The sequence below is a fragment of the Oncorhynchus mykiss genome, chromosome 4, assembly GCF_013265735.2.
Source record: "Oncorhynchus mykiss isolate Arlee chromosome 4, USDA_OmykA_1.1, whole genome shotgun sequence".
NCBI classification, from domain to species: domain Eukaryota; kingdom Metazoa; phylum Chordata; class Actinopteri; order Salmoniformes; family Salmonidae; genus Oncorhynchus; species Oncorhynchus mykiss.
In genome coordinates, this window is record NC_048568.1 from 19,866,321 (window position 1) to 19,927,268 (window position 60,948).

Sequence of the window (60,948 nt, forward strand, 5' to 3'; positions counted from 1 at the left end):
GACCACTTAGTCATCATGCCGTTCAGGAAGGAGATGCGTTCTGTCTCCTAGAGATGAATGCACTTTGGTGCAAAAAGTGCAAATCAATCACAGAACAGCAGCAAAGGACCTTGTGAAGATGCTGGAGGAAACAGGTACAAAAGTATCTATATCCACAGTAAAACGAGTCATATATCGACATAACCTGAAAGGCCACTCAGCAAGGAAGAAGCCACTGCTACAAAACCGCCAAAAAAAGCCAGACTACGGTTTGCAACTGCACATAGGGACAAAGATCGTACTTTTTGGAGAAATGTTCTCTGGTCTGATGAAACAAAAATAGAACCGTTTGGCCATAATGACCATCGTTATGTTTGGAGGAAAAGGGGGAAGCTTGCAAGCCGAAGAACACCATCCCAACCGTGAAGAACGGGGGTGACAGCATCATGTTTTGGGGGTGCTTTGCTGCAGGAGGGACTGGTGCACTTCACAAAATAGAAGGCATCATGAGGGTGGAAAATGATCTGGATATATTCAAGCAACATCTCAAGACATCAGTCAGGAAGTTAAAGTTGGTCGCAAATGGGTCTTTCAAATGGACAATGACCCCAAGCATACTTCCAAAGTTGTGGCAAAATGGCTTCAGGACAACAAAGTCAAGGTATTGGAGTGGCCATCACAAAGCCCTGACCTCAATCCTATATAAAATGTATGGGCAGAACTGAAAAAGCGTGTGCGAGCAAGGAGGCCTACAAACCTGACTTGGTTACACCAGCTCTGTCAGGAAGAATGGGCCAAAATTCACCCAACTTATTGTGGGAAGCTTGTGGAAGGCTACCCAAAACGTTTGACCCAAGTTACACTCAATTAATATTTGGTAGAATTGTTTATGTAAACTTCTGACCCACTGGGAATGTGATGAAATAAATAAAAGCTGAAATAAATAATTCTCTCTACTATTATTCTGACATTTCACATTCTTAAAAAAAAGTGGTGATCCTAACTGACCTAAGTAAGACAGGGAGCTTTTACTAGGATTATGTCAGGAATTGTGGAATTGAAATGTATTTGGCTAAGGTGTATGTAAACTTCTGACTTCAACTGTATTTTTTTGTTTGTCACTTATTAAGCTGCCTAAGTATTTCATTTGTTTGTGGTCCACTTAAAGAATTGCTGTAGATCATGAGTTATTCTTTTACCTATTGCCATTATTTCAATTTTTTCCTCGTTAATTTTAGCTGATCTTCTTTCTAGTGATAAAGTTGTAACCAAACTGAACCAGTGAAACATTTTGAGAAACGTTTAACTCATGCTGCAATTCAAATAGTGATCATATATGGTGATAAACTGTAAATTGATCATTTGCTCGTTTGTGCTAGGCTAACTTTACCTTGTCCAGTCTTCATTCAATTTCGGGAACTCCTCTGTAAAATCTGAGTTTGGGCATCGACGTCACCAATTCAGTTTAGACAGGCTTTTCCTATCCTGTTGTAGTGGATGGGGAGTACTTTGGGCACGTGAAAGGTGATTTTGGCGTGTGTATTCCATTATGTTTGAAAAGTATTTCTGCACTGTATACACGCAATTTGAGCGACAGGTTTGCAACAACCAACAGGAATATTAAACTAGCCAAGACCAACAACACAAACAGACGACAGAGCCCCACAGTGTAGGTGTCATAATACCCATAAAACCTAGCAGTCAAACAGGGAAACGGTCCCAATAGTTTTTTCCAAAAGGTATTTTAGAAAAACTTAAAATAAGGGATGTGTTTCGTGTAGGCTTGCCACGATGTGACGTTTTGATAACCATGTAAATCTCTCTCGGACAAGGTGTCTTGGCTCTATTTACTCTCATATTCGAAAATGCTATTATCGTCAAAGTAGACATGCACAACTACAAATCAAGTGGTTTGAAAGCTATTGAGGTTTGAATGCGCGAATATCTAACTGGAAGCTGGTTTTACCACAGTGAAGTGAGGATGGAGCGCACTCCACGCACGCACGTGTACACAAAAGGTGACGTCAGGACGCTTCATCCGGTGTTTGTTTACGCGCGGTCTCCGGTGTGTACGAGATGGAAACATGGCAATGAAAATGAACCAAAACGATGTCCAGATGCCACAAAAAGAAGAGGGGGAGAAAGAAGAAGACCGGTCGATGTCTAGATCTGACAGGTATGTATAAATAATTTATATGTTTCAGGCTAACAAACATAGCAATACAGAGTGTGCCGTGTGGGTTGGCATGCTAACCAGTCAGCTATCATTAGCCAGGCAAAGCTAATATTTATTTGAAATAAATTATTTCTGGTAGCTTATACTCAATATCTCAGCTACAACGATGGAAGCAAGCTAAGTATGTTGCTTAGTTATGGTGTATGTACTCAATGAATTAGCTAGCCAGCCGGGTAGAATAACGCTTCATTAATGCTACATTAGCAAACGTTAGCTAATGCACAGTCACATAGACGTGGCAGTGAATGTGGGTGCAATGATTCAGATCTCAGATGCCGAGTTGGCATTATAACAGAGTAGCAACAGTGAAAATGAACATCCAGGTGTTCATTTCAATAGTCTAAAGTGTGTTTCTCTCCTTCGCCTATTTGAATTACCAACATTTTTTCACTTGTCCTGTGTTTTCAGATCAGTGCAGGTGAAGAGGAAAAGTAGGTAAGGAAATCAGTTTTAGACATACAGTCCAGCTGTTGTCACACATTTCGATTTTCTACTCTCTTTGTCCAAATGATGACAGCCTTACTCATGCGAGTGCCTGCCCCATGCCCCCCAGCAACTGTGTGATTTCCTGGAGAGGGTGGTCAAGTTTTCCCCCATTCTCCCTCACCTACACAGACAGTACAGAACTGCGGAGCGCTACTGATGAGGGTTCCTCGAGTGTATGGACCCCCTCTCTTTTCTCTCCACAGGACAGACACATTGTAATCAAATTGCCCAGATCATTGTCCTGATCATAATCATGGGGCAGCTATGAGCTTAAACGGCATCTCTGATGGTATATATGGATATGATGGCTTTTGTGAGTGGATGTTTGAAGTGATTCATGTCACAGATTAATCAAAGTTAATAGCTATAATACAATCCTCTTCAATGGAAAATCTGGGTTATGGGTTATCCAGTGAAGAGCGCTAAATAATGACTAGGCAGAATTTGAGCGGAACTAACCTTTTTGTCCCTTGTGTTATTGTTGTTCACCAGTGGCAGTGGAGATGATTCTCTGGGCAGTCTTCCGAAACACCCCCGCTGCCCTCTGACCCCCTCACTGTCTCCACGGAAACGGACCACCAGCCAGAGCAAGACTGAGCCTCCTCTTTTGAGGACCAACAAGAGGACAATCTACACTGCAGGAAGGCCCCCCTGGTACAATGTCACTGGGACCACCTTCAAAGAGGCTTTCGTTATTGGTAAGAGAGCTATCATTTCACATTGTTGTTAGTGCTCGGCTACCCGAGCCCGGAAGGCCCCAACATTATACTTTGACTTAGGGCCGGGTAGGGCCTGTTTTTTGTTCAACAATCACTAGGGTACGTACGGGTAGGGCTCGGGTATCACTAAATTGATCACTAACATTTTGAAGCTGAGCCATTTGAGCATTACAGTCCTATATGACTAAGATCATAACATGGTGTCTGAAGTGCTTCAATCTCGTCAAAGATAAGACAGGATAAATTATTTTTTTCAAATTATAATGTTCCTTGAGTTTTGTCGGAGTTTAGAGTGACCAAAAGAAGCTAACAGCTAAATGCTCTTCTCTCTTCGATTGTTGAGCAGAGCCAGAGATACTTAAAAAAAAAATATATATATATATATATATATATATGTATGTATGTATATATATATATATATATATTTTCTTTATTTTTTACCCAATTTCATGGTATCCAATTGGTAGTTACGGTCTTGTCTCATCGCTGCAACTCCCATACGGGCTCGGGAGAGGTGAAGGCCGAGAGCCGTGTGTCCTCCAAAACACAACCCAACCAAGCCGCACTGCTTCTTGACACAATGCCCACTTAACCCGGAAGCCAGCCGCACCGACGTGTCAGAGGAAACATCGACCGTGCATGCATTGCGCCCGGCCCACCACAGAAGTCGCTAATGCGCGATGGGTCAAGGACATTCCTGCCGGCCAAACCCTCCCCTAACCCGGACGACGCTGGGCCAATTGTGCGGCCGGCTGCGGCAGAGCCTGGACTTGAACCAGGATCTCTAGTGGCACAGATAGCAGTGCCTTAGACCACTGCGCCATGAGCCAGAGATACTTTTGAGGAGATGGGGAAACTCCATTGAAATCGTATCAACTCCCATTGTGTACATTGCCCATGGTACGGCAATGGGCTGCACGATGCCTTCTAGGCGACTCTGGGACAAGGAGAGCTCTCAAGGAGAACCCAACATTAGCATGAATTTTGTCAACAGTAAGTACAACATTTCAAATCTTTTCCGAAGTGTGAGAAGTAACTTATCTGTGAGCTTTCGAATCGTGACATTACATACTTTTGAGGAAAGTAGGCAGGTTTCTTGACTCATACCCTAACTTTGTGAGGGTTTTGCGTGACGATTAGCTTAGCAACCACATGGCGCAGCATGACACCGTGAACACGATTGGTTGACAGTCTGCTGGGTGTGGTGTTATACGTTTCTCCATACATTGCCCAATGGGATTCATATCTCCTTTCTCTAAATCTCTGGCAGAGCAGCCCAAGCGAGCCATTGCTATGGTTACTCAGACTCAGTGCCTCCATTAGCAATGCGCATGAAGAGCGAGCTGCCTGCACATGGAGCAAGTGACAGACAGAGAGGAGCAGTTCATGGTTTTACTAATAGAGAAAGTTGTTTCGGCTAGGGCCTAAAATTTAACAGAAGAAATCAGGATTGGGTAGGGTAGGGCCTGAAAGTGGTAGGCATGGGTTGTACTGTAGTTGTTGAAAATTCATGTCCGTGCAGGGCTCTAATTGTCATGACTCATTACCTGCAACCTCAAACTCAACTTAATGAACAGAAATGACATGCACGGCAATGGTCAGTCACCAGACATTGTCCTGGAGTGTTGATAGGCAGTGTGGAAATTGAAGAGACATTTTGAAAAAGTTTTTCAGAAATCCTAAAATAATAGGATCTCATCAGTGCTCAGGGCAACCTCCATGCTAGCTTAGGTTGTAGCTTACAGTGCCTTGCGAAAGTATTCGGCCCCCTTGAACTTTGCGACCTTTTGCCACATTTCAGGCTTCAAACATAAAGATATAAAACTGTATTTTTTTGTGAAGAATCAACAACAAGTGGGACACAATCATGAAGTGGAACGACATTTATTGGATATTTCAAACTTTTTTAACAAATCAAAAACTGAAAAATTGGGCGTGCAAAATTATTCAGCCCCTTTACTTTCAGTGCAGCAAACTCTCTCCAGAAGTTCAGTGAGGATCTCTGAATGATCCAATGTTGACCTAAATGACTAATGATGATAAATACAATCCACCTGTGTGTAATCAAGTCTCCGTATAAATGCACCTGCACTGTGATAGTCTCAGAGGTCCGTTAAAAGCGCAGAGAGCATCATGAAGAACAAGGAACACACCAGGCAGGTCCGAGATACTGTTGTGAAGAAGTTTAAAGCCGGATTTGGATACAAAAAGATTTCCCAAGCTTTAAACATCCCAATGAGCACTGTGCAAGCGAATATATTGAAATGGAAGGAGTATCAGACCACTGCAAATCTACCAAGACCTGGCCGTCCCTCTAAACTTTCAGCTCATACAAGGAGAAGACTGATCAGAGATGCAGCCAAGAGGCCCATGATCACTCTGGATGAACTGCAGAGATCTACAGCTGAGGTGGGAGACTCTGTCCATAGGACAACAATCAGTCGTATATTGCACAAATCTGGCCTTTATGGAAGAGTGGTAAGAAAGCCATTTCTTAAAGATATCCATAAAAAGTGTCGTTTAAAGTTTGCCACAAGCCACCTGGGAGACACACCAAACATGTGGAAGAAGGTGCTCTGGTCAGATGAAACCAAAATTGAACTTTTTGGCAACAATGCAAAACGTTATGTTTGGTGTAAAAGCAACACAGCTGAACACACCATCCCCACTGTCAAACATGGTGGTGGCAGCATCATGGTTTGGGCCTGCTTTTCTTCAGCAGGGACAGGGAAGATGGTTAAAATTGATGGGAAGATGGATGGAGCCAAATACAGGACCATTCTGGAAGAAAACCTGATGGAGTCTGCAAAAGACCTGAGACTGGGACGGAGATTTGTCTTCCAACAAGACAATGATCCAAAACATAAAGCAAAATCTACAATGGAATGGTTCAAAAATAAACATATCCAGGTGTTAGAATGGCCAAGTCAAAGTCCAGACCTGAATCCAATCGAGAATCTTTGGAAAGAACTGAAAACTGCTGTTCACAAATGCTCTCCATCCAACCTCACTGAGCTCGAGCTGTTTTGCAAGGAGGAATGGGAAAAAATTTCAGTCTCTCTATGTGCAAAACTGATAGAGACATACCCCAAGCGACTTACAGCTGTAATCGCAGCAAAAGGTGGCACTACAAAGTATTAACTTAAGGGGGCTGAATAATTTTGCACGCCCAATTTTTCAGTTTTTGATTTGTTAAAAAAGTTTGAAATATCCAATAAATGTCGTTCCACTTCATGATTGTGTCCCACTTGTTGTTGATTCTTCACAACAAAAATACAGTTTTATATCTTTATGTTTGAAGCCTGAAATGTGGCAAAAGGTCGCAAAGTTCAAGGGGGCCGAATACTTTCGCAAGGCACTGTATATTCTACATTTGGCCGGGGTCCTTCTGGTCATCCCAGTAAGGCACCCCTGTACGCTTTACACACCATAATGAAATGAACCATGTGTATGAATTACCCAGCCGGACCATACTTTGTTTAAACACATCTGATTGGCTTGAGTGCTGCTGACTGAGACAAAGGCTATCTTTAATACGCAATCTGTTACTTTCAATGAGCCGGACTTGACTGGTTACATTTCACACTTGGATGTGCTTTGGTTGATGATTCCTGTAAAAAGGCCATCCTGCTGTTCTGCTCTGGCCAGCACTCTGCTTCTGTTGATTGAAGGTTAGAAAGTCTGCTCATGTAGAATAACCAACCTGCCTCAGAGGTCTGAGGGAGAGGAGAGATGGTAAGCACATAAAAGGAGCCCTGAATCATCAGAGCCAGAGCTGTTTGTTATTGTCTCTAGGCAACAATTCCAGACGGATTTAATTTAATTTGCTGGATGGGTTGCTTCATGTTCTGTGTCAGTTAGTCTGATGGCCGAGTTTCATTTGTTGTGTCAACATAGCTCAATTCAAAGTAAAATATTTTGAAAAACAGCTTATCCAGACAGTTTTCAGTTCCATTTTGTTATCTTGAATATTTTGTCTGTGCAAGTTTATAGCCTAACTCCGCAGTTTTGAACTGCACCCTGTGTTATGTGCACCTCTCTGGTTTATGTATTCAGTACATTATGATAGGGGTTCCAGGAGCAGACACGACAAGCACTGCATCCAGATTTTCACAACCACAGCAGGTATTGTTGGATTTATTCCCAGGGTTGTTGTTCTGGGTTCCTAGTGTACGTTTGTCAGGAGCCCTGTCTTACCCCCTCATGTTTCTTCCTGGAGGCCTCTGTGGAGGAAGTGCTTCTGGAAAAACCACGGTGGCCAATAAGATCATCGAGGCTCTAGATGTTCCCTGGGTGGTCCTCCTCTCCATGGACTCTTTCTATAAGGTAAACTATAGGGCTCGTTCTATAAGGTAAACTTGCATAATAAGCTATGTTTATAAGTATGGCCTGGAGTTTATCATTGGTGAGGTCACAGGTTCAGGAATAACTCCTGGGTATACTTATAGGACATTCTGTTGAAGGTAAACTAGCCAATGAATGTAATTTCATGACCCGCTTCATGCTGAATGCTTTATTGGCTCCCCCTCTGATTTAGTATAGAGGCAGCAACACCTAGGGAGCACAGAACTATCAGTACCCTCTAGAGGCATCCTCAGTCTACCCAGACAGAACCACTCAACTCAATCGCATTCGGAGACCACTGCAGCTGCTCCAATAGGCTGATTGAATTGGTTCCCTGTTGTTAAAGAAAGTTGCCTCTGCTTAACTTGATCAGTGAAGCAGAACAACAACCTGGTGGTTGTGTGTACCCTGCTCTGTCCTCAATCCTCCAAACGGTCAGTAATTAACCCTGATTTGAGCTTTTATTTAGCTTTAAACCCCTAACCAATAAGGGAACGAATGGAATCATTCATGTCAATTATGTCCCTAGCTGTGATGGAAACAAAAGTCGATGGCTTTTAAGTATGTTTTACTGTAGCGGCCATGTTTTTTTTTTTTTTTATGTGACAAGGGAATGGCTCTAACAACTCATGCTTTGTTGCACAAATAGGCCCCCACACCTAGGTACCTGTGCACATCGCAAAGGCATGGACAGTAGGAGTATTTAAATAGCTCCATCTTGCCCTTTGATAGGCTAGGTGGAATGTTTGCCATATTGCTTCAACCAATCCAATCCTCTCAGATCTACACAAATGCAGGTCAGGCAAGAGTGTAATTGAATTCCTGAATTGTGACCTTGTCCCCCCCCCCAGGTTTTGACCAAAGATGAGCAGGAGCTGGCAGCTAAGAATGAGTATAACTTTGATCACCCAGAGGCCTTTGACTTTGAGTTGCTGGTGACTGTTCTGAGGAAGCTGAAGAAGGGCAAGAGCATTAAAGTACCCGTCTACGACTTCACTTCTCACTGCCGCCGCAAGGAGTGGGTAAGGCAGACTCAGTAAATTGTCTTAAAGCAATAATCCACCCAAAACCACGTATTCAAATCAAATGTTATTTGTCACATGCGCCGAATACAACCTTGCCGTGAAATGCTTGCTTACAAGCCCTTAACCAACAATGCAGTTTTAAGAGAGAAAGTAAATAAAATGACAAATTAATTAAGGAGCAACAAAAAAATAACAGTAGTGATGCTATATACAGGGGGTACCGGTACAGAGTCGATGTGTAGGGGCACCGGTTAGTCGAGTTAACATGTAGGTAGAGGTAAAGTGACTATGCATGGTTAATAAACAGAGAGTAGCAGCAGTATAGTCTGGATAGCCATTTGATTAGCTTTTCACGCATCTTATGGCTTGGGGGGTAGAAGTTGTTAAGAAGCCTTTTAGACCTACACTTGGCGCTCCGGTAACTTGCCATGCGGTAGCAGGTAGAACGGTCTATGACTTTTTTATATAACTGTAATATGTGAGAACTATTTTTTTTGGGAACAAATATTTCATTTTGTTGTTATAACAACCTTGCTAGCAACGTGAAAATTTTTGTGGAAGTCTACATTGGTGGAAAAAGTAGTCAATTGTCATACTTGAGTAAAAGTAAAGATACCTAAATAGAAAATGACTCAAGTAAAAGTGAGTCACCCAATAATGTACTACTTGAGTAAAAGTCAAAGTGTTTGGTTTTAAATATACTTAAGTATCAAAAGTAAATGGAATGGATAAAATGTACTTAAGTATCGAAAGTAAAAGTATACATCAGTTCAATTTCCTTATATTAAGCAAACCAGGTGGCACAATTTTTAAAAATAAATGTTATTGACGGATTGCCAGCGGCACACTCCAACACTCAGACATAATTTACAAATTAAGCGTTTGTGTTTAATAAGTCCATCGGATCAGAAGCAGTAGGGATGACCAGGGATGTTATTTTGATAAGTGTGTGAATTTGACCATTTTCCTGTCAAAACGTGTAACAAGTGCTTTTTGTCGGGGGGGGAATGTGGAGTGAAAAGTACATTATTTTCTTTAGGAATGTAGTAAAGTACAGATACCCCCAAAAACTACTTAAGTAGTACTTTAAAGTATTTTTACTTAAGTACTTTATGCCACTGGGAATCTATTGATACTCAAGTTGACTACAAAACCCACAATGCAATGCTCTCTCTCTGGGCCGGCTAGGTAGCTAGCAAAAGTAGCTACACACAATAAAGCCAAAGTCAATATCAGCATATTAAGTAGCTGGCTAGCTGTAAAATCGCCTAAACAAACTGGACTATCAATGTAAGAGTCTACAATCTCACCAAGTTGATCCTGCTATTTGTCTGTGTACCTTCAGACATTGCTATGGCAATACAGTGCCTTCGGAAAGTATTCAGACCCCTTGACTTTTCCCACATTTCGTTACGTTACAGCGTTATTATAACATTGATTAAATTGTTTTTTCCCTCATCAATCTAAACACAATACCCCATAATGACAAAGCAAAAACAGGTTTTTATACATTTTTGCAAATGAATTACTAATAATTTTTAAAAAAATGAAATCGCATTTACTTAAGTTTTCAGACCCAGTACTTTGTTGAAGCACCTTTGGCAGCGATTACTAAATTGAGTCTTGGGTTTGGCACACCCGTATTTGGGGAGATTCTCCCATTCTTCTCTGCAGATTCTCCAACTCTCAGGTTGGATGGGAAGCATTGCTGCTCAGCTTTTTTCAGGACTCTCCAGAGATGTTCGATCAGGTTCAAGTCTGTGCTCTTGCTGGAGTAAAATAAAAAGTGTTTATCAAATCAAAATATATTTTTGGTTCTTCAAAGTAGCCACCCTTTGCCTTGATGACAGCTTTGCACACTCTTGGCATTCTCTCAACCAGCTTCATGAGGAATGCTTTTCCAACAGTCTTGAAGGAGTCCCCGCATATGCTGAGCACTTGTTGGCTGCTTTTCCCACACTCTGCGGTCCAGCTCATCTCAAACCATCTCAATTGGGTTGAGGTCGGGATATTGTGGAGGCCAGGTTATCTGATGCAGCATTCCATCACTCTCCTTGATAAAATAGCCCTTACACAGCCTGGAGGTGAATTGCTACAGAATAAATCACTGACAGTGTCACCAGCAAAGCACCATCACACCTCCTCCTCTGTGCTTCATGGTGGAACCACACATGCAAAGATCATCTGTTCACCTACTCTGCGTCTCACAAAGACACAGTGGTTGAAACCAGAAATCTTACATTTGGACTCAAAAGACAGATTTCCACCGGTCTAATGTCCATTGCTCGTGGTTCTTGGCCCACGCAAGTCTCTTATTGCTGTCCTTTATTAGTGGTTTCTTTGCAGCAATTCAACCATGAAGGCCTGATTCACGCAGTCTCCTCTGAACAGTTGACGTGTCTGTTACTTCAACTCTGAAGCATTTATTTGGGCTGCAATTTCTGAGGCTGGTTACTCCAATTAACTTATCCTCTGCAGCAGAAGTAACTCTGGGTCTTCCTTTCCTGTGGCGGTCCTCATGAGAGCCAGTTTCATCATAGCGCTTGATGGTTTTTACGACTGCACTTGAAGAAAATTTCAACGTTTTTGAAATGTTCCGCATTGACTGACCTTCATTTCGTAAAGTAATGCTGGACTGTAATTTCTCTTTGCTTATTTGAGCTGTTCTTGCCATAATATGCACTTTGTCTTTTACCACATAGGGCTATCTTCTGTATACCACCCCTACCTTGTCACAATACAACTGATTGGCTCAATGGCATTACGAAGGAAAGCCATTCCAGAAATGAACTTTTAAGAAGGCACACCTGTTCATTAAAATGCATTTCCAGTTGACTACCTCATGAAGCTGGTTGTGAGAATGCCAATAGTGCAAAGCTATCATCAAGGCAAAGGGTGGCTACTTTGAAGAATCTCAAATATAAAACATATTTAGATTTGTTTAACACTCCTTTTTTTTGGTTACTACATGATTCCATATGTGTTATTTCATAGTTTTGATGTCTTCACTATTCATCAACAATGTAGAAAATAGTAAAACAAATAAAGAGAAATGCTGGAATGAGTAGGTGTGTCAAGACACTTTCAATGATTGTCTTTTGTGTCTCGGCAGTAATCTCAAAGAAAATGCTTGTATGAATTTTAAACCACTGCATGTATTGACTATCAACAATGAGTATGTTGTTATGAGAATTGCATTTTGCGTTTTAATGTTTACTTTCAAGACTCAATGTAATTTCATGGCTGAAAGAAGTACATCTATCCAGGAAAACAATAACATTACTTGTAACAAAAAAAACAGTTTTCTATCACCAGGGGGTAATAATGTGATAAATGAATGAAACATGAACACTAAACCTCTCTCTCTGTACGAGATCCTCTTTCTCTGATCAATACAGACGTAGCCTGGTCATTCACTGCAGCTCCGAGCTTGTCAGACTCCTGGAATGGGATCGTGACAGTCTGTAGCTCCCTGACTAGGCAGTACTACCTGAGTGATCTGACACACACACACACACACGGTTAAATCTGGGCCTTTTGAGTCACTGACAGTCCATCTCTTGTTTTGGACATCTTGATTTTTAATTCTGATAACATCAGATCTTGACGAGTCAGTTGGACCTGCTCTGCTCTGCCACCTCAGGGACTACTTTCTGTGGTGCAAAAAACAAAATCACATCAGATAGCTGCAGTGGTAATTACAGCACACAAAGGGCTGTTAATCAGAGGGGGATAGGGCGGAGGAATGGGAGGAGGGATTTGGAGCGGCGCACAAACATTTTAGTTTAGCTGTGAATGTGGTGCTGACAGGACAGCAGACGGGTGCTGCCAAGGCGCTGTGCCCCTCACACCTCGTCAACCCACCGGTCTCCCTCTGCCAGACATTTGCCCACGCATTTACCTGGCACACCTGGTGGGTACATCTATCATAAGGCCCAGTCCCCGTTCTGCCATATGCTGTCTGTCTGTCTAATTATGTACACTGTACATAATAATCTGCTTTGTGTGGTGAGAAACTCTTTTTTTTATGGTGTTTTTTTTCCTTCTTCAGAAAACTGTCTACGGTGCCAATGTTGTCATATTTGAGGGGATTCTGGCATTTGCCAACAAGGAGCTTTTGAAGGTGAGGCTGTGTTATTTTAACCTGCTTTTAAGGTGAGTGTAAGAAGATGAAATGCTCACTTTTCCTTTCTACAGTACTTGGTCTTCTCTCTGGTCTCCAGTCATCCCCCGCTCCCTGCTCTCTTTTTCCTGCTCCTCTCTTCTCCCTCCCTCTTACCCCACCAGCCTAGCAGACCTGATTAATTACTCTGCCATGCTGCAGAGATGCCAGCCAGGCTGATTAATGGAGTGCCGCTGCCATCCTGAAGCAGATTCAGGGAAATTAGATGGATTCTCTCTGCTGGATGGCTCTGTATTCACTGTTCTACGTTCCCCTGCTCACAGCTATCTGCTATGATTAGGTTTCAGGCAGGGGCTGGCTATGGGTGACTGGGCTGGAGAATGACTGATAGAAATGGAGGGTCTGGGGGGTGGGGTGTTGTTGGGAACCCAGTGCTGCAGCAGTCTTGGCTAGAGTAAAACATAACTAAAGAAGCCCAGCTCTCTTCAGAGAAGAATGCATGAATCATTTCCCTTTAGAACAAAGCAACAATACTACTAGTACTGTTGTAGTAGAATTGATGGCAGTTCTTCAGGCAGCCCTTGTCAGCTTTGATTATCTTGGTCCTCTTTATTACAACGTAGGTAAACAACTTTTCACAAAGACCATGTTGGCTCATCTAAATCCATGAACTATCTAGACAAGTATGATCCCATGAGGTGACCAGATAGACCCAATCACATTTGTCCTGGACTTGTGGCATGCCTTGGACTCTCCTTGCCTCTTCATTATAACTAGAGCAGGGGGTTTCCAACCTTCTCTAGCATGAGCAGGACTTTGCTTCTTTTTTTTTTTAAGTAGCCAAGTACAATTATAAAAAATATATATATTCTAGCTTTCAAATAGGCACATTCTTCTCTTCCCTGCAACTCTTCCCCAGGTCCATTGTGCACTACTTTATCTATACTATGTTTTGTGTCAATATACCTGGTAAAATAATGGTTAATAAAGGGGGGGGTATATATTGTATATTTTCCAAAATTATATTTTCTCATTTTTATTTTTCATTATTTAATTTATTTTTAGTTTTTCACTATCAAAATTACAATTGTTCATAAAGAAACAACCACATTAGATGTTTTGGGTCCATGTCAATGGTTAAATCCCATCAGAAGACAATTTGGAAAATGGAAAACAAATTGATTTGAGTGTAATTCCCTATTTTAATTGGTCAAACGTTTTCTGTAAGTCTTCACAAGGTTTTCACACACTGTTGCTGGTATTTTGGCTCATTCCTCCATGCAGATCTCCTCTAGAGCAGTGATGTTTTGGGGCTGTTGCTGGGCAACACGGACTTTCAACTCCCTCCAAAGATTTTCCATGGGGTTGAGATCTGGAGACTGGCTAGGCCACTCCAGGACCTTGAAATGCTTCTTACGAAGCCACTCCTTCGTTGCCCAGGCGGTGTGTTTGGGATCATTGTCATGCTGAAAGACCCAGCCACGTTTCATCTTCAATGCTCTTGCTGATGGAAGGAGGTTTTCACTCAAAATCTCACGATACATGGCCCCATTCATTCTTTCCTTTACACGGATCAGTCGTCCTGGTCCCTTTGCAGAAAAACAGCCCCAAAGCATGATGTTTCCACCCCCATGCTTCACAGTAGGTATGGTGTTCTTTGGATGCAACTCAGCATTCTTTGTCCTCCAAACATGACGAGTTAAGTTTTTACCAAAAAGTTCCCATTTTGGTTTCATCTGAATATATGACATTCTCCCAATCTTCTTCTGGATCATCCAAATGCTCTCTAGCAAACTTCAGACGGGCCTGGACATGTACTGGCTTAAGCAGGGGGACACGTCTGGTACTGCAGGATTTGAGTCCCTGGCGGCGTAGTGTGTTACTGATGATAGGCTTTGTTACTTTGGTCCCAGCTCTCTGCAGGTCATTCACTAGGTCCCCCCGTGTGGTTCTGGGATTTTTGCTCACCGTTCTTGTGATCATTTTGACCCCACGGGGTGAGATCTTGCGTGGAGCCCCAGATCGAGGGAGATTATCAGTGGTCTTGTATGTCTTCCATTTCCTAATAATTGCTCCCACAGTTGATTTCTTCAAACCAAGCTGCTTACCTATTGCAGATTCAGTCTTCCCAGCCTGGTGCAGGTCTACTGTTTCTGGTGTCCTTTGACAGCTCTTTGGTCTTGGCCATAGTGGAGTTTGGAGTGTGACTGTTTGAGGTTGTGGACAGGTGTCTTTTATACTGATAACACGTTCAAACAGGTGCCATTAATACAGGTAACGAGTGGAGGACAGAGGAGCCTCTTAAAGAAGAAGTTACAGGTCTGTGAGAGCCAGAAATCTTGCTTGTTTGTAGGTGACCAAATACTTATTTTCCACCATAATTTGCAAATAAATTCATAAAAAATCCTACAATGTGATTTTCTGGATTTTTTTCCCCTCGTTTTGTCTGTCATAGTTGAAGTGTACCTATGATGAAAATTACAGGCCTCTCATCTTTTTAAGTGGGAGAACTTGCACAATTGGTGGCTGACTAAATACTTTTTTGCCCCACTGTATATACAAAGATGTTCCTTTTATATTATTCTCTTAACCTACACACATACATACACACCAACCATGGGATTTTCTCATGAAGTCTCACCACAGATTATTACCATTCAGCTGACAGTTCCAGTCTCCCCCAGATATGAGAGCTCTGGAGGGGCTCTCCCTGTCCTATCTTATCTCCCCAGAGTTACAGCCGGGTCGGTTCAAACATAGGTTAATGGGCCTCTTCGTTCTCTTTCGACACACACATACATTCCTTTCTTCCTAGGTCTATGCTACATAACCTCTTCCTAATGAACAAACATTATTTATCATTATATAAAGACAGGGTAGAATTCTGTTAGTTATAGTTCTACGTTAAACGTATACATCATTTAGTCATTATTCATGAAAATCCCATAACAGAGAATCACCAGCTGCAAGAGCGACATCATTGATGTATACAGAGAAGAGAGTCGGCCCAAGAATTGAACCCTGTGGCACCCCCATAGAGACTGCCAGAGGCCCGGATAACAGGCCCTCCGATTTGACACACTGAACTCTATCAGAAAAGTAGTTGGTGAACCAGGCGAGGCAATCATTTGAGAAACCAAGTCTATCGAGTCTGCCAATGAAGATGTGGTAATTGACAGAGGCGAAACCTTGGCCAGGTCGATGAATACAGCTGCACACTATTGTTTCTCATCGATGGCGGATAACATATCGTTTAGGACCTTGAGCGTGGCTGAGATGCACCCATGACCAGCTCTGAAACCAGATTGCATAGCGGAGAAGGTGCGGTGGGATTCGAAATGGTCGGTAATATGTTTGTTGACTTGGCTTTTGAACACCTTAGAAAGGCAGGGTAGGATAGATATAGGTCTGTATCAGTTTGGGTCTAGAGTGTCCCCCCCTTTGAAGAGGGGGATGACCGCGTCTGCTTTCCAATCTTTGGGAATCTCAGACGACACGAAAGAGGTTGAACAGGCTAGTAATAGGGGTTGCAACATTTTCGGCTGATAGTTTTAGAAAGAAAGAGTCCAGATTGTCTTACCCGTCTGATTTGTAGGGGTCCAGATTTTGCCGCTCTTTCAGAACATCAGCTGACTGGATTTGGGAGAAGGGGAAGGCTTGGGCGAGTTGCTGTGGGGGGGTGCAGTGCTGTTGACCGGGGTAGGGGTAGCCAGGTGGAAAGCATGGCCAGCTGTAGAAAAATGCTTATTGAAATTCTCAATTATAGTGGATTTATCAGTGGTGACAGAGTTTCCTATCCTCAGTGCAATGGGCAGCTGGGAGGAGGTGTTCTTATACTCCATGGACTTTACAGTGTCCCAGAACTTTTTTGAGTTTGTGTTGCAGGAAGGTGATTTATCAATTCGGCTATTGTACAGAGAGGCTGGCCTAAGCTGGGCTAGGATGATAAGCCAAACAAACAATGCAGGTAATTGGATGCACTTTCAATTTCATTCTTTCAATAGAAGTGTCATATTATTTTTGTTGTAATTGTGGCTCACTTAGTACTAAATGTTCTTATCAACCGGTTTATTTACTTTCCTATAAATTGGCTCCCTCTCAACCCTTTGTCATGACTCCAACAAACATTACCGTGCTGGCTGCACCAAGAGTCAGGTCCTCTCTGGCACGGCAATGACCTGCCATCTTTAAGCTGCAGTGGTGTAAAACGTTGCTAAACTGCCCTGCTCTAGTTTTTCCCCACACTGACAGAGGTTCCAGTAAGAGAGAGAGCGATAGAGGGGAAGGCTGAGTATGATCATGGGGAGCGGCTGGAGCCCCACTCCTCATCTCCTCCTCCTATAGGGTGACAGCTGTGATGGCCCGGTTGGTCAGGAAGCAGATTTACTTTCCCAATGACTGACAGTCTCATTGGTTCTCTGAGTTTACGCTCCCAACACTCAATGGCCAGATAGTCATCAATAGCTCTTGTTTTTGAGTTGTTGCCTATTCTTGTGTTTCCGTCACATACAGTGGTGCTGCTTGACCATTAATCCTCCTCACTTTAGTTTTTGCTGAGGTTAGAGCTTTGAGTTCTGGCTTTAGTTTCCCCTGACTGGCTGGCTAGCTGTATCTGTTGATGTGTGTTCAGGAAAAGAGCTTCAAACACCCAATAGGTCGTCAGATTCCCATTGAACTTATTTTGACCCTAGGACATTGATTCTCCAACCATCATGTAGGTGGGCCACCCTGAATGTTGCTGTGGGGGCATTTACCCAGCACCCCGTCCTTGAAATGATCTTCGGGAAATACTGCCCTATTAAAAGTCAGATCTGTCATGTTGAGAACTTCTGCCATTGGTTATGTACATGACCTCTCTTACCCCTTTTGTCTCTTCCTCTCTGTCCATCTTCCTCCCCCAGCTGCTGGACATGAAGGTGTTTGTGGACACCGACTCAGACATCCGTCTGGTCAGGCGTCTGAAGAGGGACATATCGGACCGCGGCCGGGACATCAACGGGGTCATCAAGCAGTACAACAAGTTTGTCAAGCCGTCCTTTGAGCAGTACATCGAACCCACTGTGCAGGTGGCGGATATTGTGGTCCCCAGGGGTGAGTGGCTTGTAGGTAGATGCATACTACCAGTGTGTTACACTGCTTCTATGTATAGAATCTTTAGATTCAATTCAGGACAGTAAAAACTTTTTACAAATGATATCTGTAGTGATTCTGCTATAAAAGATACGTGTGTGTTTGATTATTTTAGGGGGCGAGAACTTTGTTGCCTTGGATCTGATTGTGCAGCATGTTCACAGTCAGCTTGAAAAGGTATGTGTAAATAATAGGCTTTTATCTCCTATACCTCTGCCCATAGACCCTAACCTAAAAGCATGTACCTATCTCTGTACATGGTGTCGTCTCTTCGGCTCACACCATGCTCAGTTTTTGCATGACCCCTATCCCATGGTTCATGATTTGGGCCAGGAGTTTTTCCTGACCACCTTCCCTACCAGGAAAAACTCCTGACCTAACCCATGACCTCTGAACCCTGTCCTATCTCTCAACATGGGTGGGTCAGTACTGGATTAATGATCAACGACGAGTCTCATTCTCATAGGATCTCTCAAGACTATATGTCCTATTAGGACAGCTATAGGAGTCTGCTGATCTTATCTACACTGTTTCAATCTGGTAGTTCCAAGGTAATCCTGAATTCCCAAAGGCTGGTCTCCAAGTAGAAGTTGACCCAACCAGTTGCCCACCTCACTTCTCCCATCTAGTGGCTGGGATTCAGCACCATAGGTTTATGAATTTGTCATGTACATTGCCTGTCTCTGGTATCAGGCTGAACCCATCCCTCTGTACACCAAGGGAACGTAACAAGAAAGGATTTATTTAACTGAAAGGCACACCTGTGTGTGGACATGCATGCGTCAAAGACACCCAACTTATCTGTCAGTTCCATGACCCATAAATCCTAACTGGCATCGTTAACACTGTACTTTCTGTTGTCCCTACAAACATTAAGTACACCTTCCAAATATTGAGTTGCACCTCCCCCCACCTCCTTTCTTCCCTCAGAACACTCTCAATTTGTCAGGGCATAGACTCTACAAGGTGTCCAAAGCGTCATGTTGATTCCAATGCTTCCTACAGTTGTATCAAGTTGGCTGGATGTCCTTTGGGTGGTGGACCACTCTTGATACATACGGGACACTGTTGAACTTGTAAAAACCCAGCAGGGTTGCAGTTCTTGACAGAAACCGGTGCGCCTGGCACCTACTACCATACCCCGCCCAATGGCACTTCAATATTTTGCCTTGCCCATTCACCCTCTGAATGGCACACATACACAATCCATGTATCAATTGTCTCATGGCTTAAAAATCATTCTTTAACCCGTCTCCTCCCCTTCATCTACACTGATTTTGAAGTGGTTTGACAAATGACATCAATAAGGGATCATAGCGCTCAGCCGGATTGACCTGGTCGGTCTGTCGGTCTGAGCAGGTGTTCTTAATGTTTTTCCCACTCAATGTGTGTGGCCCTGTGGTGTCCTGATCCATCATCACTGTAATGTGACAAACCATCTGTCACAGAGAGAGATAAGATGGAAGGTTTCAAAGACCAGCTCAAAGGTGCTCAGTTACACTCTATTTAACAGACTCGCTGTACTTTGATTTCTTTTGGAGACGGTTGTGTGGGGAGTGACACGTGATCACGTGACTTCTGTCTAAAGTGTACGCCATTCCCGTTCAGAGTCTCACCCGTCGGGGTGTGTGTGTGTGAGAGATCGAGAGAGGCCACCGCGTGTGTAAAAGCAGATCGTGTGTGTGAGGATTTGTGGATTAAGGGATCTCTAATAAAAGGCCATTGTGTGGATCAAGTAAAGAATGGTGTCGAGTGGGGGGAGACAGCGGCAGCTCGTCCTCCATAGAGTGAGTGACTGATGAGGACAGGGCCTGTTGTAGCCTAATGAACCATAGCACCCTCCATATGGCAAGACTACTACCACTGGGCCCACTATAGTACTTCTGGTTAGGAAACCCCCTGGTTTGGTTAGGATGCCACACTTTGCCAGTAGCTTTTGGGGCATTCTGTTTGATATGTACTAGATACTATGTAGGAACGACTTTGTTTATCAGACTAATGGATAAAACGAGTAAATCAAATATGATGCACCTCCATGGGGTTTCCATATGGAAAAGGAGCGGAACACTTGACTTTTTTTATTTTATTTAATTTTTATTGCCCATAAAATTCACATTTCAAATTAAATTCCCATGCTGTGCACTGGGCCTTGTTGTGAGATTAGAGCACCATAATTTAGCCTGGTCTAATGCAGGAGTAGAACCTGTACAGAGAAAGAGGTACCGGTTCAGGCACTGAGCTTATCTGATGGAACACTGTCTGTCTGATTCATGGCAAAATGGAGGGGAATGTAATATCATTGCCTGGTGTTTGTGTTTATTTAAAAGGGCGGTGGGGACTGGGGACATTTGGCTTTGTTTGGAGGGTTGGAATGGCTTGTCTCATTTCATGAGTTTTGTTTTTATTTCTCTCCTCCCTGTGTGTGTTTGTAATCAAATACTTGCTAAACCCTGACCGAATAATGCACTCTAACCGCCTCAGCGTGAAATCACAGTGAGGTATGACTGCCACACCCCTCATATCTCTACCGGTCTCTGTCTCGTGCTGCCTCTGTCTTTTTCATTCTGTTTCCTCTCAGCAGAAGCTCAGAGAGCACAGGAAGGACAAAAGGAGATATGCCCAGTCTGACAGAATACTCATGTTACTATTTATTTGACAATTTTGGCTTCTTTTTTTTTTTTTTCCCCCACTGATGTTGACATGATCAACTAATCAAGGTGCCCAGGAAAATGTTTTGTGTAAAGCTAAATGAGGCTGTGCAGCTCCTTTTCTCTTTCTTCCACACCACACCACTTCCACACCACACCAGTCATGAAAGCTATCGCTAACACCAGAAGGATGACATCGCTATGGTTCCACTGAGCTCTGGTTAAGACCTAAAAAGACAAAAAAAAAAAAACAGCTGGGAGTCGCTGATGTCATGAATTCCTTTTTACCGAAAGATCAGAAAGCTAACGTCACATTAACCAAGGACAGAGTATGACCTTGAGTTTAGCCCTACATGTTCATCATAGGACCTCTCGCTAAGGCCGTTGCAAAGATGATTATTTTTTAACTACACCCAGTCAGAGCTCATAACCATGGTGATGTCGTCTGGTCTTGAAGCCGTCCCCTCGCTGAGCTGAACAGGGGCCCTGACCCCTGGCCGTCACACCTCTCAGCTTCTCCTCCACAGATATCATAGGGCCCCTACTCTGTCCTGTTGCTGTCTAATTGGGATGTATTTTCTTTCTTTTCCTCTTTCTTTCCTCTCCTCTTTGTCATCACTCTTGTTCTCGCAAAATGAATATTTGTCACCTTCTCCAGAGGAAGCTCCGCTGGGATATGTGAGGATAAACTCCTGCATCTTCCTCCTTCTCTTAAGTTTTATCGTCCCTCTCATCTGCTCCTCTTTTATGATTTAGTAGCATAGCCCCCTGACAAAAGCTAACAACCTTTGTTTGCTGTCATTGCTATTTTTCCAAGATATTGTTTTTCATTTACCTCTTAACCAATTTGCCTGATTCTTTCAGTTTTCGCTATGATTTCTACAGTCTTAACTATCCTGTATTTTGGTACCAGATATATACGTTCAAAAGGCTAATTTCAGTGCAGTACTACAGTATTTAGAGAGTGAGTTGTCTTGGCTTCGAGTATTGGCAACAACAATGCAGAACACATAGCAACGTGCTCAATTGCTTTATGGCATTTCTATTTATCAACAGAACCACTGTTTAGAACAGTACAACGTAATAGTTATTTTCTAGATTGGAAATGGTCCTCGTGATGTCACGTTGAATTGTCTGCCGGTAAAGCACCATATGCTCCAGACAGTGCGAGAGGAGCCTGTTAAAGCATTGCTGTTGCCAGTACCTGTACACTATTCCCCCACCCAACTTTGCCTGGCTGTGCATCTGTGACCACCATACTTGCAATACATGTTTACGAGGAAGAACGTAAAATATCCCAGTGGTATCTTACCTTTGTCCCACTGGTTTGATGTGACGTCTGTGTTGTACTGTGGTCCCTCCTGCAGGGGGCAGTGTTGTCTGTTGTACTGTGGTCACTCCAGCAGGGGACAGTGGTCTGACTGTCTCTCTGTTGTGTAGGTCTGCTCTGGCCTCGGCCCACCAGGGACAGCCCCTACCCAAGACCCTCAGCGTCTTGCAGAGCACCCCACAGGTCCGCGGCATGCACACCATCATCAGGTAAGGCCGTAGAGCTCTGGTTGACCGCTGGGGGCCGGTTTCTCACCCTCTCAACACTGACTCTGCACTGCCACAAGTTTAGAATGAATACACACACACACACACACACCCCTCACGCTCATTCCCTGTCCCCTAACCCTGGTGTGTGTGCCTGCCTGCCTGCAGGAATAAAGACACAAATCGTGATGAGTTCATCTTCTACTCTAAGAGGTTAATGAGGCTCCTGATAGAACATGCCCTCTCCTTTCTGCCCCTCAAGGTGAGTGGCCCTGCATGCCTGCAGACGCATGACCAATATTATATTGCCTTCTACGCCCTGTGCACAATCATACACTAACACTGGTCTCTTCTCTCGTCCTTTCCTCTCATCCTCTCTAGCCTGTGCAAGTGGAGACTCCCCAAGGTTCCATCTATGAAGGGAAGAGACTCAGTGGTAAAAGGGTAAGGCTCTATGCAGATACCTCCCCACTTTCACAGAGGGTTTTGGGCCCTAAACTGCAATAAAGTATCAATGTCATCCCCGATATTACATTGCAGCTACATTGTCACAATTACTCTGATTGCTACTTGTAACCATTGGCTGAAGATTGTACAGTGATTAGACTAGTTTATCTCTCCAGTCCTTTTATTCATCACCATACATAAAGCACTATAGGCATTGTTAACATTCGTTTTACTAGACAGTGAAAACCCTCGAGTCATAAAGTGTGTGGATGGGCCTGAGAGGATCGTTCATTCCAGTCTTTTTATGGTGATGTGTTTGAGTGGCTCTCAGTGGGAGCAGCTCTGTTAGGCAGCAGGGTTGTTAGACATCTGCAGTAGAGTAATAGTCATATCTCCTACCATCAGGCTCGGTAACATTGAGCTCTCACTATGCTGGTCCTTCAGGTTGCTCAATGGAAGTTTACTTATAAAATAAACTGTGAAGGAGTATAAAGTGTGTGTGTGTGTGTTTGTGTGTGTAGATCACAGGTGTGTCCATACTGAGAGCAGGGGAGACCATGGAGCAGGCGCTGATGCATGTGTGTAAAGACATTAGGCTGGGGAAGATCCTCATCCAGACCAACCATGACACTGGAGAGCCTGAGGTAACACACAGAAACCAGTCATGTAGTTCAAAAAGTCTTCTGTTTGTTTGGCCCTCTTATCCGTAAGGCTGCATACACACCCAGACATGAACTCTTCAACGCGAAGATCATCAACAAGGAGTGGATGGGGTCATCTTTTTTTGCTTAGTGACTTCATTCAAGGCTAGGTGTCAGTCTCTGGGCTAACTGATACACACTGGCCTTATTGACCTCAGGTTCACTGCCTCATCAGAATTGCAGACCAGCCATACTTGGGAGAAATACTGTGGGTGTGATGTCTATGCCAGCTGTAGCCTTCAAGCTTTGCACCATTTTTTTCTTCAGCTTTACTGGTTTCATTCACCACAGATGCTCAAAATGTGACATTTTAAGTTCATGAAATGCCCAAATAAAAACCATTGTATAAAACGTCCCATTGTATTTAACATTTCCTATCGCCCCTGTCCAGCTCCACTACCTGCGTCTGCCTAAGGACATCAGTGAGGACTATGTCATCTTGATGGACAGCACTGTGTCCACTGGGGCTGCTGCTCTCATGGCCGTCCGAGTGCTGCTGGTCAGTTCTACCTCATTCTACTCCTCTGGTCTAGTCTATTCAGCATTAGTTGGGTATTATAGTTCAATCGAAATATAATAGTAGTTTCTAGTAGAAGTCTAATATTCTCATGTTTGTCTTCTCCACCACACACCTATGTTGATGAGACGTTCGGGCTTGGGGGGTTTATCTATGGTTCTGCATCCAGATAATGTTGTTTACCCTTGAGACATGGCTGAACATGACAGATGGCAGAGTAGGCCTTGTCCTTGTTGGTTGTTGAGATGGCAGAGTTGTCCTTGTTGGTTGTTGAGATGGCAGAGTTGTCCTTGTTGGTTGTTGAGATGGCAGAGTTGTCCTTGTTGGTTGTTGAGATGGCAGAGTTGTCCTTGTTGGTTGTTGAGATGGCAGAGTTGTCCTTGTTGGTTGTTGAGATGGCAGAGTTGTCCTTGTTGGTTGTTGAGATGGCAGAGTTGTCCTTGTTGGTTGTTGAGATGGCAGAGTTGTCCTTGTTGGTTGTTGAGATGGCAGAGCAGCAGCTCTGCTAGTGGAGACTGGACGGCTACAGCAGCAGGAGATTAAGGAGAGATCGGGATGCTTGTTTGCCGTCATAAAACACAGTTTGAGGTCCTTTTTCCTCATTGTGATAAGACTAGAGGTCTAAATGTACAGGTCCTGTGCTTTTAGCCTTCGCTCCTTGTGAAATGTAAACCTCTGGGGAGAATTATCGTCATCCACTATGCCTTTTGTTTGTCCTCCAAAAGCAAACTTCACTGCCTCCATGACTATCTCTTTTTAAAGCTAGAGTCCTTAGTTACTGCATACATTTTGGGACTTATAAAGTAGTTATACATACCCATTGATTCTTGAAGAATTTAACTTTTATAAATGCCTCATGAGTTTAGTTCAACTGTCGTACCCCATCATAACCCAAAATATATAAGCCTGTTTTAGACCAATGTTTGTAAACAATGTAAACAAACACCGTATAGCCTCACAACATGGTTAAAACTACAATTTATATCATGGATGGTCAGTCTTCGCATCCGTAGCTCAGTCTCTGGATTTGAATGGTTACATTTCTCCAGTTCCATCCCTCCGCTTCTTACCAAAACAGAGGTCGGGGTGACCGCTTTGTTAGTGTTTCGAATAAGGATTGTAGCTTTAAAAAGATAGTCACGGGGGTGTGTGTTTTTACTGGAAGCAGTGGTTGAAGTATGTCATGAGTGCAGAAGACCTATCAGACTAAGGAGTCCCTTTTGACAGGTAGCAGTGGGAATGGGAAGAGCTTGCGATCCCAACCGGTCTGGAAGGGGCTGCCTCGCTCTCCTTACATATTGTGCTACTGTCACAGAAACTCCCCACTAACCACCACTCTTTCTTCAATCGTGATTGAAGGCCACAATTTGCGTATGTCTGTCACCTTTTGTAGGACCATGATGTCCAGGAGGATAAAATCTTCCTGTTGTCTCTACTGATGGCTGAGATGGGCGTCCACTCAGTGGCCTACGCCTTCCCTAAGGTCCGCATTATCACCACTGCCGTCGATAAGAAGGTCAACAACGAGTTTCACATCATCCCTGGCATTGGTGGGTGCTTCTGCTATCTATCGGTCTGTCTCGCTCTCTCACACACATTGTTCTCAGTCACTCTCACTTAATGTGGGTTTCCCTTCAAAGCGGTGTCCTAATGCAGATCTCGTGAGTCTGCTGTTTGTGGTGTGAATGATCATTAGTGATATGACCGTCACAAGTTAAACTTCCAGGTTGTCAGATTGTGCCTTCAAAGTATTCAGACCCCTTGACTTTTTCCACATTTTGTTACGTTACAGCCTAATTCTAAAATGTATTATAGTTTTTTTCCCACTTCAATACCCTATAATGACAAAACAAAAAATGTTTAGAAATGTTTTCTAATTTATAAAAAATAAACTGCTCGCATTTACATAAGTATTCAGACCCTTTACTCAGTACTTTGTTGAAGCACCTTTGACAGTGATTGCAGCCTTAAGTCTTCTTGGGTATGACGCTGTAATCTTGGCACTTATGTATTTGGTGAGTTTCTCACATTCTTCTCTGCAGATCCTCTCTGTCAAGTTGGATGGGGAGCGTTGCTGCAGCAGGTTTTCATCAAGGATCTCTCTGTACTTTGCTCCATTCATCTGTCCCTCAATCCTGACCAGTCTTCCAGGCCCTGCCACTGAAAAACATCCCCACAGCATGATACTGCCACAACCCTTCACCGTAGGGATGGTGCCAGGTTTCCTCCAGTCGTGATGCTTGGCATTAAGGCCAATGAGTTCAATCTTGGCTTCATCAGACCAGAGAATCTTTGGGTGCCTCCAAGCGGGCTGTCATGTGCCTTTTACTGAGGAGTGTCTTTTGTCTGGCCACTCTACCATAAAAGCCTGATTTGTGGAGTGCTGCAGAGATGGTTGTCCTGGAAGGTTCTATCTCCACAGAGGAACTCTGAGCTCTGTCAGAGTGACCATCAGGTTCTTGTTCACCTCCTTGACCAAGGCCCTTCTCCCCCGATTGCTCAATTTGGCCGGGCGGCCAGCTCTAGGAAGAGTCTTGGTGGTTACGAACTTATTCCAGCCACTGGGGGATCTTCAATTCTGCAGAAATGTTTTGGCACCCTTCCCGGATTCTGTGCCTCGACACAATCCCGTCTCAGAGCTCTACAGACAATTCCTTCGACCTCATGGCTTGGTTTTTGCTCTGACATGCACTGTCAACTGTGGGACCTTATATAGACAGGTGTGTGCTTTTCCAAATCATGTCCAATTAATTGAATTTACCACAGATGGACTCCAATCAAGTTGTAGAAACACCTCAAAGATGATCAATGGAACTAGGATGCACCTGAGCTCAATTTCGAGTGTCATAGGGTCTGAGTATTTATATAAATAAGGTATTTCTGTTCTTTGTAATAAATATGTACACATTTCTAAAAAGCTGTTTTCCCTTTGTCATTATGGGGTATTGCATGTAGATTGCTGAGGATTTGTATTTATTAAATCCATTGTATAATAAGGCTGTAACATAACAATGTGGAAAAAGTAAAGAGGTCCGAATAGTTTCCGAATGCACTGTAGCTGCTGCCACAGCCATTCAGACCCAAGTGGATGGGCTTTGTTATGAATCACCCCAGACTGACGGTTTTTAATTTTATTTAACCCTTTTTTTATCATAAGTTGACAGCGAACACATTCTCATTTACAGCAATAACCCATATGTTCCATCAGCACTGCCACTGATCACACAATTCTCACTGACGCTAGTCCAACTCATGTATTCACAATGACAATATGACTGACGGCTCTCTTCTCCTCTCTTCCAGGTAATTTCGGGGACCGTTACTTTGGGACGGACACTCCCTCGGACTGGACCGAGAGTGATTAAAGGATGGACTACTGAGCTGAAGTTTTGCTGAGGGGGAAGTAGGGGGGGGCATCACACATGCACTTAGCCATGCCAGCCAACCACTGATCAGCTCCTAAGAGCTAAAGATTCCCCCTCAGTCAGCGCCCCTCTGCTGCTTATCATTTCATGATGTCCTGGGCACTGCCCTTGTGCTAACTCTACCCTCCTGAGGAGGAAATGTGATATTAGCCTAGCTTTGCTAGCGATGCCCATTAGCCCATACCTATCTATCTATCCACTGATAAAAAAAATACTTGATTTGTGATTTTGCTTGTTTGATTTTTGTTGACGCAGCAGGACCTGTAAAGTTGGAGAAAGAATCAAGAGAAATAAAAAGCCTCTTTCGGGTTGAAGGATGACCATTTTCTAGTCCTTTTGATGTTTTCCTGTTGAGTTGACCCATAGAAATAGTTAAGATGACAAATCACACCACAGTATGAAATCAGGGAAGATGAGAGTAGGACAGTCTGTGGCTGTTAGTGCCAGATCTCACCTGTGCTTGAATAACATGTGTGAATATAATGGTGATGACCATTGTTATGCACAGGGAGACTTTGTATTATAACTGAGAGGAGCAAGTTACAGACTGAGGGTACAATGGACCAGGTAGGTAGTGAAAATATAAGGTCGTATAGCTCATGGGTAGCTTTAAGCTCAACATAGCCTTAGTATTACTTAATATACATCAATGGACATTATGGACTGTCCTCTCTGGAGATTGTGTGCTGTTGCCTTAGCTGTGACAAAAGTCTCGTGCAAAGAAATTACATTTTTTTATGGTTTAAGATGATTGGCTTTTTTTGGCATTATTTAGTACTTGAGGCTGTTTTTATTATAAGGATTTTATTTGGTTTCCTCTCACTTATATATTATAGGTTGGTTGATGCAGAAAATTATTTTTTTAAACTTTGCAGCCATTTCTCTGGGTAATAAATAGAATGTTATTGCATGCTTCATAAACAACAGGTGTAGACTAACAGCTTACTTACGGGCCCTTCCCAACAATGAAGAGAAAAAAATCATAGAAAAGTAATAATAAGTACACAATGAGTAACGATAACTTGGCTATGTACACAGGGTACCAGTACCGAGTCGAAGTGCAGGGGTATGAGGCAATTGAGGTAGATATGTACATATAACTAGGAATAAAGTGACTAAGCAACAAGATAGATAATAAATGTGATGAATCAAAGTTGGTGCAAAAACGGTCAATGCAGATAGTCAGTTTAATTATTTTGTTACCGATTTGAACTACTTAGCACTATTTATACTTGAATATTTTTCCTGTGTAAATTATTTCCTTGTGTATTTAATGTTTTCTCATTTAAATTGATACCCCTGGTTAGTTCACAAAGGCTGTACAATGTATGTTGTAGTATAATTAAGAACTTACAGCAGGAGAGGTGGCTCTGACTGTAAAACTACTCAAATGAAACCATCATGGATCATCTGTATCTTGTTTTAATAGGCTGACCAGCTTGACCATGTACATATTTTGTTTTCTGGCCTTCATAGTTACAGGATTGCAAGGCAGAACCTTGAGGATTCCGTGGCTTTGAGTGTTTAAATATAGTGTCTTAAAAAAGAGGATACCCAAAATATCCTCAGGCATTTTTTTTGCCAAAACTATGCATATGCATATTGTTAGCTAAGAGACATTTGGATGGTAAGCATAGTGTTACATATTTGTCCAGTTGTGTGTGTGTGTATATAATAAAAACATATATTTCCCTTAGGGAGAGTGTTTGTCTTTGCTGGGTCTCCATGTGTCAAATAAGGCTTCTCTATAGGGCATCAGCTTTAGCTATATTTGTTACCTCACCTGCATTTCTGTTTTGTATAGCTTGAACTGTCCATGGGTGTCTGCTTACTACTGTATATCTGCTTGTGTGGTTGACACAGCTTGGTTACATGTATATGCTCAACAATGTTCCATGAATCTAGATTTTTTTTGTGTGTTCCTTTTGTTGATTAGACATTTTTTTTAAAGCCTGATGTAAGGACAAGGCTTGATTGGGCTTTTTTGTTGTTGTGTGTGTTCCCTTATCAAAAAGGAATCTTCACACACAAATCACTGCAATATTTCATGCTATCATTTCATGTCCAAGAAACAATAAAATAATGCGAACTGAATGTTTTAGTTTTGTGTTACCCTGTTCATGTTCAACTGTCCGTGAGCGAGAGAACTGAGTGCTTGGAAAATAGAAATCAAGGACAGAAGTTCATCGTCACTCTGTTGGTTACTTGTCATAGAGTTAGCCTTGCACCACCAGAGGGTGACATAATCCATCTGATGCTGTTGTGGAAGTGACGTCGGTTAGAGTAGTCTGTGTTGTGTGTCTCAGTTGGAGCTGTATTAAGGAAGGCATGTAACAATTGTGTTCTATCTTTTCGCTTTGTAACACTTTCATTGTCTAGTTGTACCGTTTTTATTATGGAGAAATGACCGACTTGACTGTAATGTTAGAGCTGCATGACAAGTTTCTTATTGGTGGCAGAGTAACGTCGGTGGCAGAACTCCAGAGAGTAGCTAAGTCGGCTAACGTTAGCTAATGAGGTTGCAAGGCTAGGATTAGGATGCTTTACGTCTGGTTGACTAGGAAACAGGGCTATGTTGAATAAATAATATGTTAACTATCAGGGTTACATTAAGTACGGCAAGTATGACTGCAGTAACTAGTTACAGTGTAGTAAAGTTGTCCAAATCCAATTTTGCTGACTCCCCCGTGATCAGGTAATGTGGAGAACGTTATGTGCGGCAGCACGCGTCAGACATTCCATTGCATAAGCTGCAGAGTAGGCTAGCCTACGTTTCCCATATGGCCGCAGTTACTTCGTCTGTGTAAAGAAACGTTTGGTTGTCTACTTCGTGATATCAAGAAACTGTACAGATATCACCCAACCATTAGCTGTTTTCAAAAGTCAGAATATTGTCATAATGAAAATAGTAATGTCTCATATCTAAAGTTCTATATTGAACTACCAATGTCCACACACAATCAGTTGATGGCAAGGCATATGGGTTATGACTGGGTTATAAGCGGTTCTGACTAGATCGTCTGTGTTCCAGCATAGAGCGGAGAATGGCGGGCCTGTGGAGATCCTACCAGGCTCTTATGACCAGGCATCCATGGACTGTCCAGATAATCACAGCCGGTATGAAAACACGCACAACACTAGGTTACATTACAGTGACTACACTATGTCCACTGTCCGCCTCTACAGCAAAGCCTCCGGCATAATTTCCACCAAAGATAGTCAGTTTCCCCCAAAATGTTGTCTTAGGCTTTCACCTGATCTCAGCTGCTTCAACTTTTCAGCTCTGATGTCAAATCCATCTCACAGACTGTGTCTGTACAAATGCAATCCCCCTATTCCATGGTTTATGGATGAGAGCTCCAGTTTGAATGGGGTTGTTGGATGAGAGCTCGTGGTCTGAATGGGGTTGTTCAATTTGTGCTGTACCCTAAAATAGAGCCCTGTCTGTATTCTGTAAATATTTGACATGTTTCCTGTTGATTCTGTGACAGTGTAGATTGTGGTTGCAAACACCATAGGAAGCACTGTGATTACTAATCAGAGGATCCAAGCCAATATGACTTCATCAATATTTTGATTAGGTTTTATTTTTATATAGGTGTGGAAATTGCCTTGAAGACAGGTAAATCATAATGTTCTCCTTCTATATAGTTTTATGATGTCCTCTTGTAGAATATAAGTGTTTTTCCTCCTATAATGCTGAAGTGTCTCATTAACCAACATTTACATGCCCACACAGTTTTTTTTCTGTTAACACAAGATGGCAGTGAAGAACAGTCTTTTCACTACCCTCACTAGCCTATACTGTAGGTCCTTGAGATGATGCGTATGTCAGGATTAGGTGCCAGCCTTGTTTTGATAGCCAATTAAATCTAATCAATATTTGTTCAGATATTTTACCCTGATTTGATAGGAATATTTGGCTGACTCGCTCCTCTATAACTTCTACTTCAGTGGTAGCCCAAGTCTATATTGTCACTGTCAGTGTAAAAAGGCTTTGATATTTCCCTAATTTGTTACCTTGGTGTTTCTCCTCTCGGAGGCAAAGCTGTGTCTGTGTGACCGATAACGATTCAGAGTGGAAACGTCAACAACATCCCTATTTATACAACCACGCGACAATGTGCTGCCACGGCTACATGAGACTGCCTGCCATATCAACCTTTATGGGATGATGAAAACTGGACGCTGTTATGAGTGTTTTGTTTTCCACCGTAAGTAGGCCTAACTCCTTTTTTTTCCAAATCTGATCTCATGCCTCAACACTTGTCTTTTTACTAGGAGGAACAATTGGCTAATTAGGGAAGTGCCACACCCCTGCCTTAGTCATTACCTCACTGATTGCATAAGGAGTGCCAGTGTCAAACTGCCCAGAAGGCTGGCAGTGGCAAAGTGGTCCTCTCTCTTTGCCATTATTAACAAAGGTGTGTTATGAGATTACAATTTAATTAATTATTGATATTCTTCTGGAATGTGTCCACGTAGATTTGAAGGAGATACCCGGTACAGGGAAGACTGGTTGTAATAAGAATGCATTAGTGCCCTTCCTAGGCAGCTGGGTTAAGGGGTTGCAGGCAGAGTGAGCATTTTATGTAATTAAGATGTCTGACTTGAAGAGTGACTCATCATCTTAGTTTTCACTGGAGAGAGAGAGAGAAGGGAGAAAGTATACTGTTTTACATTTAGCTACTGTAGCTGTGTGGAAATGCCGTTTTTATCTACTGTAGTGCACTGGAGACCTTCAGAAGAGCGAGAGAGGACACCTGATAAAGCGAGATAACGAGTGTGTGTGTTCTCCCCACTGAGGGGACCACCAGACCTCACAGACAAATGAAGATCTGCTCTAAAAAGGCAGAGACACAGCAGACAAATCCAAACTTTTCTGACCTCTTGTTTAGCTTAGCTCTAGGTCTGCCTACCTATAGCCTGTATGATACATGGAATTCAGTACCTGACATCAGTCAGTCAGTCAGTCGATGAATGAATTGATCAATGGATGAATGAGGAAAAAGGGAGATCTCAGGACACCAGTGAGCTACGGTAGCAGTAGCTGAATCCCAAAGTCAAGTTGTGAGTGTGGATCCTGAGAGGCACTCCTACCTGGAGGGGACGGGTCAGGCTTGGTTGGCTTCATCAGTTAAATGCATCTGAGGGCTCAGTGGGTCCACTCCCTCCCCAGTGGAACAACCATCAGGCCCCGGGGGGAACGCCTGCCAACTCTCCCCCAGATCACTTCACTTAGCCTGGGCCACGTCAATCACCATCAGCCCCATTAGCCTCTATAGGCTCTGGCTCTCCCTCAAGGACGGGCCCCTAGAGCCGCAGCCAGCCTGCCAAGCTAGCTAGTGCTGACATCAGCACTCTCAATAAAGGAGGGGAGAGGAAGCTTGTTGGCACCTCTTGACTAGCTACGGGACCATGTCTCAGTGGGCATCAGATGGTGGCTACCAGCTAGATAGATATGGTATTAAAGTTGTGAGGAAAGATGTTTTTGTTGCACCTGTCCTGTGGTTTTATCACTGAACACTCACAAAGGACCTTACAAAAGAGAAATGGTAGCTGTAAGAGGGTACTGTCTGGCTGTGTTTAAGGATGAGCTCATGTAGTGTTGAGAAGCCTCGGGTTTCTCAAGGGTTTATGGCTGCTCTGTTCTGTTCTTAAAGGACCAGTTATTACAATAAAGGTTTACAATGAAGGACACACTCCAGTCAGTGTGTGTGTGTGTGTGTCTGTGTGCACACGTGTTATGTTAAGGTTGAGTTGTAGATGCTCCAGTAAAAGCATATAAAAGGTTCCACCCTCTTCCCAACTGCCTTATTAGTTATTCCATGACATTTTAAGAAAAACATAGATCATATAAAGAGGGCTTCTCTGTCTACATTATTATTAAGGCCCAATGTCCTTTTTAAAACATGATATTTGACTGTGGGAGGTAGAGGCAGGTCTGAGCTGACTTCAGGTGAAAGTTCCCTGTTCAGTGTGTCAAACATGAGTACCACAACACCTCATCCTCTTGCTGATGCAGCTGGAGGTTTGTAGACTGGGGCTCCACCATGGCCTGATTCCAAAACAATCTATCCACATTTCACTAAGTCCTCCCTGCAGATCTGAGAGCATAGGGTCCACTCAGTTTTCTCCATGGTTTGATGGGGGGAGTGTGTGTGTCCCCTGTCCATCAATGTCCCCCTCAGTGTCACACCCTGATCTGTTTCACCTGTCTTTGTGCTCGTCTCCACCCCCCTCCAGGTGTCGCCCATCTTCCTCATTATCCCCTGTGTATTTATACCTGTGTTTTCTGTTTGTCTGTTGCCAGTTCGTCTTGTCTTGTCAGGTCTTACCAGCGTGTTTTCCCGTCTCCCTGCTTTCTCAAGTTCTGTTTCCCTGGTTCTGACCATTCTGCTTGTCCTGACTCCGAGCCTGCCGTTCTGTACCTGCCTGACTCTGACCCGTTTACGGACCTCTGCCTTTCCTGAGCCTGCCTGCTGTTCTGTACCTTATTGACTCTGCCCTGAATTATGGACCTCTACCTGCCTTTGACCTGTCTTTTGCCTGCCCCCTGTTTGGGTCAATAAACATCTGTGACTCTAGCTGTCTGCATCTGGGTCTTATCCTGAGTTATGATACTCAGGTTGTGTTCCTCCATCTCTCTGTCCTTCCATTCATTTCCTCCAAGAGAGGTGAGGGTCATCTGACCCAGGCCCTGTGTGTGTATGTGTGTGCGTGCTCTAGTGTTTGTGTGTCGTTTGAGGAGTGGCCTGAGGGGCCAGTCAAGCTCACATTGCCCAGAACAAACTGTTTTTAAACCTGGTCATTTTCTCTGCTCACTCCTTAGTCCCCGCCGCACCACGCAGCATCATCATTTCACAACGGCCAAGCTAAAAACAGAAGCACACTAAATCTGGAACTCTGCTGTCAGTAGCTGGATGGGCTGTCTGTGTCAGCCATGGTTCTCACACCTCACCGAGTCATGCATCTCAACGCCTAGCCTGGTCATCCTGCATCTTAAACAGGATGCTGTTCTGGATTTTAGAGGTGTAAGCTATGGCCCAGGCAGCGCTCCCTAGAAACAGACTGGAGGTGTGGGCACTGGGCAGTGGTCTAATACGCTCCCATCTCTCCCTCTGTAGGGGAGGGAATTCTCCCTCTCCATGGTGTCTCATCACCCCTTTCCCCTGTTATCTTTCTGTCCCATTGTCCACAGTCAGGGCTGCTCATCTCTATTCCTCCTGATAAGTAGCATACACACCACACACACAAACAGACCACATACACATACAGACTGTTTACTCCTTTATCTAGCAGGCCTACTGTCTGCCAAAAGTTGTTTACAAGAATCCACAATTTCCTCTGTTATGAACCTCCATGAAACCCGCTCTCTCGCCACATGTGTTGTATCTGTATGACTCTGTTCATTAACTGCTCGGTGAGAGCTGGCATTTGTCTGACTCTTCAGACCTGCCAGTGAGAGTGTCACAAAGAGGAATGTTTTGAGCCTGAAATAGGCTTGTGCCCATATCTAACGAGATACTGGCGATTTTTGCTTATGCAGAGAGAACAAATTTGTGTTGCTTGTCTCTTGTCGTGATTTCAACAAAGGCTAGAACACATTGGTCTGTGCCTGTGTTGTTTGTTGTGCAGAGTATTGATGGAAATGTTTTTCCTCTCAGAAGTTTTCTAGTCAGAGACATGGTGCAGAGGAGTCATCTTTTTTTTTTAGCTTAATTTAGATGCTGCATCATAAGTTAGGAGTCACCGTTTTCGCAACTCTTTAGTTAGGACCCCCCCCATGCAAAGAAACCATACTTTTAGGCTGACATGTAGTCAATGGGTTTGTTTTTATCATCAACCAATCTCGCTCAGTCATATTCATCAATGCATCTCCTAAATCAAATGTTTGCATCCTCTGCTGTAGATTTCCCATATGAGCTGATCTCCGCAGAGACACGCGAGGCCGTTGTTTGTTTAAGCATGTATAAATAATGCATGTGTATGTTTGTTCCCCCCTCCTTCCTTCCTGCGTGGGGGCGAGGGGATCGATGCCCCCAAGCCCAGCCAGACTCTGGACAGCGGAAGGGAATGGGACCCGTGACATTTCCAACAGATTGGAGGAGACGGCTCTGTCTTCTTGATTGGCACTCCCTGTGTGTGTTGACAGGAGGTCTCGCGGTCACGTGCGATTCCATGCCAGCGTAGGCCCAAAATATTTTTGGTATCAGATTGTTCAGGCAATTCTCGTTTAAAAACTTCATTGGGCGGAAGATGTTTGACATGCTTTTTACATTTGTATCGCAAACCATGGTTTAGAATATCATGATGGAAGTGGCCATTTTAGGCCCTTTTAGACCTATACATGCCTCCTATGATCCGTGAACCGTACAGGCAACAGCTTCGTGTCATTATAGTCCTTATTGTGTGCTTTCAAATATGGACAATGTCAAGATTCTGAAATACAATTTTTCACGTTAATTTGTTCAACATTCAGAATATTATTAATGTATCGAAAGCTTGTTTTTACTCTTCAAACACGTCAAATTTCCAGAATGCCCTCTCTGGTACTTTTAATGATATGACCCATTTATACATAGAAATTGACATTATAGGTCAGTCAGTGGTAGTCACTAATGTTTCTGAAGGAGCCACTTTTGTCAAACAAAAGCACTGGGCGAGCCACCAAAACAATCGGAGAATGGGGGTTGGGGGGGGTCAGAAAGTAAAATTTATTCATAGGCCTACTACATGATCTCAAATGGATTCATGCATGATATTAAGATACTATTAACATGGACTATCAAGCTATTTGAATCTCTGATTCTCTATTATGTCACTTGGGGGTATCAGCAACAAATATGTAAAAAATCATTTGATGCATTTTTGAATCTGACCTCATTGATATTTATCACAATAAAAGTTATAGTACAAAGATATGTAAGATCAGGTAATGGCATATTTCAGTCTGAAGAAGGTATGCTTTGGAGTGACTCAAATGCATCAAAGGGATTGGAAGTTCAGGAAAACAGGGATAATGATGATCAAACAATCTTTGTGTATAGTATATTGTTCCAAACAAAATGTCTTAAAATGAACAAAATCAAAAAAATACTTTTGAGATATTGACCACAACTTCAAATTGACCACAACTAAGCCCAAAAAGAGATTGTATTTGAGGCGTTTTATTTATTTGTGGGAATACTTGGGAACAGACTTTCTTAATATTTTTTATTTTTTTGCTGAATTCCTGGTAATTTCCAGTATTTTTTAAACCCAAAACCAAAATTTGCTCGTCGGGCCGCCTGTTGCCAACCGCTGCCATAAGGATTATAATGTATCTGTATCATGTACGGTTCACGGATCATAGGGTCTTACAGGAGGCATGTATAGGTCTAGGTGGGGGCCTAAAATGGCCACTTTCATCATGATTTTCTCAAAAATGGTTTGTGATACAAATGTAAAAAGTGTCAAACATCCTTCCTCCTATGTAAGAACTGCCTGAACAATCTGAGATACCCCAAAATAATTTTCTTTAAGCACCGTACACACACGCAGGACACTATCATGTCCCACTGAGGCCTATCTAGCAATGGCATACGTTTCCATCAGTCACTGAGGCCAGTGTCCATTGACTCCTCTCTTTCTCTCTCTTTTTCACTCTCATTGATAAAATGACACCGTACAAGCCCCCCCCCCTAGTGCAGAAGTATTTACAGAGCAAGGAGCTTCTGACCTATCCTCTGTGACTGGGACAGACACACTTCAGTGCGTCAGTAATCCCTATGTGTGGCAGTAAGGCCCTCCAAAGACAATGACCTACAGGACCAGTGTGTTTTAGGATGACTCATTCAGTCAGAGCTTTGTTGATGAGGCCAGAGGACAAAAGTTAACTTTTTAAGTGTTTTGTTTTATTGCATGTGACTCTAAATCAGGATAATCCGCCGTTGCTAAATCACCTCAATGGATTTGGAGAGAAAAAAACATAAAATTGTGTAATTATACATTTTTAAGATGCACATCTCTTTGGCTGTGAAGGTGTAGGAAAATTATCTTTATTGGATTTCAGTGCATGTATAAAATAAATGTATATTAATGGCTATATTGGTTAAATTGACTTAGTGCCTCTATCTAATGATATTAGCCTATTAGATGTGGTCTCATCTTGTTGACATATCATTGTGACCGCAAGACACTTGTTCACATGAATCTACACATTGTCACAAATGTACTACAAAAATGTACTACAATCCAAATTACACTTGCCCATCTTCTGAAAACATCAGAAACCCTACCTCTTCAAAGAGTATCTTAAACACCTTCAGGGCAAGTACAACTAATTGTCGGACTAGCAGATTATAGATTTAAGTGGTCCTAATCAGGCAAAAATCACAATATCAAACAATTGGGCTACTCTGATCAGAATTGGATCAAACTGTCCTCCGGATGTGATGTATTGCCCAATGTCCTCCCAATCTCTGCAGAGCGCATCGCAGTAGAATTATTATGTGCCTGCATTGACAGGCAGGAGTGGTCTTTCAATCATGAAGTCGCAAGGTTTTTGAGATCAAAGCAAGCTGCGTGTTCAGGTTGTTGATATTCATTGCTAGTTAGTGAGTTATTTGCCCAGTTATAGCATGAATCATGAATAATGTTGCGTGAGAAAGTTAGAGGCATAAATATCAAACCACCTCAAAAAATGCTAACCTCCCCTGTTATTATAATGGTGAGAGGTTAGCATGTCTTGGGGGTATGATGTTTGTGCGTCTGTAACTTTCTCACTCATCATTGTTCACGATTCATTCAGGATTATCCATAATCATGGTAGCATCCACATGAATGTAGAAGTGTTTAGAAACATATTATATTCTTATTTACAATAAAAGTAACTCCAAAATGACACAATACATTATTTACTATGAATTTGTATAGGGCACAAAATAATCTGAAACAAAACCTAAACAAACAGCAAATGCATCCAACAAGTTTGTAGAGTCACAAGCTTGATGTACAGTAGTCATTGCATGCTAGGAATATGGGACCAAATACTAAACTTTTGACTACTTCAATACACATGTAAGTGAATTTGTCCCAATACTTTTGGTCCCCTAAAATGGGGAGACTATGTATAAAATGTGCTGTAATTTCTAAGGAGTTTACCCGATATGGATGAAAATACCCTCAAATTAAAGTTGACAGCCTGAATTTTAATCTCATAGTCATGGTATCATTTCAGATCCAACGTGCTGGAGTACAGAGCCAAAACAACCAAAAATGTGGCACTGGCTCAATACTTTTGGCACTCACTGTATATTTTTACTGTTTTATACAGTAGCCTATCAGTGCAGTATTTTACTTTGTGGGGGGTTAAGGGCCTTGCTCAAGGCCACAACGGCAGGAGATATAATACTTGGGATCAGAGACCAGCAGTCTTCCGTTGTCAGTACCAGTGATAATAAGTAGTTCCTTGCATGATACAATACAATTTTACGTCATTGTTTTGGCCCATGGTGTTACAGATTATTTCATTTTTGGGGGACGAGCGACTTGAGCTTGTACTTTGGACAAGTAGAAAAAATCAGTCCTGCTTGTCTGATATACAAGTGGCTAAAAAAGTTATTGTCAATCCCTTGCCTTTTATGAACTAACACTTGCACTTGACAATTTTGTTTCCCACTGACTTTGCTGATATCTACTTTATTGAGGAAAAATGTTCTTACTATTACTGATATGTGGTTGTCCCACCTAGCTATCTTAAAGGCAAGGTTGCACAATATATTTCCACAAATCTAACAACGTAGATTGATGATATTCCATCTAAACGTTCTTTTTGCAAAAATGTATCCCCCCTTAAAATTTCACTTCTGTTTACACAATTTGAATGACATTTATCAAAAACTCATATACCAACAATACATTGCGGGTTTGGCGCAAGAGAAGAACTGGTGGTGGCAGTGCACTGTTTACCGGCATGCATGTTTGGTCGAAATGTGAGTAGCTAGATGGGAAGGAAGTCCTACCGCTTTCGGGCAGACTGGGTCAGGGGAGCTTCAGTCATATGCGGACCTCACTTATACAATTACAACGGTGACCAACAGTGGAAGCGTGGGTTCAACATGAAGCTGAAGCTAAAAATCGGTTCTTTGGCCGCAATCAATGTAGGCTCCAATTCCACTGATGCCGCCGGTGTTACTTACAGCACCACGGCTGGCGGCTTCGGTGATGGATGTGAATCGGATAAGCAGGTACTAAAGTGCCCAAAGAGTTGTCATGTTATGTCACTAGTAGATTATAAAACACGAAGATAGCCAGCTATCAGCCGGGCTAGACAATCTGGACCCTTTCTTTCTAAAATTATCTGCCAAAATTGTTGCCACCCCTATTACTAGCCTGTTCAACCTCTCTTTCGTGTCGTCTGAGATTCCCAAAGATTGGAAAGCAGCTGCGGTCATCCCCCTCTTCAAAGGGGGTGACACTCTTGACCCAAACTGCTACAGACCTATATCTATCCTACCATGCCTTTCTAAGGTCTTCGAAAGCCAAGTCAACAAACAGATTACCGACCATTTTGAATCTCACCATACCTTCTCTGCTATGCAATCTGGTTTCAGAGCTGATCATGGGTGCACCTCAGCCACGCTCAAGGTCCTAAATGATATCTTAACCGCCATTGATAAGAAACATTACTGTGCAGCCGTATTCATTGATCTGGCCAAGGCTTTCGACTCTGTCAATCACCACATCCTCATCGGCAGACTCGACAGCCTTGGTTTCTCAAATGATTGCCTCGCCTGGTTCACCAACTACTTCTCTGATAGAGTTCAGTGTGTCAAATCGGAGGGTCTGCTGTCCGGACCTCTGGCAGTCTCTATGGGGGTGCCACAGGGTTCAATTCTTGGACCGACTCTCTTCTCGGTATACATCAATGAGGTCGCTCTTGCTGCTGGTGAGTCTCTGATCCACCTCTACGCAGACGACACCATTCTGTATACTTCTGGCCCTTCTTTGGACACTGTGTTAACAACCCTCCAGGCAAGCTTCAATGCCATACAACTCTCCTTCCGTGGCCTCCAATTGCTCTTAAATACAAGTAAAACTAAACGCATGCTCTTCAACCGATCGCTACCTGTACCTACCCGCCTGTCCAACATTACTACTCTGGACGGCTCTGACTTAGAATACGTGGACAACTACAAATACTTAGGTGTCTGGTTAGACTGTAAACTCTCCTTCCAGACCCATATCAAACATCTCCAATCCAAAGTTAAATCTAGAATTGGCTTCCTATTTCGCAACAAAGCATTCTTCACTCATGCTGCCAAACATACCCTTGTAAAACTGACCATCCTACCAATCCTCGACTTTGGCGATGTCATTTACAAAATAGCCTCCAATACCCTACTCAACAAATTGGATGCAGTCTATCACAGTGCAATCCGTTTTGTCACCAAAGCCCCATATACTACCCACCATTGCGACCTGTACGCTCTCGTTGGCTGGCCCTCGCTTCATACTCGTCGCCAAACCCACTGGCTCCATGTCATCTACAAGACCCTGCTAGGTAAAGTCCCCCCTTATCTCAGCTCGCTGGTCACCATTGCATCTCCCACCTGTAGCACACGCTCCAGCAGGTATATCTCTCTAGTCACCCCCAAAACCAATTATTTCTTTGGCCGCCTCTCCTTCCAGTTCTCTGCTGCCAATGACTGGAACGAACTACAAAAATCTCTGAAACTGGAAACACTTATCTCCCTCACTAGCTTTAAGCACCAACTGTCAGAGCAGCTCACATATTACTGCACCTGTACATAGCCCACCTATAATTTAGCCCAAACAACTACCTCTTTCCCTACTGTATTTAATTAATTTATTTATTTTGCTCCTTTGCACCCCATTATTTTTATTTCTACTTTGCACATTCTCCCATTGCAAATCTACCATTCCAGTGTTTTACTTGCTATATTGTATTTACTTTGCCACCATGGCCTTTTTGCCTTTACCTCCCTTATCTCACCTCATTTGCTCACATCGTATATAGACTTGTTTATACTGTATTATTGACTGTATGTTTGTTTTACTCCATGTGTAACTCTGTGTCGTTGTATGTGTCGAACTGCTTTGCTTTATCTTGGCCAGGTCGCAATTGTAAATGAGAACTTGTTCTCAACTTGCCTACCTGGTTAAATAAATGTGAAATAAAAAATAAAATAAATCTAAGTGCACCGGGCCATGCAAAATGAACTGGCCCAGTCACACGGATCTAGCATGGTGTTTGAGGATGGAATAAGCTTGCCCAATATTGTACTAAAGGAGGCTAATGTTACTCCTTAGTCCAATGACCTTACATGTTCTGTTTAAAGGCTGAATTGGGTCTGGAAGCCAAATACTCCATCTAAATGTGGTAAATGTGGTTCTAGAAACAAAAATCCAACTACATTCATATCACATCAAAATAATTTCCCAAATGCGAAATACTTACTGTAGACTGTTTTAACCTGTTTTAACACAGTTGCAACCGATAGCATTTTCCAGTGATGACACGTTTGTGGCGTCAGTCTAACGTTTACACACAGGTGTTCGGAGACAGATAGCTAATTAGCACAGGTAGTCCACTCTGTCTTCTGTCTGTTTTCTGTAAACAAGCTCTGTAACTTGGAAATATGGTTGTGTGGGAACCCTAACCATATAAAGGTGTGATAGAATTTAATCTTTTGTTTTTTGAAAATTATTTCTCGCCGATATGAAAGATTTAATTTAATTGATTTTTTATTTTATTTAACCTTTATTTAAATATGCAAGTCAGTTAAGAACAAATTTGTATTTACAATGACGGCCTACCAAAAGGCATATGGCCTCCTGCATGGACGGGGGATTAAAAATGTTAAATAAATAAATAATAAATATAGGACAAAACACACATCACGGCAAGAGACAACACATAACGCTATATAAAGAGAGACCTAAGACAACAACATTGCAAGGCAGCAACACATGACAACACAGCATGGTAGCAACACAACATAACAACAACATGGTAGCAACACAACATGGTAGCAGCACAAAACATAGTACAAACATTATTGGGCACAGACAACAGTGCAAAGGGCAAGAAGGTAGAGACAACAGTACATCACACAAAGGAGCCAAAACTGTCAGTAAGAGTGTCCATGATTGAGTCTTTGAATTAAGAGATTGAGATAAAACTATCCAGTTTGAGTGTTTGTTGCAGCTCGTTCCAGGCGCTATCTGCAGTGAACTGAAAGAGTAGCGACCCAGGGATGTGTGTGCTTTTGAGGACCTTTAACAGAATGTGACTGGCAGAATGGGTGTTGTATGTGAAGGATGAGGGCTGCAGTAGATCTCAGATAGAGGGGAGTGTACAGAGATGACCAGTTTACAGAGGAGTATAGAGTGCAGTGATGTGTCCTATAAGGAGCATTGGTGGCAAATCTGATGGCCGAATGGTAAAGAACATCTAGCTACTCAAGAGCACCCTTACCTGCCGATCTATAAATTACATCTCCGTAATCTAGCTTGGGTAGGATGGTCATCTAAATCAGGGTTAGTTTGGCAGCTTGGGTGAATGAGGAATGATTACGATAGAGGAGACCACGTCTCGATTTAACTTTGGCCTGCAGCTTTGATATGTGTGGTACACTGTGCTGACAGTGTACCGTCTAGTCATACTCCCAAGTACTTGTATGAGGTGACTACCTCAAGCTCTAAACCCTCAGAGGTTTTGGAGGTGTTCAAAACAAGGTTAAGGGCAGAGAAAGCTTGTTGGACTCTAAGAAAGATTTGTTGTAGAGCATTTAACACAAAATCCAGGCAGGATGAGTATAAGACTGTATCATCTGCATATAAATGGATGAGAGAGCTTCCTACCGCCTGAGCTATGTTGTTGATGTAAATTGAGAAGAGCGTGGAGCCTACCTTGGTGACAGGCAGTGGCTGAAACAGCTAAGATACGGTACAGCAAGAGATGCATGTTATTGTTCAGTCACGGCTCTCAACAAACAGTAGTTACGGTCTTGTCCCATCGCTGCAACTCCCCTATGGACTCAGGAGAGGCAAAGGTCGAGAGCCATGCGTCCTCCGAAACACAACCCTGCTAAGCAAGCCGCACTGATTCTTGACACACTGCTCACTTAACCCGGAAACCAGCCGCACCAATGTGTCAGAGGAAACACCATCCAGCTGGCAACTGAAGTCAGCTTGCAGGCTCCCTGGCCCTCCACAAGGAGTCGCTAGAGCGCAATGGGACAAGGATATCCCAGCCGGCCTGCCCCTAACCCGCACAACGCTGGGCCAATTATGCGCCGCCTCATGGGTCTCCTGAGCACGGCCAGCTGTGAAACAGCCTGGGATCGAACCCGGGTCTGTGGTGATGCCACAAGCACTGCGATGCAGTGCCTTAGACCACTGCGTCACTTGGGAGGCCTTGTACAATTACTTTTATGTGTAATGTAATGGTTCTAAGAGTCATGATCAATGGCTGGGAATAAGCTAGCTAGCTAGCAAGCAAGCTAACTACAACAACTCCATCAACAGAATACTGCACGTTTTGTGGAAATTAATGGTGAAATGCCAATCGGATTAATGTCATTGTTTATTTCAAGGTATGTCTATATTTTTGCTGAATTGCCTGATCTTCATTGGCCGTTATAACTTGCAGGATATCATGGTAGCCAATGTTTGTGTTAGCCATTTACCTGGATTTACTGCTGCTAGCTTAATAGTAGCACTCAGGTAAGCATGTGGCTAGCTGTACCTACTATTGGCCAACAACAGAGTTTTAGCCAGTTTGGTTATAGACTTTCAGTGTCTACTGTGAGGGTAAAGGTTTATCTTGATTTTGTGTAACAGTAAACAAATGCTGATGTGCTGAACTCATAATAAGTGATGTGTTTCAAGGCTGTTAGTGGTTAGCTAGTAGGGGTAACGTAAGCCATCAAGGTTGTGAAAGGGACTATGCTAAAAGCCTGCATGCTATATGGTAAAAATGTGTGGTAAAAATGTTGTTTTTTGCTGATACAGAATAAAGAAGAGCGTAGGCAAAATAACTAAAATGTAAATGTAAAAATCTTTGTAAGGAGTGGACATGTGTAGAGTAGGACAAATGCCCAGTCAACAATTCCTCTGCACCAGTGTAACTACAGTATATTTAGGTCTCAAAACCATAGAGATTTATTATAGTACACTCGTTAAAACAATTATAACAGTAGTGGTGTATGTGGTGAGTCAATGTTGATTTTTTTTTAGGTACATTATGTTTTGATAATCATCAGTTGTGACGTCTGATGTTATCAGTAAAGCAGAGAGGCAGGGGGCTTGTCTTTGAACCATGTGAAGGTCTGTAGGTGTACAGGGTATTAATGGTTAATGGGGGCTGATGTCTTTGAAAGGGCTTCTACTGCTTTTTCTGTCGTTGGCACCTTCACAGGTTGGCATGTGTCTGTCTAAGCACGTGTCCCCTGGCTGCTGGCACAGAGCGGCAGATGACCACATCCCAATGATCTTCTCTGTTACTCACTCTCACTCACTTCCTCTCACCTCCCTCCCTCTTTTCTCTCCCCTCTCTCTCCTACAGGCACGCTGGTGGGGGTGGGTGATGTCATCTCCCAGCAGGTGCTTGAGAGGCGGGGTCTGGCCAATCACAACGTGACACGGACGGCCAAGATGATGAGCATCGGATTCTTCTTCGTCGTGAGTCCTCCTCTTCCTCACTCTTCTTCTCTTTTAACTCACTGTCTCACATCAAAGGACTGGTTAGTTCCAGTGTATCAGTCTTGACTTCACTTTTACTAAACACATTCATATTGGGTTGTTCTCTCTCACTCTCTCACACACACACACACACACACACACACACACGGGAGAGGAGGTTTGTTTGTGGTCATGTTAATTGGAGAGGATCATTGTGCTGTCACAAACACTCCAATGGCCAGCTGTTATATGGGAACAGATCTGTGACTGTGCGTCAATAGCAGCCACCACAAGTAGGTATGAGTAGGTCTCTGAAGGAGTGAGAGAACAGCTGGGAAGCGTGGGCTCAAATCAAATCACATTTGCTTTGTCACATGTTTCTTAAACAACAGGTGTAGACTAACAGTGAAATGCTTACTTAATTAAGGACCCATCCCAGCAATGCAGAGAGAAAGAAAATAGAGAAATAATAGAAAAGTAATTACACGTAATAATAAATACACAATGAGTAATGATGTCTTGGCTATACATTGCATTCAGAAATATTCAGACCGCTTGACTTTTTCCACATATTGTTAGGTTACAGCCTTATTCTAAAATGAATTACATTGTGTGTGTGTGTGTGTGTGCTCAATTTTGAGTCTCATAACCAAGGGTCTGAATACTTATGTAAATAAGGTATTTTCTAGGTCCTGTGTGGTTCAGTAGGTAGAGCATGTCACTTGAAACGCCAGTGTTGTGGGCTCAATACCCACGGGGTACAAGTACAAATTACATAAAAAAATAAAACATCAAATAAAAATAACAATAAAAAACAAATAAGGTGTTTTCGCTTTGTCATTATGGGGTATTGTGTATAGATTGATGAGGAAAATGTTTTATTTAAAACATTTTAGAATAAGGCTGTAACCTAACAAAATGTGGAAAAAGTCAAGGGTCTGAATACTTCCCGAATGAATGAGTCAATGTGTAGGGGTACAAGGTAATTGAAGTAGATATGTACATATAACTAGAAATAAAGACTTGGTAACAAGATAGATAATAAGCAGTAGCAGCGTATGTGATGAGTCCCAAAAAAGGTTTGTGCTAAAACGGTCAATGCAGATAACCAAATTGCCTCCCGGACTAACTATTTAACTAGCTATTTAATAGTCTTATGGCTCGGGGGTAGAATCTGTTCAGCGTCCTGTTGGTTCCAGACTTGGGGCATTGGTACCGCTTGTGTGACTGGAGTCTTTGACCATTTTTAGGGCATCACCTAGTATAGAGGTCCTGGATGGCAGGGAGCTTGGCCCCAGTGACGTACTGGGCCGTTCGCACTACCCTCTGTAGCACCTTGCAATCGGATGCCGAGCAGTTGCCATACAAAGCGGTGATGCAGCCAGTCAAGATGCTCTCAATGGTTCAGATGTAGAACTTTTTGAGGATCTGAGGACCCTTGCCATCTTCACGACTGTGTTGATGTGTGTGGACCATTTATAGATTCTTGGACTTGAAACTCTCGACCCGCTCCACTACAGCCCGTCAATGTGAATGGGGGCATGTTCGGCCCTCCATTTCTTGTAGTCCACAATCAACTCCATTATCTTACCGACGTTGAGGAAGAGGTTGTTGTCTCAGACCTTCTTCCTATAGGCGGTCTCATCGTCGTCGGTGATCAGGCCTCCCACCGTTGTGTCGCCAGCAAACTAAATTATGGTGTTGGAGTCATGCATAGCCGCAGTCGTGGGCTAGCAGGAAGTACAGGAGGACAATAAGCACACACCCCTGAGTGGCCATTTTGTTGATGGTCAGCTTGGTGGATGTGTTGTTGCCTACCCTTACGACCTGGGGATGGCCCGTCAGGAAGTCCAGCCTCCAGTTGCAGAGGGAGGTGATTAATCCCAGGGACCTTAGCTTAGTGATGAGCTTGGAGGGCACTATGGTGTTGAACGCTGTCAATAAACAGCATTCTCACATAGGTGTGAATGGTGGGAGAAGGCTGTGTGGAGTGCAATAGAAATTGCGTCATCTGTGGATCTGTTGGGGCGGTATGCAAATTGGAGTGGGTCCAGGGTGTCTGGGATGATAGTGTTGATGTGAGCCATGACCAGCCTTTCAAAGCATTTCATGGCTACAGATGTGAATGCTACGGGGCGATAGTCATTTAGTTTACCTTGGCTACAGGTTACCTTGGCGTTTTTGGGACTATTGTGGCACAGGGACTATGGTGGTCTACTTGAAATGTAAGTATTACAGACTGGGTCACGGAGAGGGTGAAAATGTCAGTGAAGACACTTGCCTGCAGCTTTGTGAATGTTAACCTGTTTAAAGGTATTACTCATGTCGGCGACGGAGATCGTTATCACAGTCGTATGGAACAGCTGGTGCTCTTATGCATGGTTCAATGTTGCTTGCCTCGAAGCGAGCATAGAAGGCATTTAGCTCTTCTGGTTAGCTTGGGTCCCTGGGAAGCTCCCTGCTATTTTTCCCTTTGTAATCTGTGATAGTTTGCAATCCCTGCCACATCCGACGAGCGTCAGATCCGTCGTAGTTGGATTTGATCTTAGTCCTGTATTGATGCTTTGCCTGTTTGATGCCTCGTGGGAGGTCATAGCGGTATTTCTTATAAGCATCCAGATTAGTGTCCCGCTCCTTGAAAGCGGCAGCTCTAGCCTTTAGCTCAGTGCGGCCGTTGCTTGTAATCCATGGCTTATGGTTGGGGTATGTGCTAAGCTGTCATCAAGGAAAAGGGTGGCTACTTTGAAGAATCTCAAACAAAACAAAATATATTTTATATAACACTTTTTTGGTTATTACATGATTCCATATGTGTTATTTCATAGTTTTGATGTCTTCACGGTTATTCTACAATGTCGAAAATAGTAAAAATAAAGAAAAAACCCTTGAATGAGTTGGTGTCTAAAACTTTTGACTGGTAGTGTAGATATTACCTCAATTACCTCGACTAACCGGTGACCCACATATTGACTCTACCGGTACTACCTGTATATAGCTTCGCTACCGTTATTTTACTGCTTCTCTTTAATTATTTATTACTTTAATTTTGTATTTTTTACTGATCTATTTTTTTCTTAATACTTATTTTTCTAAAAACTGCATTGTTGGTTAAGGGCTTGTAAGTAAGCATTTCACTGTAAGGTCTTCACCTGTTGTATTCGGCACGTGACAAATACAATTTGATTTAATTTGATTTGACCCAAGGACCACCCAAGGCCAGGCCACAGCACCAAGGTTCCTAGACACGCCACACACAGATGTTCCCTCTCAAACACTCCTTCTCACAGACTCGGTGACATGACTGACATGACAGAAAGCTGAGAAACTCTATTATTGTGCCTCACCACTGTGTGTGTGTGTGTGTGTGTGTGTGTGTGTGTGTGTGTGTGTGTGTGTGTGTGTGTGTGTGTGTGTGTGTGTGTGTGTGTGTGTGTGTGTGTGTGTGTGTGTGTGTGCGCCTTTTTGACTTCAATTTGAATTGACACCAACCCTGTTGTTGTCTAACATATTTGTTTCCGGAATGTTCTGAAAGCATAATAATTTTTCATGATTGATTCCTGTTGTTACGCCATCAGTCTTTTCATGATGAATCTGTGTGAAGTATCCTGATTGTTCTTTTTTCAACCCCAGGGCCCTGCAATAGGTAGCTGGTACAAGGTTCTGGACAAGCTGGTCACTGGGGGGACGAAAAGTGCTGCCATGAAGAAAATGCTTGTTGATCAGGTGAGGGGCATCTGGGTGGCTGCAATTAAGTAAAAAGACAGCCAGTTTACATGAATATATAATTTAACATGGTTTATATTGCTTTAGGTAAGTTCTCTGTCCTCTAATGGGCTGGTTATTAACCCTTGTATATGACTCCTCTACTCACAAATCTTACTTTCATTTTTATTTTTTTTCTCGTTATTTTACCAGGTAAGTTGACTGAGAACACATTCTCATTTGCAGCAAAGACCTGGGGAATAGCTACAGGGGACAGGAGGGGGATGAATGAGCCAATTGTAAACTGGGGATTATTAGGTGACCGTGATGGTTTGATGGCCAGATTGGGAATTTAGCCAGGACACCGGGGTTAACACCCCTACTCTTACGATAAGTGCCATGGGATCTTTTAATGACCGCAGAGAGTCAGGACACCCGTTTAACGTCCCATCCGAAAGACGGCACCCTACACATGGCAGTGTCCCCAATCACTGCCCTGGGGAATTGGGATATTTTTTAGACCAGAAGAAAGAGTGCCTCCTACTGGCCCTCCAACACCACTTCCAGCAGCATCTGGTCTCTCATCCAGGGACTGACCAGAACCAACCCTGGTTAGCTTCAGAAGCAAGCCAGCAGTGGTATGCAGGGTGGTATGCTGCTGGCTACATCAACAAACATTCCAAATATGAATGGACCCCAGGTTAAGGCGCCATCAAAAATGCCTGTCACTGTGGTGCCAGCCAGAGCTGAGTGAATAGGTGTGACATGCATCAGAGGAATCTATTTCTGCCTGTTCCCCTAAAGGTTGAAGCCCCCTTCAGCGTCTGTCAACCAATCCCTGCATTGACAGGCGGGGGAACAAACACCTGCTTGCATAATACGCAGCTAACATGATTTGGGATCTGTGAATGCACAGGATTAGAGAGGACAATGAGAGGCGAGCACCGCACGGCCCTCTCCTGGAGGAGGGATTAGTGTACACTCTGAAGGATGCACACTCTCCACGCTCTCCTTTCACTGCACAGCTATTTTCACACACGAAACAGCGATTCCAGGGCAAATTTGTGATCTTAAAGAACCCCCCCCCCAAAAAAAATATGTCCTGTCAGTGGCCAGTTTGTTAGGTACACCCATCTAGTACCAGGTCAGACCCCCCTTTGTCTCCAGAACAGCCTGACGTCTTTGGGGCACGGATTCTACAAGGTGTGGCATTCAAACATTGCTCAATTAGTATCAAGGGACCTAACGTGTGCCAGGAAAACATTCCTCACACTATTACACCACCGCCACCAGCCTGCTACCATTAACACCAGGCAGGATGGGACCATGGATTAATGCCGCTTACGCCAAATCCTGACTCTGCCGTCAGCATGACGGAACAGGAACCGGAATTCGTCGGACCAGGTGATGTTTTTCCACTCCTCAATTGTCCAGTGTTAGGAGTGGGACCCGGTGTGGTCATCTGCTGCACTAGCCCATCCGTGACAAGGACCGACGAGATGCCATTCTACACACCACTGTTGTACTGCTCCATTATTTGCCTGTTTGTGGACCGCCTGTTAGCTTGCAAGTTTCCTGCCATTCTCCTTTGACCTCTCTCATCAACAACCTGGGGATTTAATGTTGGTGGTCCTTGTCTAGATGAAGTTCATTATTTGCCGTAAGTCAGGCGATTTGCCGTAAGTCAGGCCACATTATGGTAAGCTTTACAGGGGGAGTCCTAACCACAGTGATGCATCTCCATTTATCACGGTCACTGATCGGTAAAGCTGGATGGTGTTAAGAAACAGGGTCTTCCCTGACTTAGATGATTTACTCAGTGATCTGAAAGAAAGGTATGAATAGTACAGTTGTTAAGGGAAGCCCCTGTCTGTATAAAGCTCATTAGGAACTGGCTGGTTGACAGCCGTGGTATGTCAGACTGTATAACACAGGTATCACAAAACATTTATTTTTACTGCTCTAATTACATTGGTAACCAGTTTATAATAGCAATAAGGCACCTCAGGGGTTTGTGGTATATGGCCAATATACCACGGCTAAGGGCTGTATCCAGGCTCTCCGCGTTGCGTCGTGCTTAAGAACAGCCCTTAGCCATAGTATATTGGCCATATACCACACCCTCTCGTGCCTTATTGCTTAATTAAATCATGCCCCAAGTCACAGTCAAGTTCATTTCTCTGACAATCAAATATGTCTGAGTTGTCAACGTCTATCTTATCCTCCTCTTTTCCTCTGACATTTTTTGTCAGTCATCCCAGTTGGTTAGTGTGATGAAACTTTCATAGAGGCTTTTTATGGATGCCCACATTGGTCTGTAAGTGACAGAGGCAGGACCTTAATGCCATTAATTAACAGGGTTGTACGAGTACTTCAAAAAAAAATGAAAAGTAATTTCTCCCTCTTAATTATACAACAGTGCAAGGTAGGGTCCTCGAGTTTGCTAACAACATAGTTGCTCACAACATTCACTACATGACCAAAAGTATCTGGACACCTGCTCGTCGAACATCTCATTCCAAAATTATGGGCATTAATATAGAGTTAGTCCCCCCTTTGCTGCTATAACAGCCTCCACTCTTCTAGGAAGGCTGTCCACTAGATGTTGGAACATTGCTGCAGGGACTTGCTTCCATTCAGCCACAAGAGCTTTAGTGAGGTCGGTCAGTGATGTTGGGCAATTAGGCTTGGCTCGCAGTCGGCGTTCCAATTCATCCCAAAGGTGTTGAATGGGGTTTAGGTCTGGGTTCTGTGCAGGCCAGTCAAGTTCTTCCACAACGATCTCGACAAACCATTTCTGTATGGACCTCGCTTTGTGCACGGGGGCATTGTCATTCTGAAACAGGAAAGGGCCTTCCCCAACTGTTGCTACAAAGTTGTAAGCACAGAATTGTCTAGAATGTAATTGTATGCTGTAGCGTTAAGATTTCCCTGGAACTAAGGGCCTAGCCCAAACCATGAAAAACAGCCACAGACCATTATTCCTCCTCCACCAAACTTTACATTGCCACTATGCATTGGGGCAGGTAGCATTTTCCTGGCATTCGCCAAACCAAGATTCATCCGTCGAACTGCCATATGGTGAAGTGTGATTCATCACTCCAGAAAAACGCGTTCCCACTGCTCCAGAGTACAATTGGGGTGAGCTTTACACCTCTCCAGCCGACGCTTGGCATTGTGCATGGTGATCTTAGGCTTGTGTGCGGCTGCCGGCCATGGAAACCCATTTCATTAAGCTCCCGACAAACAGTTTTTGTGCTGATGTTGTTTCCAGAGGCAATTTGGAACTCGGTAGTTAGTGTTGTAACTGAGGACAGATGATTTTTACGCACTTCGCGCTTCAGCACTGCCAGTCCCGTTCTGTGAGCTTGTTTGGCCTATCAATTCATGGCTGAGCCGTTGTTGCTCCTAGACGTTTCCACTTCACAATAACAGCACTTACAGTTGACCGGGGCAGCTCTAGCAGGGCAGAAATTTGACAAACTGACTTGTTGGAAAGTTGGCATCCTGTGACAGTGCCACGTTGAAAGTCACTGAGCTAGATCTTCAGTAAGGCCATTATACTGCCAATGTTGGTCTATGGAGATTGCATGGCGGTGTGCTCGATTTTACGATTGTATACACCTGTCATTAACGGGTGTGGCTGAACTAGCCAAATCCACTAATTTGACGGGGTGTCCACATATTTTTGTATATATAATGTATGTTAAACAAGTAAGACATTGTATAACCATTGCCGCAGTGACTATGCTTTTGGTTTGAGAAATGTTGCCTCAAAGATCAATAAAAACCTACCTGGCTCTGTGTTTTAAAAATGGCCATTTTCACTTCCGTAAATATGTATTATGACGTCATTGGCTTATATGCAGAACCCTGCAGAGGTAACAACATCCTACAGGCCCTCTACTTTCAGGGCCCAACTAGACTCATCATAATCATTGCAATTATCCAATTTTCTTTTGAAACCTTTTAATAGTGTCCAGTGTGCATCCTTATTTTTATGCACAGTGTCCATGGAAAAAGGTATGCTTCCATTAAGTCACTGAGCTTTTTTCCCCACTCGTTTTGCACGCACATTAACATTTATATAAACATGTACATTCACACACACAAAAACATCACACAGACACACACATGTACACAGAACGATAAAACAGTGTTTGTTCTTGTCATGTATCAACAGTTGTGCTTTGCACCGTGTTTCCTGGGTGCCTTCCTGGGGATCTCTGGAACCTTGAATGGACTGACTGTGGAGGAGAACGTTGCCAAGCTCAAGAGGGTAAGGCTCATCTCATCATGGCTTTTCTCCACTGATTTCAATCAAACATACATTAAACGTCAAAGAATAAGATCATTAAATAACATACATTAAGCATGAGTTGCAAATATATATAGTTGAAGTCGGAAGTTTACATACACCTTAGCCAAATACATTTAAACTCAGTTTTTCACAATTCCTGACATTTAATCCTAGTAAAAATTCCCTGTCTTAGGTTAGTTAGGATCACCACTTTATTTTAAGAAAGTGAAATGTCAGAATAATAGTAGAGAGTGATTTATTTTAGCTTTTATTTCTTCAAGTTTCCCTCTTTTCCTCCAAACATAACAATGTCATTATGGCCAAACAGTTCTATTTTTGTTTCATCAGACCAGAGGACATTTCTCCAAAAAGTACGATCTTTGTCCCCATGTGCAGTTGCAAACCATAGTCTGGCTTTTTTATGGCGGTTTTGGAGCAGTGGCTTCTTCCCTGCTGAGCGGCCTTTCAGGTTATGTCGATATAGGACTCGTTTTACTGTGGATATAGATACTTTCGTACCTGTTTCATCCAGCATCTTCACAAAGTCCTTTGCTGTTGTTCTGTGATTGATTTGCACTTTTCGCACCAAAGTACGTTCATCTCTAGGAGACAGAACGCGTCTCCTTCCTGAGCGGTATGACGGCTGCGTGGTCCCATGGTGTTTATACTTGCGTACTATTGTTTGTACAGATGAACGTGGTACCTTCAGCCGTTTAGAAATTGCTCCCAAGGAAGAACCAGACTTGTGGAGGTGTACAATTTATTTTCTGAGGTCTTGGCTGATTTCTTTTGATTTTCCCATGATGTCAAGCAAAGAGGCACTGAGTTTGAAGGTAGGCCTTGAAATACATCCACAGGTACACCTCCAATTGACTCAAATGATGTCAATTAGCCTATCAGAAGCTTCTAAAGCCATGACATTTTTATGACATTTTCCAAGCTGTTTAAAGGCACAGTCAATTTAGTGTATGTAGACATCTGACCCATTGGAATTGTGATACTGTGAATTATAAATGAAATAATCTGTCTGTAAACAATTGTTGGAAAAATTCACTCACAAAGTAGATGTCCTAACCGACTTGGCAAAACTATAGTTTGTTAACAAGGAATTTGTGGAGTGGTTGAAAAATGTGATTTAATGACTCCAACCTAAGTGTATGTATACTTCCGACTCCAACTGTACATGCTGATTTTTGTAATCACAAAAAATCAACATGTGGTCTGAGACAGAGGTGTGTGGCGTTGACCTTGGAGCCCAGGGACTGTCAGACCCCTGTAGCTACCCCTGTAGCTAACAAACTGAAAGGAACTCCTTTCCTCTCCTCTTCTGTGTTCTCCAGGAAACAAGCTGAGTGACCTCCATCTCTGCCCCAGTATAATTAAAGCTATTTTCTCCCATGAAGGAATGAAGGGAAGGAGGGTTGAAATAGCGCTGGTGACTCATGTCTTAGAGAAGGTTCCGTGTGTGTGGGGGGGGGGTTTCATCCACCGTTCTTCTTGCTCGGCGGACCATCAAATATTTATGTAAGAAAGGCTCTTGAGTTTAAATGAGGCTGAAAGGGCAGTCACCAAAATGTCAGAATAGACAGAAAACAAATGGCAATTGTGCTCATTAGGCAAGAATGTGATGTGAAATAAATGTTTGATGAAAGGCAATAATGTGACCACACCTTCCCCATCTAAAGCCAGATGGAACTTAGTCTGATAGACAGTACTAGTTAAAATGGACATTAGTGACACGTATATGGGTGATTCCACGCCAGGAAGGCTCGAAAATATTTTGGGTGTCTCAGATTGTTCTGGCAATTCTCGCATAGAAACTGAATTGGGAGGAAGGGTGTTTGACATGTTTTTTACATTTGTATCACAAACCATTGTTTAAGAAAATCTTGATGAAAGTGGCCATATTAAGCACTTTTCAGACCTATACATGCCTCCTGTAAAACCCTATGATCCGGGAACCATACATGATACAGACAATATCTTGCTGTCATTATACTCCTTATAGTGTGCTCTAAAATATGGAGTATGTCTAGATTCTGAAATAAAATGTTTCACATTAATTTATTCAACATAAAAAAATATGAATATGATTACCTCAAAAGTACCTTTTTTGATTGTACTATTCAAGTACATCAAATTGTCAGAGTTGGTGCTCTGCTACTGTTGAAGTTATGATTAATTGTATGCGCACCACCAACACAATGAATGGAAAAATGTATTTTGTATTTGTATTTATTAGGGATCCCCATTAGCCCTTCCTGGGGTCCAAACACATTAAGGCACTTACATCACACATAAAACAAATATAAAACAGTATATCATATAACATTATAACATCACTCCATATCTACAATACAAAATGTATGATACCACCATACAACAATATTAGAATGTACGTGTGTGTAGAGTGCGTGCGTGCGTGTGTGTGCGTATGCATGTTCCTGTTTGTGTGCATCTCTTTACAGTCCCTGATGTTCCATAAAGTGTATTTTTAATCTGGATTTTAAATCTGGTTTTACTGCTTGCATCAGTTACCTGATGTGGAATAGAGTTCCATGTAGTCATGGCTCTATGTAGTACTGTGCGCCTCCTATAGTCTGTTCTTGACTTGGGGATTGTGAAGAGACCTCTGGTGGCATGTTTTATGGGAGGTGAATTGGTGTCTGAGCTGTGTGCTAGTAGTTTAAACAGACACATATTCAACATGTCAACACTTCTTACAAAAACAAGTAGTGATGAAGTCAATCTCTCCTCCACTCTGAGCCAGGAGAGATTTACATGTATTTTATTAACGTTAGCTCTCCGTGTACATTTACATTAGTCCAGGTGCAACAAAACTAGGGCCTGTAGGACCTGCCTTGATGATAGTGTTGATAAGAAGGCAGAGTAATGCTTTATTATGGACAGACTTCTCCCCATCTTAGCTACTGTTGTATCAAAATGTTTTGACCATGACAGTTTACAATCCAGGGTTACTCCAAGCAGTTTAGTCACTTCAACTTCCTCAATTTCCACATAATTTATTACAGGATTTAGTTTAGGTTTAGGGTTTAGTGAATGATTTGTCCCAAATACAATGCTTTTCGTAATAAAAATATTTAGGACTAACTTATTCCTTGCCACCGATTCTGAAATTAACTGCAGATCTTTAAGTGTTGCAGTGATTTCACTTAATGTAATAGCTGATATGTATAGTGTTGAATCATCTGTATACATTTACTCAAAGCCAGTGGCATGTCATTATTAAGGGCCCTAGACAGCTGCCCTGGGGAATTTCTGATTCTACCTGGATTATGTTGTTGAGGCTTCCAAGAACTGCCTCTGTGTTCTGTTAGATTCTTTATCCACAATATAGTAGGGGATGTAAAGCCATAACACATATGTTTTTCCAGCAGCTGACTATGATCGATAATGTCCAAAGCTGCATTAGTCTAACAATACAGCTCCCACAATCTTTTTATCTTCAATTTCTATCAGCCAATCATCAGTTATTTATGTAAGTGCCGTGCTTGTTGAATGTCCTTCCCTATAAGCGTGCTGAAAGTCTGTTGTCAATTTGTTTACAGTAAAATAGCATTGTATCTGATCAAACACAATTTTTCCAAAAGTTTACTAAGGGTTGGTAACAGGTTGATTGGTCAGCTATTTGAGCCAGTAAAGGGGGCTTTACTATTCTTGGGTAGTGGAATTACTTTTGCTTCCCTTTAGGCTTGAGGGCACACACTTTCTAGTACACACTTTCTTCTGCTGGTGACTTGCTGAATGTAATTGGTTAATGACCATGATATCAAGGTCTATGTATAAAATGGGTCATATCTTTAAGAGTACCCAGTCTGGAAATTTGACGTGTTTGAAGAGAATATTGTTCCAAATATAATGAGATATGAGATATTAATATTGTTAATGTTGAATAAATTAATGCGAAAAATTGTATTTCACTAGCTAGACACTCCATATTTTAGCACATACTGTAAGGAGTATAAGGACACCAAGATGTTGTCTGTATCATGTGCGGTTCATGGCTCATGGAGTCTTACAAGAGACATGTATAAAAAAGGGCCTAAAATGGCCACTTTCATAATGATTTTCTCAAAAATGGTTTGTGATACAAATGTAAAAAGAATAACAAACATCCTTCCTTCCAATCAAGTTTCTATGTGAGAATTGCCGGAACAATCTGAGATACCAAAAATATTTTGGTGCCTTCCTGGCGTGGAATCTTCCATATGCAGCATCCTCCTCAGTCCTCAGCCCTGCTCTTCAATAGCTAGTGGCAAGCCGCTCTGGTGTCAAATCACGTCACAAGCCCATCCCAACTATGACTTCACTTCACCTCATCTTATAGTGTGGGTCAAGCTCTCCCCCGGGACCTATTGGTTATTCATATTCATTCAGCTGTGATGTGTCTGATGCTACAGTACCTACCTCCTCTATAGCTCCTGTAGAGCTAGATCAAAATGTATGTCATAGCTCTGACCTCCCTCCTTTATGAGACGATGAATGGGTTGGAAACGTGAAGGTCGGAGATGTCCATTTTGAGTACAGCCATTCTTCTACACATGCGGTCAGTCGCTCTGCTCTGCTGAATGCTGACACTGAAGCAAAAAGGTCAAGCGCACACTGCCTCCTGGGAACACAAAAACAAGTACTAACAACTAATCTACCTATTACCGTTTTCATTATGTGACAGTTTGATGGTTTTATGACATGCTCAGAGCTCAGTGTGTCATAATTAAGTGAGCATATGGTGTGCGCTGGCCAAACAGTTCCATGGACGCATAACTGCAGCCTCGTGAGCTCAAAGAAGTTAGTTGTCTCTTCAGCCCTAGAAGAAGAATGAAAGCTGTCCGCTCTCCAAAGGGGAAGGATTTTGGTAACGCCACCGTGTGTCTCTGATGTTGTAGTACTGCGGTGTTTTCACCCCAGGTGGCCGGTGCCTTTTTTTTCTAGTAATTAGGAACTGTTACGCCAAAGACAACATTTCTGGGAACATTGGATTATTTTACACACCTAGTCTTTCCCAATAAAGACATTATTGACCTTTAGGGAGAATGGCCAGGCTTAGTGAGGGTCCTGGCTGTTCCAGATGGCTGGTTGTTTTATATGCCATGTGATGTGAGGGAGCAAGACACTGACCCACAGTTGTTAACTTGAGACTATGATGTTGAGCTGTCAGATGTCACTGTGACTGGCCCAGATGGGGGTCAACACATACTGTAACCCCTCACAGCTTGACTGATAGCCCCTACCTACCTGGTCAGGGTTAGAGGTCAACACAGGTGTGAACTGGAAGAAGGAATCCGGGTGAGGGTCAGTGAAGATGTTTTTATTAGAAATACACAATCATTCTAAGCTCTAACGTAAAGGTCTCTGTGTCTATCTTATTCTCTGCAGGACTACACAGATGCCTTGATCTCAAATTACTATGTAAGTTATCCCTGTGAAAGGCTTAAAATATTATTTACGGTATGAACCACTCTGTAATGTTTCATTGAATGTGTTCCGTTCTTTTTCAGCTATGGCCTGCAGTCCAGATTGCAAACTTCTATTTTATCCCACTGCACCATCGGTGAGCACCTGGGATGGTTTAGTGACATCAATGTAGTCCATATACATTTTATTTCCATATTGATCTATTCAATGGCATTGATCTATTTATTCAGCTGTGATGTGTCAGTATTGAACTCTTGTCTTGCAGATTGGCTGTGGTCCAGATTGTAGCTATCGGCTGGAATTCCTACTTGTCCTGGAAAGCCAATAAGATGTGATGGATATTTCAGGACCCGCCCTACCTCACACATATAGGACTATCAATGAGACTTTTACACCTGCAAATAGTGTTATACACTGAATCCAGAAAGCTGTGAATCGCACACTAAAGTTAGCGGTCAGGAAAAAAATTGTTAACAAACACTATGAAATATTCAAACTTTAAAAAGAAAAAAAAAGAAACTTGAAACTCAAACTTTTGCATAGTGAAAGATTTTTGTGAAAGTTTGTCACATCTACAAGACTGGTCAAAAGTTTGGACACACCTACTCATTCAAGGGTTTTTCTTTATTTTTACTATTTTCTACATTGTAGAATAATATGAAATATGACATATGGAAGCATGTAGTAACCAAAGAAGTGTTTAACAAAAAACAAAGTGTCAAATCAAATCAAAATATATTTGAGATTCTTTAAATAGCCACCCTTTGTCATGATCACAGCTTTGCACACTCTTGGCATTCTCTCAACCAGCTTCATGAGGTAGTCACCTGGAGTGCATTTCATTTAACAGGTGTGCCTTCTTAAAAGTTAATTTGTGGAATTTTTTTCCTTAATGCATTTGAGCTTGTTTTGACAAGGTAGGGGGTATTCAGAAAGTCCATATTATGGCAAGAACAGCTCAAATAAGCAAAGAGAAATGACAGCCCATCATTACTTTAAGATATGAAGGTCAGTCAATACGGAAAATGTCAAGAACTTTGAAAGTATCTTCAAGTGCAGTCGCAAAAACCATCAAGCGCTATGATGAAACTGGCTCTCATGAGGACAGCTGCAAGAAAGGAAGACCCAGAGTTACCTCTGCTGCAGAAGATAAGTTCATTAGATTTACCAGCCTCAGAAATTGCAGCCCAAATAAATGCTTCACAAAGTTCAAGTAACAGACACATCTCAACATCAACTTTTCAGAGGAGACTGTGAATCAGGTCTTCATGGTCGAATTGCTGCAAAGAAATGACTACTAAAGGACACCAATAAGAAGATGAGTCTTGCTTGAGCCAAGAAACACGAGCAATGGACATTAGACCGGTGGAAATGTGTCCTTTGGTCTGGAGTCCAAATTTGAGATTTTTGGTTCAAACAGCCGTGTCTTTATGAGACGCGGTGTGGGTGAACGGGTGATAGGATGATCTCTGCATGTGTATTTCCCACTGTAAAGCATGGAGGAGGTGGTGTTATGGTGTGGGAGTGCTTGGCTGGTGACACGGTCTGTGATTTATTTAGAATTCAAGGCACACTTGACCAGCATGGCTACCACAGCATTCAGCAGCGATACACCATCCCATCTGGTTTGCACTTAGTGGGACTATCATTTGTTTATCAACAGCATAATGACCTAACACACCTCCAGGCTGTGTAAGGGCTATTTTTTACCAAGAATGAGAGCGATGGAGTGCTGCATCAGATGAGCTGGCCTCCACAATCCCCCAACCTCAACCAAATTGAGATGGTTTGTGATGAGTCAGACCGCAAAGTGAAGGAAAAGCAGCCAACAAGTGCTCAGGATATGTAGGAACTCCTTCAAGACTGTTGGAAAAGCATTCCAGGTGAAGCTGGTTGAGAGAATGCCAAGAGTGTGCAAAGCTGTCATCATGGCAAAGGGTGGCTATTTGAAGAATCTTAAATATAAAATTAATTCTGATTTGTTTAACACTTTTTTTGGTTACTTCATGATTCTATGTGTTATTTCATAGTTTTGATGTTTTCACTATTATTCTACAGTATAGAAAATAGTAAAATAAAGAAAAACCCTTGTTCTAAACCTTGACCGGTAGCGTATATAAAGTTACTATTAATGCTATAAGAAGTTTATAGTCAGGCAGACTGTAGTTGACATATATACTAAACAAAAATATAAACGCAATATGTAAAGTGTTGGTCCCATGTTTCATGAGCTGAAATAAAAGATCCCAGATATTTTCCATATGCACAAAAAGTTTATTTCTCTCAAATATTTTTGTGCACAGATTAGTTTACATCCCTGTTATTTCTCCTTTGCCGAGATAATCCATTCACCTGACAGGTGTGGCATATCAATAAGCTGAATAAACAGCATGACCATTACACAGGTGCACCTTGTGCTAGGGACAATAAAAGACCACTCTAAAATGTGCAGTTTTGTCACACAACACAATGCTACAGATGTCTCAAGGTTTGAGGGAGCGTG

At 42.7% G+C, this 60,948-nt stretch overlaps 2 protein-coding genes across 4 annotated transcripts; both read left to right on the forward strand.

Moving 5' to 3' along the window:
• Nucleotides 1–1,850: 1,850 nt before the first annotated feature.
• On the forward strand, nucleotides 1,851–29,012 carry si:ch211-243j20.2 (uridine-cytidine kinase-like 1). Of its 2 annotated transcripts, none has more exons than XM_021600515.2 (16): nucleotides 1,851–2,155; nucleotides 2,624–2,650; nucleotides 3,194–3,399; nucleotides 7,640–7,746; nucleotides 8,616–8,786; nucleotides 12,841–12,912; nucleotides 17,814–18,003; nucleotides 18,158–18,219; nucleotides 21,349–21,368; nucleotides 22,131–22,229; nucleotides 22,395–22,488; nucleotides 22,608–22,670; nucleotides 23,195–23,317; nucleotides 23,766–23,873; nucleotides 25,285–25,441; nucleotides 27,195–29,012. In XM_021600515.2, exons 1-16 carry the CDS (start codon nucleotides 2,064–2,066, stop codon nucleotides 27,254–27,256), a joined length of 1,653 nt encoding a protein of 550 aa, XP_021456190.1. In that variant the 5' UTR covers nucleotides 1,851–2,063; the 3' UTR covers nucleotides 27,257–29,012. The 2 variants fall into 2 exon arrangements, with proteins under 2 accessions (XP_021456190.1, XP_021456191.1); XM_021600516.2 differs by lacking the exon at nucleotides 21,349–21,368 and adding an exon at nucleotides 20,524–20,540 and having other exon boundaries at nucleotides 1,887–2,155.
• A 553-nt stretch (nucleotides 29,013–29,565) lies between these two features.
• On the forward strand, nucleotides 29,566–58,950 carry LOC110522264 (mitochondrial inner membrane protein MPV17). Of its 2 annotated transcripts, none has more exons than XM_021600517.2 (8): nucleotides 29,566–29,642; nucleotides 30,348–30,433; nucleotides 44,892–45,007; nucleotides 48,638–48,730; nucleotides 52,893–52,988; nucleotides 58,407–58,439; nucleotides 58,529–58,581; nucleotides 58,711–58,950. In XM_021600517.2, the coding sequence occupies exons 2-8, from the start codon at nucleotides 30,361–30,363 to the stop codon at nucleotides 58,778–58,780; spliced, it is 534 nt and encodes a 177-aa protein (XP_021456192.1). In that variant the 5' UTR covers nucleotides 29,566–29,642; nucleotides 30,348–30,360; the 3' UTR covers nucleotides 58,781–58,950. The 2 variants fall into 2 exon arrangements, with proteins under 2 accessions (XP_021456192.1, XP_021456193.1); XM_021600518.1 differs by having other exon boundaries at nucleotides 29,576–29,642; nucleotides 30,353–30,433.
• The last annotated feature ends 1,998 nt before the right edge of the window (nucleotides 58,951–60,948 follow it).

Excerpts from the sequence above, each read along its gene's own strand:
- si:ch211-243j20.2 (XM_021600515.2), top strand. The coding sequence starts at position 2,064 with ATGGCAATGAAAATGAACCAAAACGATGTCCAGATGCCACAAAAAGAA. Across the intron at positions 3,400-7,639 it reads CAAAGAGGCTTTCGTTATTG|GCCTCTGTGGAGGAAGTGCT; the intron begins GTAAGAGAGCTA and ends TTCTTCCTGGAG. Across the intron at positions 23,874-25,284 it reads TGGCCGTCCGAGTGCTGCTG|GACCATGATGTCCAGGAGGA; the intron begins GTCAGTTCTACC and ends CACCTTTTGTAG.
- LOC110522264 (XM_021600517.2), top strand. The coding sequence starts at position 30,361 with ATGGCGGGCCTGTGGAGATCCTACCAGGCTCTTATGACCAGGCATCCA. Across the intron at positions 48,731-52,892 it reads AGAAAATGCTTGTTGATCAG|TTGTGCTTTGCACCGTGTTT; the intron begins GTGAGGGGCATC and ends ATGTATCAACAG. Across the intron at positions 58,440-58,528 it reads CCTTGATCTCAAATTACTAT|CTATGGCCTGCAGTCCAGAT; the intron begins GTAAGTTATCCC and ends GTTCTTTTTCAG.